This window comes from Herpailurus yagouaroundi, unplaced genomic scaffold, assembly GCF_014898765.1.
Source record: "Herpailurus yagouaroundi ecotype Mexico unplaced genomic scaffold, PumYag 29, whole genome shotgun sequence".
NCBI classification, from domain to species: domain Eukaryota; kingdom Metazoa; phylum Chordata; class Mammalia; order Carnivora; family Felidae; genus Herpailurus; species Herpailurus yagouaroundi.
This window is the reverse complement of record NW_024412377.1, coordinates 63,271,535-63,333,432: the sequence shown is the minus strand read 5'-3', so window position 1 is coordinate 63,333,432 and position 61,898 is coordinate 63,271,535. Positions and strand designations below refer to the sequence as shown.

Below are 61,898 nucleotides of genomic sequence, written 5' to 3'. Positions count from 1 at the left end.
CAGGCTCCAGGCTCTGAGCCATCAGCCCAGAGCCCGACGCGGGGCTCGAACTCACGGACCGCGAGATCGTGACCTGGCTGAAGTCGGACGCTTAACCGGCTGCGCCACCCAGGCGCCCCAAAGACAGTTTATACAAATATACCTAATCTAACAAAAAAGAGAATGAGGTTATAGATATGGAAAGGGAAGGCAGAGGGGCAGGAGATTTCGAGGGAAGTTCACGCATGAGTCTGGAGGTGCCAGCCCTACAAGATCATGGGCTCCAGGCTACAAGTTCAGCTCTAGGCAGTCAAAACAAAAGGGGCGCTATTCATCACTTATCCCCAATGTATCACCATTACAACCGACTATCTTAGCTCTCCTGGTGACAAAACTAGCTGAAACAATCCCTCCTATGATTCGAAGCTAAAAATGACAGATCAACTAAAAATATTCTGAAGGAATTAGAAATAGAAGGGCAAAAACCTTGCTATGTTCCTTTACTCAGCACCCTAAGACTGTCTATACCCAGTTATGGAACTGTCCGCTGACTTATTTTTTACCCCAAGACAGGTTCCTAGGCACACACACTAATCATCCACCCGCTTTCAAAACTACAATTTAAAAAAAAAAAAAAATAGGAAAGACTCCATTTTAAACTAAGCCAGCCTTTAATACATGCGAAGGACAAACAGTCCCAAAATACTCCTGCCTACACCTCTTCATCTCCACACCCACCAGCTCGGGAGGGCTGGTCAGTGTTCACCTACCTCTTCAGGATCCCAGGACTCTAATGAAAGCCCCTTTGCTGCTTCTACCAAAATACCATGCTGTGGTGTTCAAGAACAGGGAAAGGGGGTGCCAAGCAGGAGAGACATCTGAGAAGTGTGGGCAGCAGTGAAAAGTCCCTTTCAGGGAGTTCAATGAGCTGAACTGTGTGCCCCCCAAATCTGTACGTGAAAGTCCTACCCCCTAGTCCCTCAGAATAGGACTGTATCCAGAGATGGGGCTTTAACAAAGTAATTAAATTAAACTGAAGTTATTAGGGTGGGCCCTAATCCAATATGGCTGGGGTCCTTAGAAGAGATTAGGACAGAAACACATGCACAGGCGAAGACCATGTGAGGACACAGGGAGAAGACAGGCATCTATAAGCCAAGGAGAGAGGTCTCACAATGAAACCAGCCTGCTGACACTTGGGCTGGGACTTCCAGCCTCCAGAACTGTGAGGAAATACATTTCTGTTGCTTAAACCACCCCGTCTGTGGTACTTTCAATGCAATCCTAGCAAATTAATGCAGGGAGATTTTTTTTTTTTTTTTAAGAATAAACAATTTGATATTGGGAAAACCATCTCTTTTTTTTTAAGGTTCATTTTTGAGAGAGAGAGAGAAACCATGCAAAATGGGGGAGGAGCAGAGAGAGAGGGGGACAGAGGATCCGAAGCAGGCTCAGCAGAGAGCCCGACACAGGGCTCAAACTCACAAACTTCAAGATCATGACCTGAGCCGAAGTCGGATGCTCAACTGACTGAGCCACCCATGTGCCCCAGGAAAGTCATCTTGATGAGAGGCCCTTCCTGAAGGAAGAGAACTCTTGAAGGAGGAAAGACAGTCTCCTGTGTATATATTGGGGCTATACATTCTCAGTCCATCCTTAAAATTTTGTTCCATTTTAGTGCTTTTCACGTGAAACTGGTTTTCTTATCTGTTTGTCCAGCCTTAGAAGTCTGCCGACCAAAAATCTCAACAGTCATTTTGTACTATCTTAATGATGCCTGCCTGGTGTAACTCAAGTGAATGTTCACCAATGGGCTGGCAAGATGGAAAGGCGAGACTGGTCAGGATGGAGACAGGGCTGGTGAGAAAGCAAAGGCATCTGGGAAGTGCGAGCAGGTGGACACAGCAACAGCATTTATCAGCGGTTTACCATAACCCAGGTACCCATGGGTACCTGATGTCACCGCATTCAATCATGTTGCCCTGTAAGTGTGAAAATGGACATGATAAGGTTACATGGTTTGCCCAGGGCCACATACTAAGTGCTGGAGGCAGGATGCGGACCCAGCCAGTTTGATTCCAAAGCCTATACCCTTAACCCTCATCACTCAGTGAACTCCCCTCCTTTCCTGAATGGCTTCACTGAACTCGCTCAGCTATGACGGAAGTGCAGCTTAAACGCTCACAACTTGGAAAGAGGGGTGGATCCCAAGGCAGTATTAAATCCACGACTCCAGTAAGTCATCGGCACGCCTTATCTCTCTCCCCTGCTTCTCTCTGAATGTTGGCCACGTTTGTCCTAGCAGTGATGGGCCCTCCACACAATGGGGGAGATGACCATGAGCAGCCCCAAGTTCACACCACACCACACGGCAAGCCTAGGGAGGCAGGCATTCCCACCAGTGCCAAGAGAGTCACGTGACCAGTCCAGAGCCAATGACTGTCACTGGGCAATTATTTGATTGTCCAGACTTGGGCCATGTGTCCACACCGGTGGCCAGGGCTGCAATAGGACACCAGATGGCGGGTTTGTTCCCAGGAGAAGGGAAAGGGGGACACCTACCATTAGCTCCCCAAAATCCAAATACCTGCATCCCTGCTGAAGCTTCAGCCAAGCAGGTGAAGTGTTTGCCCAAAGTGATGCAACTTGGAAGGAAGAGAGCTGGGTGTCCAGGCTGTAGAAAGCTATGAAAGAAGTGCTGGTGTGTGAAGCCTTCCAGGTGCAGAATATTCTAGAACACTAACGACTTTTGTGTAAAAAGGGAGAAATTAGAGTGCATGCAGGACTTCTTACTACATACCTCTGCATGTTGCTTTTATATTCTTTTACCATCTGAGAGTATTACCAGTTTTTAAAATACAAGTTACATTAAAAATAAAGCCTAAATATTACCCACAGAAAAAAGATTGGAAGGAAATAGGTCAAAATAACAGTGTCTTTTGTATGTTAAGCCTAAGCATACTTTTTTCTTTGAACCTATTTACCAAATTTCCTAATATGAACTTGTATTGTTCTTCACAATAAAAGAAAATAAACTTAGAAAAACCTAAACTAAAGGGGCGCCTGGGTGGCTCAGTCGGTTAAGCATCCGACTTCAGCTCAGGTCATGATCTTACGATTAGTGGGTTTGAGCCCCGTGTCGGGCTCTGCACTGACAGCTTGGAGCATGCTTTGGATCCTGTCTCCCTCTTTCCCTGCCCTTCCCCTGCTGTCTCCCTCTCTCTCCCTCTCTCTCTCTCTCTCTCTCTCTCTCAAAACTACACATCTTAAAAGATAAAGAAAAATTAAAAAAATTTTAAACCTAAACTAAAAAAAATAATAAATGCAGTCACATGACATATGAAGCAAAAATTGTAATTCTGACATTATCGTACTAATTTATTTTTCATTCCCTGTAGATCAAGTTGCCCTGCAGCTCCCCACCCCCAATCACTGCTTCAGAGGGGCCAAGCAATTGCTAAGCTTGTGAGTTTCGAACAAGATTTGTAACAGCAGCAGCAAGAAAACCATTTTGAAAGTCAAGCTTTGTTGAGAAAAGGAATTTCTAAATCCCAGACTGCTTCCCCTGCAAGGAACAACGCATGGTGGTCTGAACATATTAGCTGTATTTAGAGAAAAGTTGGTATTCGATGGAGGGGGCAGGGGGGGTTCTCCAGGTTTCCGCTCCAGCAGGAAGGAGGAAAAGCCTTCTGGTCTGAAGGGTGGCGCTGAGGACCAGCAAACGGGCCTACGTGGATGTTCCCGAGCTCTGAAGGACCCAGCAGCCCCACCCCTCCCCAGGCCTTGGCCAGGGGGCCAGCAAGGGCCCAACAAGAAAAGCCCAGATATACGGAGGGGAAGGGAACGGCTATGGGCAGTATTTATGTCCCCCCAAATTCATATATTTAAGTCTCAACCCCCCATACCTCAACATGTAATTGTATTTGGAAATAGGTCTTTAAGTGGTAACTGTGTTAAAATGAGGCTATTAGAATAATCTAATCCCTAATCCAATCTGACCAGTATCCTTTAAGAAGAGGAAGAGTCAGGGGCACATGGGTGGCTTAGTCGGTTAAGTGTCCGACTCTTAGTTTCAGCTCAGGTCACAATCTCACAGTTTTTGTGGGTTAGAGCCCCGTGTCGGGCTCCATGCTGTGTCAGGATGGAGCCTGCTTAGAATTCTCTCTCCCTCTCTCTCTGCCCATACCCCACTCATGTTCATGCACTCTCTCTCTCTCTCTCTCTCTCTCTCAAAATAAAGAAACTTTAAAAAAATTTAAAAACAGGGGCGCCTGGGTGGCGCAGTCAGTTAAGCGTCCGACTCCAGCCAGGTCACGATCTCGCGGTCCGGGAGTTCGAGCCCCGCGTCAGGCTCTGGGCTGATGGCTCAGAGCCTGGAGCCTGCTTCCGATTCTGTGTCTCCCTCTCTCTCTGCCCTTCCCCCGTTCATGCTCTGTCTCTCTCTCTCCCAAAAATAAATAAAAAACGTTGAAAAAAAAATTAAAAAAAAAAAATTTAAAAACAGAAAAAGAAGAGTAAGAACCAATGGGATGTCAGTGAACAGAGGCATGACCCTCTGAAGACACAGGGAGAAGGCTGCCATTTACAGCCCAAGGAGAGAGGCCACAGGAGAAACCAAGCGAAACAGAAATGTCACCTGGCGTGGTCAGGTGCTCTGAGAATGAGTATCAGTGAATCCACACTGGCCCGCAAGGTGGGGCCAGGCTGCATCAATACACTGGCACCTCACCACCACAGGAAATGGAGACATCACAGAACTCACTAGCGGGTGCTGGAATGACTGACAAACTGACCGGGAAGGGTGAGGAAGCCTACCTCCCTTGGCCTGACCCAGTCAGGGCACCAGGGACCAGGCCAGATCAGCCATGCCGCAGCAGGGCCCGGGGGGGGGGGGGGGGGGCGGGGCGGCAGCAGGAAGCACCCCCACTCCCCACGCAGCCACGATGCTATGCGAGCATCCCCTAGAACGCAGGGCCCCCAGGGGCAAAGGGAAGGACGGCACAAGAGAAAAAAAGCTCTGAAAGACTATTTCTCCCAGAGAGACGGTTTTCACTCCGAAGCATTTAAGTTACCTTTAACTGACGAGTTTGAGGGTTCTCCACCAAATGTTTTTTGCACCTCTGAATTGTTGTGGATTCATTTCCAGCCAAGCATGGCGTTTCTGGTGGTGAGAAGTCATTCATAAACGAGACAGCAAGAAAAATGACCTAAACTTGGTCCGAGCAGTGAATTAGCCTAAGGCATCGCAGCATAGAATGTGAGCTGTCTCGACATCCGTTCAACTGAGTGGAGTTTCAGGAGCCCTAAAGATGCTTGGGTAGCATGCACCCTCTCTTGAAATGTGGCACGGACCCCGCAAGCCACATTGGATGAGGCTCTGGTCTGTCTCACCAGAGCGTGAGTTCCAGTCTAAAGGCTTGGAGGTCTTCCCGCTTTTTTTCCATTTTTAAAAGAGCAGATGTTCTCCTGGGGAAGAGATATTTAGCTACCCAAACAAATCAGAGAAGTGGAAGAACGGAAAGAAGCCAGGCGTCTGCCTGCCACCGTGGCGGTGCCCAAAGGAATCACATTAGCCGGAGGGGAACACCCGGCCCCCGGGGAGGGCCTCGCTGCCTGGCACCGCTCCTGTCCTGAGCAAATGACAAATACGACCGTCTTTGTTCTGGTTCTCGATGTGAAGGACGGTCTGTGGGGTTATTTGTCTAGTTTGTTGACTCTCATAAAAGACATTCACAAATTTATTCTTAGTGCCAGGGGTGCTTACGGGTGTCAAAGTGGAGTCTTTTCAGACGGTTGCCCCATGTTAAAACAAGCCACTCAGATGCATCTATAAATAATTGTCTGGGCTTCGTGTAGCTAACAAATGGCTTTTTCTCTCTCTCCTCTCTTTTTAAAATCAACTCTAAAATGATTTCATAAACAACGGGAGGAATTTCCCATTAATATTAAAGTGTGTCTGGGTTGGTCATTTTAATAGAACTTTCCAGAGGGAACAAGCAGTCCTTCCCTCTTGTCCATGTGAAACCTGTTCCCTTTTCAGAACAAGACATTTGGCAGCCCGGTCTCACGAGGACCAGTCATAGCTCCCAACCTCCTCCCCCCTCCCTATCCCGTGTCCATCTCGTTCACTGCTTTGGCCAAAAAGGAGGAGCTCCGTGAGTCTCTGGAGAGCAGCAGCCCGAGCCAGTCAGGAGAACATATCACCACCCCGAGGCCCTCAGTGTTTCCACTCTGACCTCAGATCTCCAGAATTTTACTTTTCAGGCTATTGCCCATCTAGGAAAGAAAGGCAGAAATTATGGCTGTCTCCATTTCGTCGATATACCAGAACTGCCCCAGGCCAGCCTTCTGCAAATAACAGTGTCTTTTAAAAAAAAAAAAAAGACCGAAATGTCTTTCTCTTTTACATACAAGGAAAAGGGTGGGTGTGCTGGCTCTACCTTGTCACCTTCTGTCTTTGGACTTCACCATCCTCAGCATATCACCCCATGGTCCAAGATGATTGCTCAAGTCCAGCCATCATGTCTGCATTCCAAGCAGCCAGAAGAAGAAAGAGATGCATGGGATTTCCTCCCATTTATGGTCACTTCCTGATTTACCAGGCGATACTCCTTATACTCCACTGGGCAGAATGTAGTCAGATGGCCTGGCCTAGCTGCAAGGGAGGCTGGCACTCAGTAGGCAGCAGGTCCTGAGAGGGAGGATGGGCATCTCAGCCTCAGCAGTGACTACCCCCGGTCACCTCCCACAGAGCCTTCCCGTGCCTACACTCCAACTCCTACACAGTCCGTCTGTTCTTTTTGTAAAGAATTTCAGTTCTCATATCCCTCTCTTGAAAATTCACCTGCTACCCTTTACTTTCTCCAAGTTGGATTCCAAGAGGTTGGACCACCAGACTGAATTCAAACGTGGTTCTCAGCTGGTCAGGACCACATGTTGTCTTAAACTCCCGTCCCATGAGCCTCCTCCTGTGCTCTGAATGTCTTATAACAGGCATGGAAACTGCCCCAGGAGGATCCCTAGAAGTGCAACTTGAAAGCAAAACTTCAGTCTCGCTTCATTCCTGCTTCATTCAGGGATCAACACAAATCTTCCAGCCTTTATGGGCCCCCCTAGGGAAGGTGCCAAAAGCCAGGGGGAGGGCAAAGCCACGCTGGCTGGGATTAACAGTGAGCCCCATTGATGGGTGAAGCCGCGACCTGGACGAGACCCGCAGACCTTGTGGACGTCCTGCTCCTCATGGTCCAACCTGGATTCTAAGGCCAACCACAGCTTGGACCCCACACCTCGTCTGAGAGCCCAGACACGGCCCCTGCCTTGCCACGTGGGATTTCAGCAGACCACACGTGGCCTGTGTTAGCTGGCCTCCCGGTGCCCTGCTGCCCTTCTGGGCCACTCCACTAGTCCAGCTCAGAACCTGCCGGCTCCACCACACCAGCGTCATTACTGACAGTGACAAAGGCTATTGAGCATCAAGCGTCAGAACAATGTCCTCTGCGTGAAATGCCTGAGCCACTGCCGTGGGTCCCATGAGTAGAATGAGTAGTAAAAGAATATCCCAGCAGTTGTCATAGAAAGATAAAGTAAGAAAACTACAAGTAGGAATGGTAAGGAAAAACAAGTCCTAAAGCAGCGTTTCTTCAATTTCATTCGATGAAATACCGGTCCCATGCTATATTGATAGGTGTTTCTACCCCTAAAAGCATGGTTAGCCAAGTTTGGAAATTGCTTCCACTAGAGATTCGTACCTTAGCAAATTAAAGGCTCTGAGAAGGCCTGCAGTAAAAAGCTGTTCATTTCCCTATTTGGCTCATCATTTCCTTAACCATTTAACTATCCCTTTTCCTTCTGGAATGTCTATTACTGCCTCGTGAAACCAATGTTCATCAGAATAGTGAATCCTACAGTAATGCACTCAGGGCCACAGCTACTCCTCTGGTTCTGGAATCCAAACCACCAGCATTCAAATCTCTGCTCTGCTTTTTAGGGATATGACCTCGGGCATATTACTAAATATCTTTGTGCTTTGATTTCCTTCTCCATAAAAAGGGGATAATAAGAGCACCTGCTCCCTAGAATGGTTGTGAGGACTAAGTAAGTTGATGCACATGGAATGCTTAGACAGGTTGGAATAAATGTCAGTGGTGATGATGACGATGGTGAGGGTGATAATTACAACTCTGTATACTGGAACCCTTCCCCCAGTTCATATGTATATTTCATCCAGGGGTCAAGATTCTGATTAAAATCACCTACATGCTTCCAACATCCAACACAGGGCCTCAATGCTCCAAAAACGCTTGTTGAATGACTAACCAAATGGGAACTGGAATCATGAAGCAACAGACTCTTTGGAGAGTAGCTACAGGGGCAAAGCAAAGCAGAACTTCCCCCAAGGAAAAGAGCCACAGTTGTCTCCCCTAACATCCATACAGACCCCTAACGACCACCTGGCGAATGGGACAGGAACACCATGTCTCAGGCACTCTCTCCCATGAGCTGGAATGGCACATGGCACCTTTGTATTTTATTCAGAACCAATTTATTGATCTACCACGTGGCCTGGGATAGGGTTCCGGTGGTTAATTGAACCATTCAGATCCTTGGTTACAGACAGGGTCAGCAGCTAGAGAGAGAGAGAGAACACGCCAGCCAAAAGCAGAAACGGTGACGTGAAGACGAGTCAAGTGACAGCAGCAGGTGCTGTGGGAACCCAGAGAGAACCACCAAAGTGTAGCCACGGTCTTTGACAAGATTCCAGCCACAACACAGAAGTGTGTCCAGGAAGTCGCCCCTTCCTTGCACCAATTCCTGCTTCCTCCCCAGCACTTCATACCCTCTTGTCCTGTGTTTTAGACTTCTATGTGCGTATCTATGCATTAACACACCCATCACACACGTGCCCATATTTTCCTTCAATGGAGACAAAGCTCACTCAGGCCCTGAACCCCCTAACTAGCCAGGGCTCAGTCCTGCCATGGGGAATGGAGGAGGGAGCCTTGCCCAGTGGGTGGGCTAACACAGCAGGAGGAAGCCCAGGGGAAACATGGGGAGCCCCTGCTGAGCGTGCAGGAGTCAAGAGACATCTCTCCTCCCACAGAGCCTGACCCTGGATCCCCATTCTGTGTCGTTAAAGCCAATGAACTCCCAGACTCCCACTGTGCAGCCCTACCCCACCCTGCTACCCTGCTGGCCCACCTCCTTCCACACACAGACCCTGTCATTCACTTGGCTCCCTTCATCTGACCTCCTTGCTCAGAACATTCCAGAGGCTTTCCCAACTCAGAGATTTCTCACTGGCTGTTCCCTCTGCCTGAGACGCTTTTTGCCCAGATGGCCACCTTCCTCCTTCAAGTCCCTGCTCCAACCCTGCCTCCCAGGGAGGCCCTCCCTTGGCACTGACTAGCCACCCCGGGCCCCTCCCCCTGCCCCAGCCTTTCCCCTTTCCACAGCACTTAGCATCTTTTCATAGGTGAGGTCATTGGTGTAGTTGTTAGCTTTATCATTTACTACCTGAACCCTATGAAGGCAGCACCTTAGCCTATTTTGGTCACCAATGTATCTCAAGTACCTACAGCACTCTTCTGATCTCTAACAGGCACTCGGTAAAAATTACATGAACGAACACAGGGATGGATGGGCTCCAGGCAAGGAGTGATGTGTTACAACTTAGGCCAAACAGGATTTCTTGCAGTCACAAATAATAAGGGCTGAAGTGATTTCATCCGGATATTAAAAGAAAGAGGTAAAAATTTGGGTCACTGAGCTGGAGAAAGGGGTATCTAGAGAGTGATATTCCCCAAATCTACTGACAGTGACTTCCTCTGGGGCTGAGAATTTGAGTAATTTGCCTTTTATGTTTCACCTATGTGTAAAATAAATGTAAGTATAAATATATGTAATAATATATGATCGATAATACAAATATTATCTTTTATATTTCATATATATTTAAAATATACTTATATATGTGTAAGTTTATATAAGTGAAATGTTATTTGATGTCATAATATTTTTACATATAACTTTTATACTATTAAGTTGAAAAGGTAAAGTGATTGAATGCACACAGCAAACCATTCCAGGAGACTCTGGCCCCTCAGATCTGAGCCCCTGGTTCCAGCCTCCAAAGTCAGGGACAGGTCACCATGAGCATGAAGGGAGGGCAAGAGGTCCTTGAGGTGCAACCACACAGTCCCCAGTGTCTGGCTTTGGGGCCTGAGCCCCAGCATGAACCTAGTCTCCTCTCCTAGTAACAGAGCCCTGATGTTCCTTGGGAAAGTTTCATACACACACACACACACACACACACACACACACACACAGACACCCCACTCCAGGGGTGAGGGTGACTGAGGCCTAGTCACTTAGAACATTAGAGGTTTGTTCAGGGATGAGCATGTAACCCAACAGAATTCATCCCACAGCCCTTACTAGAAGCCTAAGAGCAAAGTGCTCTCTTGCACTGGACTGAAGTCTGCCCAGTGCCGGTGGCAGCCATTCTTCCACCATGAGGACACCACCGACCTGAGGATGAAGCCAGTATGGAGAAAAGACAGAAAGACAAGAGTTAGTGAGAGTCCCTGATGCACCATTTGGACACCTGGATGCAGCCGTGCCTGAAGCTAGCTCTACCCCATTCTGCTCAGTGTGATGAGCTAATTATGTTTAGCTCAGTTTACTTAGACCCATTTAATACAGGCATACTTCAGATACAGACTTGGGTGTTTCCTGGACTCTTCCCCATGGGGAAGAAGTCTGTTCATGGGTTCTCAGCAAGAACACATGTGGTAGAATTTTGTAAACAGAAGAAACCACAGGAGTAGACAGTGTCTCCGCTCCATTCGGACCACACCTCTACCCCAGTGCCTCTTGCTCATTCTGGTACTCGTCCCCCACCTTTGCTGTGTTTTTGTTTACAAAATCCTGAGCCCACATGAAGTGTGTGGAAGTTTACATTCCTCTGGGTGGCCCTAAGCCAATGACTGAAGGCCATGGGGGTATGAAAGCCCATCTCTCTTGCTCAGAACCAACTCTGAGAGACAGATCACACCCCCAGAGTCCCCTGCAGGACTGAACGGAAGCCACCTTCATGTGTTCTGTCTAAAATCACTCTCCTGCTTGGCTTAAGGTCCTGCTTCCCACCCCTTACTGCTTTCCCTTGGGAGCACTCACCTCATATATCAACTGCACCCCGGTCCTCTGAGGGACGTAATTTAGGACACCAGGTGCAAACAGGCCAGGCCAGGTGCACTCTGCGCACCCCCAAAGAGCAGGGGGTTGTGGTGCCTGGAGGTCATCTTTCCAGCAACCCCCGGAAGAATACACCCAGTGCTTTCCCCCTTCCTTCAGGCAGCCACAGAGCAGTGAGTAAGCTGCCTCCCGAATATCCACCACCCAGGATTGTCACACAGGAAGGGAAACTAATCTGGCTCCATGCCTGAGAAGAAGGACAGCGGGGATGACACGGGACACTCAGGCACTCAGTCTTTCATCCCCACTCTGAGCACTTGGATTCCTCCCCTCCTCAAGCTCTCCTTGTCTTACCACAGTGCCTCTGCGATGTTCAGCAGTCACCGGTTCAACTACCACAGTCCAGTGACCCAGAACTCCACGAGGCAGCTCTCCAGACCCATCTTGGATCGGCCCCTCAAAGCCACGTGCCAGGACCACACCATGGGCCCTCTGGTTTCATCCACTCCTGGGGGCACGGGCAGCCAGAGCTGAATTTCTAGTTCTTTGGCTGCTACTAGATAAACTTTCACTCAGAACTCAAGAGAAAAGAAGCCCTCGCCTCTTGGCCACTCTACAGCGCCCCTCCTGACTTTGTGGACGACATGACCCCAAGAAGTGTGTCGACCTGGTCCCAGGATTGTCTTCTCAAGAGCCACTCCTCTCCTACTGGCAAGAACCTCCCAGACCATGTCATTCCGAAGGCTCCGATGGGGAGCTCTGACCACAGAGCTGAGTTGTGGCTGGACCTGTGAGCACAGCCAGGCCAGTGAGACTCAATGGCAGACTTGGGGGGCAGGAATGCTCTCCTTCTGTGGATGTGAGGCTACCCCCATTCTCACAGAATTCTCATTCAAAGCCTAGTTCAAACCTCCAGGAAGCCTGTCCTTCTCTCTCAAGCCCTTGGAAATTCCTCCCTCCCTGCTTTGAACTCCTGCAACATTTACCTGTCTCTGCCACTCACTGGTTCTTACACTGCCTTGATATTTTTAGGCCACAGTGCATGCATATGTGCTGTGTCCCCCCAAAATTCCTAAGAGTAGCTAAGTAGCTCACCCTATTTCAGGCACTGGGCTAAACCCATTACATGCAGGCTCCTATGTGAGCCTCACAACCTTCCTGCAGGTACAGGATGGTTACTATCTCATTATCCCCACTTTAAAGATGAGGCATAAAAGTTCAAAGAAAACAAGTCACTTGCCAAAGATCACCCAACCAAGTGTCCCAAAACAGGGATCCCTTAAGATGATAAACTTCTGTATTATAGGTCATGCCACTCCTATATGGAGTGCTCATCACATATCCATTCCTCCCCAACATCTGCTGATGGATTCATCTACGGATATCAGGAAGGTGCAGGTCAGGCAAGAGGAAAGGACAAATGGCCTTTGGGGCTGCCTCACCAGGAAGCCCAGGTCTGCGAGTGGAGGGGCACGAGCCCAGCAGACGGCCGCTCCCTGCCCCCCATCCCCTCCGCACAGAGCCCCGTTCACCACTTGGCCAGGAGGTGAGGCAACGTTCCCAGGGAATTCGGAGGCAGCTCTCAGGAGCTGTGAAGGCAGCTGGCTGACAGATGAGCAGTTCTATCCCCTGCAACAAAAGGAATTCAATCCTCATCAAGAGCTCACACTGCCGATCTGTGACCGAAACGACCCATACTCGTGAGCCGAACCCTGAGCTGGTCCCAAAACTTAACCTTGTCATCAAAGAGTGAAACAAACCAATTTTTTTTTCCAGGGGGGAAAAAAAAAGGCAGACCAGTTTGAACCTGAGCTAAAACCTGTGCGTTTTCATAAGACAACTGAACAGGAAGAAAAATCAGACGTCAAAATGTTCTGTGCATGAAACCAATATTCATCCAATCCAAGTTCTTGACTTGAAAAGACATTCAGGAGGGAGCATGTTACCTCCCTGTGTGGCTCGGTGCAGTGCGTAATAGTGTTCTAAGGAACACTGTGTGAAAAATGGATGCTGGCTTTTTTTTAATGTGGTAAAAAAAAAAAATGTTATTTTATTTTAACTCTCCATAAAGACCAATCTGAAACTTTCAGAACATTCAGTTCCCTTTGTATTGGCAAAGGCATTTCGAGGATCGATCCATAATAATAACACAGCCTGAAAGCAGCAGCTGAGAGGACAAAGCCTTGAGCACAGGCACATTACTCTGGGGCTATGGTCACCAGCAGTCCAGGACAGGTGTGGCTCTCATTAGAGAGCCTGACTCGGCCCACCTGAGGCTGGGCCTTTGTACCTGTCCCCTTCTACAAGGCCCGACCTGCACAAGAGCCTCTAACTCCAGATTTCAGCCCCAGAAGAAAGTACACTGGGCCAGCAGGACTATGCCATTCTTTTTTTTTTTTTTTTTTTTTTCAACGTTTTTATTTATTTTTGGGACAGAGAGAGACAGAGCATGAACGGGCGAGGGGCAGAGAGAGAGGGACACACAGAACCGGAAACAGGCTCCAGGCTCCGAGCCATCAGCCCAGAGCGCGACGCGGGGCTCGAACTCACGGACCGCGAGATCGTGACCTGAGCCGAAGTCGGACGCTTAACCGACTGCGCCACCCAGGCGCCCCAGGACTATGCCATTCTCATTCCACCTCAGCCTCTAGACAAGCTGCTTTCTGGGTCCCACAGCAGGAACTGTAAAGCCTGCCTGGTGAGGGGCCTCCCGGCCATAAACACGTACCGATGCTACAGCCTGAGGAACGAGAATGCAGAGCGGAGAATGGGAAGCTGACTGGATCGGAGGTGGGGGGAAGGGCCGCCACCACCCGCTCTCTGCACCATCACACGATAAACATGTGGAGACATCCTTCCGGTGACCAAAGACCAATTATACCTGTTTTAAACACCAAGGGCTTCCAAATGGCAAACCGTAGTTACTCTGGGGTGTGGGGATGCAGAGTAGGAGGCAGAGAAAATTCTTTTTACTTTACACTTCTGTTTGCAGGGGCGCCTGGGTGGCTCCGTCGGTTAAGCGTCCGACTTCAGCTCAGGTCGTGATCTCACAGTTCGTGGGTTCGAGCCCCGCGTCGGGCTCTGTGCTGACAGCTCAGAGCCTGGAGCCTGCTTCTGATTCTGTGCCTTCCTCTCTCTCTGCTCCTCCCCTGTTGGAACTCTGTCTCTCTCTCTCAAAAATAAATATTTTTTTAAAAAAACTTAAAAAAACCAAAAGATAAGGAGCATGCATACATGGCATTTACAATGTTTAAAATAAAGGCTAAAATGCACAAATCTAGATATAGATATACAGATAGATACAGATGATATATATATACACACTGTGCTAAGCACATGATGGAGGCAGAAACCAGAGGAAAAGACTGATTAATTGAACTGCATAAAGTCAAAAATTTTCTATTTGTAAAGAAAGAAATTATATGAAACTATGTTAGTAGGAGATATTTATAACAAATAAGCAATTTATAAAAGAATATAGCCAGTAAACGTAAAATATTCATCCCTGCTAATAACTGAGGATACACAAGGAAATCAGATCACATTGTTGCCCCCCAAACTAGCAAATACATCTCAAAATTTTTTATAATACTTTTGAAAAGAGGACAGACAGGTAAAAAACCCCAACCCTGCTCATAGGAGGATAAATTGGTAAACCCTTTTTGGAGAACAATATTGTAAAACCTATTAATAACTGTTGAAATGTGCATAAACTTTGACATAGCAATTCCATTTCTAAGCATTCATCCCTAAGGAAAATCATCATGGCTAAAGATACATGCATCTGAATGTCAAGTAAAGCACTGTTTATAAAAGCAAAGTTGGTTGGGGCACCTGGGTGGCGCAGTCGGTTAAGCGTCCGACTTCAGCCAGGTCACGATCTCGCGGTCCGGGAGTTCGAGCCCCGCATCAGGCTCTGGGCTGATGGCTCAGAGCCTGGAGCCTGTTTCCGATTCTGTGTCTCCCTCTCTCTCTGCTCCTCCCCCGTTCATGCTCTGTCTCTCTCTGTCCCAAAAATAAATAAACGTTGAAAAAAAAAATTTAAAAAAAAAAAAAAAAAAAAGCAAAGTTGGAAATAGCCTCACTGTCCAAACAATGAAGGACGGGTTTAATATATTATGGCATTATACACAGGGAATAACTATGCAGCTATTAAAATGATGATAGAGAAAAACATGAAACAACATGGAAACATCCTTGATACAGTCAGTGGAAAACACTGGTCACAAATGGCTGGCACAATGTGAATCTACCTTTATAAATAAAGATAGGTAGATATATCTGCATTTAATTTTTAAATACCCTACTCAATGCTATTTTTTAAAGGGTTTGTTTGCTTGTTTGTTTTGAGAGAAAGAGAGAGCAAGTGTGAGTGGGGGAGGGGCAGAGACAGAGAGAGACAGAGAATCCCAAGCAGGCTCCACACTGTCAGCACAGAGCCCAACGCAGGGCTCAATCCCGTGAACCGTGGGATCACAACCTGCGCTGAAATCCAGAGTTGGACATTCAACTGACTGAGCCACCCAGGTGCTCCAAGGCTATTTTAACGTTTTCGGCATTTTTTGTAATTAAATAATCCCTATTTTTTAAAAAGTAAAAGACCCAGTGCTCAAACGCATCCAAGAATCATTTTCAAGTACTCAATCAGGAAGCAAACATCTTTAAGTCAACAAGAACCAAAGGCATATCAAAGAAGATAAAGTGATATCAATTATTCCAAATAACCCCTCCAATTAATCTTCTATGCCTTTTTTGTAAGACCACAGAATATGAGTTCATACAGATGAGGTCACTGTGTTGCACAACTTGTTGGACCAGGACAACATTCTAAAATCATAACCTATTCTTACCGACAGAAAAGAAGAAAAGAAGCTGGCTCCCTTATTTCCCTAGAAGAAAATGAATGCATCTTTAAAACTCAGGGTGGAAAGGCAGATTTCACGGGGATCTGAGACCAGGACGGTTTGGCTTACAGCCAACATTGCTTTGCACTGGTGTGAAATTCAGGTTTTCAAATAAAGAAAGGGGCATACTAGGGGCACCTGGGTGGCTCAGTCGGTTGAGCGTCCGACTTCGACTCAGGTCGCGATCTCGCGGTCCGTGAGTTCGAGCCCCGCGTCGGGCTCTGGGCTGACGGCTCAAAGCCTGGAGCCTGTTTCAGATTCTGTGTCTCCCTCTCTCTCTGCCCCTCCCCCGTCTGTCTCTCTCTGTCTCAAAAATAAATAAACGTTAAAAAAAAAAAAAGAAGAAAGGGGCATGCTTGAGAAGAAAAGGCCATGTTCAAGCTGCAGAATACTGATGTGCCACAGCAAGAAAAGAGATAAAATATCCAAGAGGGAGAACTAGAGATCACTGCCCTACAGAGCTTTCCTGGGACTCGCGCACCCGCACACACAGTAGTTGCCCAGGAAATGGTGGCTGACTAACGCTTGTGGCGGACTTCACTAGTTTCTCTCGCAACTCCTATCTGACCTCGCATCCCTCACCAAAATATTTCCCCTCTCAGCGGAGGCCAGCACAAAACACTCAGGCCACAGGATTAAGACATGTGGCACAGCACAACGTCCCATGAAGGGGAAAGTTACACACGTGAGAAAAACATCCACAGTTCACGGCTTCATCCACTAATGCCTCTTCTCCACGGTGTCTCGGGAGAGCCTCCCAAGCAGGCAGCACCCTCCGGAATCCTGAAGCATAACTGGCAACTTCGTCAATTACTCCTTGTCAGACACACCATGTGCTGGGAAGAATGTCTCACTGTTCATTCAAGTCATTTGGGCAAGTCAGGAAGACACTCCTATACGAATGCGTGCTATAACCTAATCTGCACACCAGGATGATGACGTCTCCTATTACTGTGTTACTGATCCTCCCCAGGATCCGGACAACAGTCCCTTCTGATCTTGGACCTAACCTGTAGAGAGAATTTCATTCCGAATGTACCCCTTTTCAACTGAATAATGGGATGGTAAAAGAAATTTATCTTCGCTGGCTTTTAACCGCCCTGGGGATTTTTTTCCCGCTGTTTGCGCATTTCCTACCAATCAAATCACAGACTGTTCAGACGGCTTATGAGCACAATACATCATCTCGCTTGGAAATGATCTGCAGCTACGCTTCTCTTCACCATAATTCTCCCAGAAGGGGGTGTTCTGTGTTCTTTTAGAGACCTGTCTGGCAGAAGGCTGAAGAGAAAACTTCCCGAGAGAAAGTTTTCGTGCACGAGGTGGGTTTCCAGAGGTTGTCGGAGGGGATGGGATGATAGTTGGCCCAATGTAAAGATGCTAAGCCACCATGGCCAGTGAATGTTTGCTGAATAGGATTATGCTACGACATTAAGGGTGTCAGTCCTGAGCAACAGTCTAAAGGAAAAGCACAGAAAACGGCCCTGTGGCCAGAGGAGGGGGAGGACACTCAAAATCAAACACGGGAAAGTCAAAAACTCAACCATATCACTTTGTCCCAAATCAGAATGCCCATATTTAATGATCAGACGGGTTTGGTAAGCAACAATCTTTGAGTGTAAATTATTTAAAAACCGCTTTACTAAAAGAATAGGGTTTGTTGTATAAATGTTCTTTGTCAAATACATGATGCTTGCCATTTTTGGCTGGAAATGTGGTTTATACTATTTATACAGAGATTTATGTAACTTTCAGATGACTTTTGTATATATTTGTAAGCATCTGCTCACTCTAGCTTTGCATATGGTCAGCACTGAATATATGTTTGCTGCATAAGGAGATAAATGAATGGCTGCCTTTGGAAAGCAAACATTTCCAAACATTTGGCCACAAAACTGGGGGGAATGCTGAAGATCTGATGGGATATGAACCTGATCCACTGTCATACAATCTGAAGGATCCCATCTGGAAGTCTCCCCTGAAGAAGACCAAAAAAAAAAAAAAAAAAAGTAAACAAAGGAGAAAATGAAGTGGACCCACTGACCGGGCAGTTTAAGAAACCGGGAATAACGTTCATCTTCTTCTAGCTCATATCCAGTAGGGTCAAGCACTATCAGGTTCTGTCTCTGAACCTCTTCCCACATCCTCCCTACCCCTCACACCATGAAAGTCCAGAGTGAATGGGTTAGCCCTTCACCGGGCATGCCAAACCCAGGACTGCGGTAGTCCAGGGCACAGAATAACCACGGACTCTTCTCCGCCAACTCTCCTACCATCTCAGCGATGAGACCCCCGAATCCGTACAGGATTCACGGAGAGGCATGTGACAGTCCACACCTCCACTTAGAGCTGTACTGCCTAAGGGTGGTGCACAGGCTTACCGCTGGACTGATACAAGATCATTTTAGGCGGGGCCTAGGTGAAAGTTCACTGCTAAAAGGAGTTATAAATTTATTTATTTATTTACATTTCCCAGGAAAATTATAGCCAGGCCATGAAACAGGAAACCGCTTATATGAGTGCTTCCCAAGGTGACAGCTCATAAGCTTCCCTTTCAAAAACAATGTGAGGCAGGGGAAGAGTTGGGTAACAAGACTACGCAGCCCTCACTTCTGGGCTTTGAGGACTTTGCTTTGTTTTCCGCCGGGGGGGGGGGGGGGGGGGGGGGGGGGGCGCGACATCCTACAGACACACACAGAATTAAGCGGTTAAACAGGTCTTGGAGAGAGGTGTAAGTGCATCAGCCCAGGAAAGGTTCTGAGAGGGTCTGCAGCTACAAAAATAGTCTGCTTACCTTTGTTTAACCTTTTTTTCACATCATGCGTATTATTATCCCACGGGGACACACCTTGCAAGACACCCCTCCACATTTTCTAAATTCTACCTTTGGGCGAACTCCAACCATGAAAAAGCTGAATGTTTGGGCCAGAATGTTCTCACGCGAGCGTTTTCACTGGAAGGACCTTGCTTACCTGGCATCTGCCTCCACGGAGGGAATTTCTTGGTGAGGTGGACAAAACCCATTGTTCCGTGTATTGCAGTGCTGCGGTGAAGAAGTCCTTGACTTCATCACGCAGTGTTTCCTCCGTGAAAACCCAGGGTAGAAACCTTGACTCTTCCATAATCAGCCAGATGTTTGGTTCCGGCGAGAACTGTGCTTTTCCTGAGTGAGCTGGGCTTGGGTCCAGCTGCTGGCAAGTGCGAGGCCTCTTGTAGATCACATTTCCCTCTTTGCTTTGGCCACCACTAAGCTCAGAGCCAGATTTGCAGTTCACCTTTAGACATCGTGCAGGACTTTCGGGTTCAAGTGTCCGTGTACAGATCTACGTCTGGAAGGTTCTCCTGTCTCACCCTTGTTCTTCTTCACTCTCACATTATTCTTTACACAGGTTGTCCTGTTGTGTTCTGTGGGTTTGCCCTAAGGTCTTCTGAATGAAGGAGAGATTATGCACTGATGTTTCAAGCCTTCTTTCCCTCCATCCAGGAAGATGCAACAGGAGGAGACCGTGTGGACCACATCTTTCTTGTCCCGTGGAGGAACACTGTGCATTTTTATGTTGTTTGCTCTTTATACTTTTAGTAGATTTTGGTTTTCTGAAATTATTTGTTTGGGTGTAAATCATCGAAAGTGGTATTTATGGGGGTGCCTGGGTGGCTCAGTTGGTTAAGCGTCTGACTTAGGTCATGATCTCGCGGTTCACGAGTTCAACCCCGCGTCGGGCTCTGTGCTGACAGCTCAGAGCCTGGAGCCTGCTTTGGATTCTGTGTGTGTGTGTGTGTGTCTCTCTCTGCCCCTATCCCACTCGTGCTCTGTCTCTCTCTCTCTCTCTCTCTCAAAAATAAATAAAAACATTTTAAAAAATTTAAAAAAGAAAAGAAAATGGTACTTATATATTGCTTGTCTATTTTAGGGTTTTTTTCTTTCTTTAATTCTTGCATACTTAGAACATGGATCTACATGTGGCCCACCTGAATAAAAATCGTAAAGTTGGGGCACTTCCCTGAAAATCCAGAAGCCAAATCTTGTCCCTCTTCCCTACTCTCACCTGATGGCAACATCTGGCCCAAGCTGAGGCCAGCATCTTCCTGGCCTTCCATTCTCACCAGACCCCCTACTGTAACCTCCCAGAAATGGCAGCATTTTTATTTTTAGTACTATTCCATATTAGGGGTAAAGGAAGGCACTCGAGATTTTCTTCTATGGCATCAGTAAGCTAGTATTTCCTTACAGAGGCTATGCTTGGATCCTTCCATGCATGATGATGAGTAGGATTCTCTCCACTTTACCAACAAGAAAATCCAGACTTGGAAAGTTAAATGACTTGAGTTTGGATCTCAAGCTTTTGTCAGTCCCTCGGTAAGCGACAGGGAAGCTGAGAAGGGTGAGAAACAAAACATCCCACTCAGAAATCAAGGAGCTCTGACAGAAAGGCAGCCTGAGATTAAATTATGGAATGCTTTTATCAGTGTCCCAGCCCCATCTTTCTTCAGTTCCCCTCTTTCCTTCCAAAGATCCTCTTTTTACTCCACCTTTTCCCTCCCCAGAAAACCGCCAAGAGGCCTCCACCACCACTTCTTGCCCCGGAAGAAGTGTTTGGCCCCCCCCCCCCCCAGGTCCCGGTCTTTGTCCTTCCTCTCCGTCCTCTGCTTCATAGTAAGGGCCACCGCCGGGGAGAAGAGTGTGATGAACTAATGCGTTCTAAGGCAACTGCCAAGGCCCCTTGTTAATATATTCCTTGTCTCAGAGAGAGCTGCGTTGTTCAAAGAGACCACAGGGAAGCACCCACACCGTAACTCAAAGGAATAAGATTTTGAATGCAGGAATTTCGGGCGGTGAGCAGGAGGCTGGGGAAATATTCTCTCAACGGCCGCAGGCTTCCTGGCACCCTGAACGCCCTGCCATGGGAGAGCCTCAGGTCCCGTACTACAGTGTTGTAAAACAGGAAGCCCGTCCCTATGTCCTCCGCCCAGGACACAGTCACCATTTATGGCAGGCCTGTGACAAGGGACAGAGCCATCTCTGACGGAGGCTAGCCGGGAGGTCAGGACTACAGGAGTCACAGCCCAGAGCAGCTGCCCTCACTGGCCTGCCTGGCACCAGACTGGGCCAGACCCGACTGCCCACCCTTCCCCAGGAACCAGACCTGCCTCCAACAGGCAACTCATCAAAAGGCCTAGACCTCACTGTGGCTCACTAGTTCTCTGAGCCGCCTGGTTTCCTTGCCCGGTAGAGTTTAATGCAGGCAGCGTCCTAGCGGGACATCCAAACTCCCCCACCCCCTAGTGGAGAGAGGAAAGCCCTGCGCAGCCGGCCTCCGGTCCCTGCTCCTACAGTCACAGCAGCTCTCCACCAGCTGGGTAGAATGGACTATTGCAGAAAGGAGAAGGAGGCCGGGCCAGGCACATGTGTTCCTCCCCAGGCCTCCCCTGAGGGTCTTTGATGGCTTTCCCACAAAGTTTTTCTGGCCTGCACTGATCACGCCAAGTCTTAGACCGTGAGATGTCAAATATGTGAACGAAAATGGAAAAACTGTGTCCGTGCACTCATTCTCTCATTGGGAGTACAAGGAATTAGGGGACCAGATTCTGGGAGGCTTTACTCTTCCGTAATCAGCCAGATGTTTGGGCTGGCCCGGATCACACAGGCTCAACAGAACGCCGCACTCCCCAGTGGAGGTAAATCACCTCGCTCAGAGGCCCATGTCACCTGCGGTTACACCAGCTCCAAGACCCCAAGGAGGCTAATCACTGTCCCCAGACCAAGGGCCAGCTTGACGCGCCACCTTTGGGGCTTAACCTCTGACACACTTGACACGTGGAGGACCTTCGGGGTTGGTTTTGGGGTATGTTGGGGGGCTTATTTGTCGTTTGTCCATAAACTGACAAAAACGTAAGAAAGTTCCATTTTCTTGAATTCCTTAGCTAGAGGAGCATCTGTGCTCAATGACTCCCTCTGATACAGGGTTTCAAGGAAGGGTGACTGGGACAGTGACAAGGTGCAGCCTGTCCCACCAAAAGGAGGGGCACACAAGAACATTCCAGGCCTTCACCAGGTCACTTGTTCCTTCCACATGCATCAGTCTGACCATCAGGGTGGGAAGGTAAATGAGTCCCCCAGATACGTTCTTCCAGAAGCGCCCCCAAGTCTAGTGAGGGAGGCAGAGGGTAGGGGGAGGGCCGAGTATTTACCATGTGCCTTGACGGAGGAAGGAACTACATAGTCGAGAAGCTCACAGGAGATGCCATTTTCTTTGAGTCTTGAAAAATGAGCAGAAGAAATCCCCTTCTCAGGGATTTTTTTTTAAGAAGCATCCTCACCCTGCCACAAATGTCTACTACTAACTCAGGGCTCCAAGGCCAGCCAAGAGGAAGCCTTTGCCCCCATTCCACCCTCGGCCATGTGTCTCCCCTCCAATGACTACTTCTAGATCGAGAATGATGGGTGGCAAACATTGGAGCCAACTTCAAAGTTAGAAGATTTCACGTTAAGACTAATCTTGAATTTTTCTCTCTTCTAGAAAAACTGGAAGATACGATGACACTGGGCCCATACTTGGCACGGCAGCTCTAGGCTGGGACTGAGCGGGAGCTTCCCCCATCACATGATGCACATACCAGTTAGCCTTTGTTGTGTAAGAAACCACCTCAAATCGTGGCTTAAAACAATAATCATTTATTAGCTATGACTATCTGCAATTTGGATTGGGCTCACCTAAGTGTTTCTTCCGCTGGTCTCGCCTAGGCTCACACACACGGCCACAGTCAGAAGCTGACAGACATTGGATCGGACACCTCAGTTTTCTTCTACGTGGCCTGTCCAGCAGGCTAGCTCAGTGCTCTCCAAGCCTCCCTCTACATACCTTTCAATAATGTCCCATTGGTTAAAGCAAGACACAAGATCAGTCAGATTCACAAGTTAGTGAAACAGACTTCGTCTCTTGATAGGAGAGGCTACGAAGAATCTATGGCTATTTTTTCCAGGGGCTCTCCAGCTCACCATAATCCCCACCCCACAGAAGCTACAGGCCAGCTGCCATTTCCCCCTTAACTCGAACTCCTGGTTTTCTCACATCTGGTCTTTCTCAAGACTTCACTATACCTGGAACTCTGTAGGTATCCAAATGAAAAAACTGAACATAGAACTCTGGTTCTATGGCGTGGCTCGGAACAAGCATGCCCGACCTTTCCACGGGCGCACAGGGGAAAGCAAAATGGATTTGATGACAATCAAATCCAGAAAGACGATCCAAGGTAGTAGGTGAAGGCGCTGCCCAAGAAAGGTCAGCCTGGCCAAGATCCCAAGTGGTGAACAACAAGGTAGAGAGAACATCAGCAATGCTGAGCCCGTGCAGAATCTCCCGTGAGAAGGGCATGTCCGTAGAGGAGGGAGGGCAAGGTAGCCCCCAGAAGAACTCACAAAGAGCCAACTGCAGGCAAGAAAAGAAGAGGAAACTCCGCTTTCACAAATGATGACCAAACTGGCTCTGCAGCTCAGCGTTCAGGGGCAGCAGAGAGCCAGCCCAGCATGCCCAGGGAAGTGGTAATGCCCCACACTTCCACTGGCAGGGCATGTAGAGAACCCAAAGGATTGCAAAACAGGATGCTTGAGGATCAAACCTAGTCTCTCGATGAGCAGAAGTTCCAGAACATGGTACAGAACATCTCCAGACGACACAAGAGGAGCCAGGGAGGGCTCGGTTAGGCCAAGTTCTACCGGAACTAATGGACAGCACCTGTTACAATGAAAATGGTTATCCTTCCCCCTTTCCATGAGAACTGTTTGGCTTTTGCTCTCAGGGGTTCAAAATTGTATCTGCAGTTCCTAAACCTCTTAAAAGATGACACTATAATCCATAGGCTAAAATACACATCGCAGTGAAGAACACAACACCCCCTATGAAGTATTCCTGACGTAAATGAATGAATCCAATCAAGCCTTCAGACTTAAACTTCTAGGACACAGGAAACGCTGGGGACAGAAGAAGAGGTAAGGAAACACCATGAAGAAACGCTAAGACGTTCAGAATGTGGGACTTGGTACCACTCGGTCAGCCTAGCCTCTTGTCATAGTAATTTCTGAAAAGGAGAGGGAGGCAGTAGACTGTTCTAGAATGAGACTAACGTACACCAAGCAAAGGCAATGCAGAAATGCTGGCTGGATTCTAATCCCTACAAAATGAAAATCCCAGCCATGGAACCATTTGGGCAGATAAACAGGGACACCGTAACGTAGATTGCATATTGGATGACATTAGGAAATTACTGTTGTTTCGGCATGATGATGATATTGTATATAAGGAGGGGTGCCTTCTTGATTTAGGAGATACATGCTGGAGTATTTAAGGTTTGTGCCAGTTAGTAAAATGCTGTCTCTTGACTCCAAACTCAGTACTCTATACTCGGCCTCCGATGCTAGATCTGGACTCTGCAAACCCTCTGACAGGCTCTGCCAACCCTCTGACAGGCTCTGCCACTCAGCACGGCCTTTTCACCCTGGCACCAAGCACTTCTTGGCAGCTGCAGCCACTGAAGCCAGCGCCACACAGACACCAGCACCCTCCAGCCAGCCCCCCGCTCAGAGGTCTGGGTCCCAGCCCACGCTCAGAGGCCAGCACCAGCCCAAGCAGCCTCCCTGCCAGGCTTCTAGTTGAAGAATCCCAGGCTTTCACCTTTATGCCGCCAGCCTCGCCTCCTCCACGATTCCTTAGAGTTCTCTTCCTACTTTTGCAGTTCCCTGGTTATAAGTGTATACCTAGGTAAGTCATTCGAGTAAATTCTCTCTACTCAAATAGCAGGTGTGGTTTCTGTCTCCCAAATGGGTGAAGTGTCATAACGTTTGCAACGTGCTTTAAAAAGAGTCAGCCAGGGGCGCCTGGGTGGCGCAGTCAGTTAAGCGTCCGACTTCAGCCAGGTCACGATCTCGAGATCCCTGAGTTCGAGCCCCGCGTCGGGCTCTGGGCTGACGGCTCAGAGCCTGGAGCCTGTTTCCGATTCTGTGTCTCCCTCTCTCTCTGCCCCTCCCCCCGTTCATGCTCTGTCTCTCTCTGTCCCAAAAATAAATAAACGTTGAAAAAAAAAATTTTTTTTAAAAAGAGTCAGCCGAACTGAAAAAAATAAAGACACACAGATCTATGTGTGTATACATATAACAGACACACAGATACACAAATTCACATGGGGACAAAGGAACTAGAGACAAAACTGTGGAATCTAGGTGATGAATGAATGAATCTAGCAGTGCTCATATGAGACCTGAATTCAACACTTCTGTGAGCTTCAAATCTGTCGTATTAAAAGGCTGGAAAAAAGAATAAGAATCCCTAAATCATGGTATTGTTATGAGAAGTAAGTCGAGATATCAATTAGGAAAAAAAATTACTGTGCCGTTTTCCCAAGTACGTCTGCAGCCCCAAAAGCCGTTTACCCTGTGAAAGGTCCAGGTCCTGCCGGTTAGGTTCCTCTCCTCTCCTTGACAGAGAAAGTACACGGATGTGTGAGCAGTAAACCAGTGTGTGCCCCCAGGTGCTGTACCTGAAGTCGCCCACAAAGACCCTGACTGGGCAGAGACTCCGGGCCGGGGGGACTTTCACACAGGATGCCCCAAATCATTCTTTTTTTTTTTTTTTTAATTTTTTTTTAACGTTTATTTTATTTTTGAGACAGAGAGAGACAGAGCATGAACAGGGGAGGGGCAGAGAGAGAGGGAGACACAGAATCGGAAGCAGGCTCCAGGCTCTGAGCCGTCAGCACAGAGCCCGACGCGGGGCTCGAACTCACGGACCGCGAGATCATGACCTGAGCCGAAGTCGGCCGCTCAACCGACTGAGCCACCCAGGCGCCCCAAAATCATTCTGAGAGAAAAGAATCTGCGTCTTTATCAAAGAGGAAGAGGACCTTCCACAAACTCCTCTGACAAATCACTTGAAGAGTGATGATAGTCCCGGTCGGTTCCAAATCTCCAACCTAAATCCCCCATGCTCCAGATGAAATCCCTTCTTCTTGCCCTTTCCCTTCACAGAGCCCCTTTTTCTATGAAAGAAGGTCTTGCCTCCACCCTATTAAATTACCCTGCACCTGTCCCTCAGCAGAACACCATCAAGACCCCGTAACCACCTTCATTGTTTTTTTTTTTAAGTCTTTTGATCCAGTTTTATTGAGATATAATTGGCATATAACAATATATTAGTCTGAGGCATACAACATAGTGATCTGATATACGTACAGATTGCAACATGATCACAGTAAGATGTTCTTTCTTCAGCAGTCTCTTGCTTTTCCTCCGAGCCTCTAACCACGGGGCCACGATGAAAGGCTGGCCTCTCGTCTAGTCCTGACCCTACACACCCGTCGTGTTGGGGTTTCCACCTCACATTTCCGGGTGGAGTTTTGTTTGCTTGATATCACTGAACGATCAATCTGTTTCCCACCGCTGCTCCCTCACTTGGTCTGAGTTTTGGTGAGCACAGTTGGTTTTACCACCTAAGAAAACCATCTGGCTACCTCAGCCCCGGTTCAGTTTCACTCAGACAAGGAAGGTGTGTGTGAATTCTAAAATGACCTTAAAATAGAAGGTGGGGAGCTGCCCTCCCATCTCTTCCAAAGCTTGTCACAGGGATGACCATGAAAGAGGCAGCACCAGGAGAAACAGCAGGGCCCCACCCCAGGAAAGTGGGGGATCCAAAGTCTACGACCAGTTGGCCCTCACTACTCTGTGGTTAGCTCTGTTGTTTCCTACGTCTGAAACGGCTTCTCTGTCTTGCCTACCTCCTAACAGCCTTGTCATCTAGTGAGGTCTGGCTCAACTGTTAGAACCCTCATAAAGCTTTCTCTATTTCCTCTGACAAGAGGACAAATGGCCAGCCAACACATGAAAGGTGCTCACCCTCACAATCAAGAAAATGAACATTAAAACAATACAACAACACTCTTCACCACTGAAATTATGTAAAAACAAAATATTGGGCAACACCAGGCATGAGAAAGGGTGTGGAAAAATAAAGACTTTCATATCCTGTTTACTGGGCTCGCTACATTGGCGGAGCCACTGTGGAGAATAAATTGGCTGCATGTAGTAAAATTTTAAACATACACACCTTGTGAACAAGCAATTCCACTTCTCCGCACTCACCCTTGGAGAGGTACTCCTTACACAAATGCACACAGAGAACTGACAAGAATATTCTTTGAGAGTTGTTTAAATAGGGACAAGTTGGAAGCCACCTAAGTATCCATCAATAGGGCAACCGATAAATAAACTACTATGCAGTCATTCTGTGAGATACCAGGCAATAGTTAAAAGAATATAGTAGATAGAGACGATGAGACCCAATGGCAATGAGCACACTAGTGTGCAGATCTTGGTCTATCATACTATTCCCTATTAGAAGAGACCAAGGTTCCTTGGAGAAATGGCTCAATCTGGGGCAATCTGGGGCTGAGACAGGGTAGGTACAAGATGAGCCTGGAACATTTTGTAACGCCAGAAAGTAAAAAAGTACTCAAAAAATGATGGGTACATGTCACAAGGACACAGGAAGCGACTTCCACTGGCCAAATCTGAGACATTTTGAGCGCCAAAATAATTAAGGAAAGTAACAGATAGACCATTTAAAAATTAGAACCCATGAGTCCACAATAAATAGGTAAACAAATACATAAGGGGAAAAGGAGGACCCTGCCAAGCCCATTGGTGTATGTGGAGGGGTTGTTACAGCTGGCTAATCATCATTTTGCAACCATCTTAATAAATATTGGTTCAGGCAAGAATCATTAGTGGATGCTAAGTCTGGGAAGAAATACTGATGGAGAGCAGGCTATTTGCCTGGTCTTAAGGGTCTTCCAACAGAATGCATATTCATTCCGAGGGGGGAAAAAACAGCACCTTTAAAGGAGACAAATCAGACAACACCTTAACCAGGTGATCAAAATTAGCATCACCAACGAGGGCCGAGCAGATACTGTGAGGGGGCAGAGGTAGCACCTGAAAAGGACCTATAGAATACTCTGGCTTAAAATGCATGCCCTGAATCTAATAATCTAACCCTAAGAGAACACTGGAGAACCCAAAATAAGAAACAGTCCATTCCATAAAAAGCGCTTGTAGTCTTCAAAAGCGTCAATAGGATAAAATACAAAGAAAGCCTGTAAAAATGTTCCATGCTAACAAAAGAACAAAAAGACACGACAACTAAGAACAGTATCTCATCCTAGACAGCATCCTAGATTGCAGGGAGGAGTACTACAAACGACATAAGTTGATTAATTGCCGGAAGAAATGGCATATAGGTGGTGACTACCATCTACCAATATTACATCTAGAGAAGTTGATAACTACCATGGCTTTTTAAGAGAATATCTTTACTCTTAGGAAATCCACAGTGAAGCATTTAGGGGGAAAGGAGTATAACAACAGTACCTACTCTCAAGTGATTCAGAAAAGAAAACTGCATTATATGTATAATGTGTGTGTATAAACATTATACACACACACACACACACACACACACACACACACACACACACATAGCAGACAGGGCAAAACATTAAAAGGTATTTGAAGATCTTTGAACTATTCGTATTATTCTTGCAACTTTTACATTTCAAAATAAGAAGTTATGGCTTCAAAAGGAAGAGTGGTTTAAAAAAAGAGTGATGTAGCTATGTGTACCTGCATAGAAAGAGCTCCGAACATACCGATAAGTGGGGAAAAAAATGGACAAGATAACGCAGTCAGTGGGATACTTCCCATATTACATCCATTTGTGCGTTAAGTGATGCACAGAGAAAGGTCTGGAGGAACACACCCCAATGTATCGTATGGTTTACCCTTGAGAAAGGGGAAGAGGAGACCAGCTTATCTGCAGCAACGGTTTCACTTTTTATGAGTGCATTTATGAATTGGTCACATAACTAGAAATAACTTTTTTTAGAGGGGAAAGTTGCCCTCCTCTCAGTTCCCTCCAGTGACAAAGATCACGGCTCAGGTTTTCTGAGACAATACTCATTTAAATGGTGGAGCCCACTCTAATATTTGACAGTCTCTGAAACGACCTGGCCTTGGGATCTGGGAAATCTGATCAGGAAATGGCAGCAGTGTGAGGTGTCTGGAAAGACGCTGGGCTTCAGGGTCAGACAGAGCTAGTTTGAAGCCTTGCCTCCATCATTCACTGAGGGTACATTATCGGGCAAGAGACAGACCTCTCTAAACCTCCATTCCTCTATCTGGAAAAAAGGAAACAATACCATAGAGCAGAGTTGGTGAGCCTTGGGTACAGGGTACATACTTGCGGGTCGTAGCATACACATAAAACACCAAGCCCCTCCTGGGGCTGGCACAGAGCATCTTTCGATTGTCACTCATCTGACCTCTTTGTTGTGATTTGTTTGCATGCACTCTTGCCCTGTGAGCCCAGACGCTCTTTAAGGAAGGGTCCATCCATTACTCATTTCTCTCCTTCCAACTATGCCTCCTAGGACATTGTGCACTGGCACCTGGCAAACATTTGGTGGGAGGAAACATGAACCTTGTCACAGAAAATCTAGAGCAACATGTACGTATGCTTTGAGGCCCCAGGTTTGCGTTAGAATTCTCCAGTGCAAGTACACACAGTCTCTGAAGTCACTGTATAGAAATCTCTAAGTGCCAAGAAGATGAAGAGGTGACCGATGACCCTACATATTCCTGATCAGTGGGGGTGAAAGAGCACTGTGAGCATTCCCCAAAGCCAAAGATGTCATCCAGTAATAGATGTTATTTTTTTTTAATGTCGCATGGTCAAAAATGTTTGGGAAATGCCATTAGACAAAACACGCTCGTGTACTACAGGACTTATCAGTGCCAATGCATATCATGAATACCCAACAGACAATATAATTTGGAGTATCTTCCAAGTTTATTTGACTATAAAACATCCCCCCCTTTTTTTTTTTTTTTTTTTTTGAATCTCAAGGCCTACATCCCATAGAACAGGCTTTGGAAAACGCTGCTTGAAGCTGTTTCTCCACTGTCAGTACATGGTAAGAATAATATTTAGTGGAAATTTAACAATATAACTTGCTCACCTAACCCAAGAGGGAGAAGGAATAAAGTAAACCAAGAGCTTAAGGGTTGCTATCAATTCCCCTCTTATTCCTCCTCTTCCTCTTCTCCCTTCTAATCCAAGGAACGTGTGCGAAAAATCAGTTATGACCCCAAATCTAAAAATAAAGACCCCAGTATTATCATTGAAGTCATTCAGCTTCACTTACTCCGGCCTGTTCAATCCTACTCATCAATGGATTAGACAAACGGCTGAAGGAACCAGGGTCCTACTATGGCCAACTCATGGGCCACGTGTAGAAATGTTTGCCTCTACACGGCCAAGTGGAATATTCAAGCAAATGTTTGATAGGGTCAGGCTGAGACAGCAGCTGCCTTGCTCATTATGACCTTAAAATTAGACGCTGTGACCGTCCAAATTATCTCCTTTTCATTGATTACGCCAGAGTAACAGAAGTCTGTTATCGTAGCCCATCCAGTATCTATGCCTGCTTTTTCCGGTAACAAAGCACTTTGTTTATGGACACTGCATTCTTCCCCTCTCACCTCCCCCCACGTCCCCCCACTGCTTACAGTCTTGACGGGCCTATGATTCCAGGAACTCTGTGTTCCCTTGCCCAAGGAGTGGGTACTGGACCCAAGACAGGTCAATGAGACCCTCTCCCACGCAGGAATTCTGAGGCTAGAGTCGAATAATACAAGACCCGAAAAGGTTAGGCTTAATGGACTTAGCAGTTAAGTCCCAGGAAACAGCATTTCGGTTCGGCTGCCCAGGTCCCCAGCATTGCCCCAGTTCCCCCCCTTTGCATGACTCAGGCACTCAAGCTTTCCTTTTGACCCAGTGAGTGCACTCAATGTCCTGTGGATAAATTCCCAGAGTATTTCTAGAACTTGCAGCTGAAGGGCCTGCCCAACACACTGAGCAAAAACCACCCCAGCAAGTTCCTACCCACTGTCCCCAGATAATCACTGGACTTAAAATCTGAAAGTGACCTGAAAGCTTCCCAAATATGGCCGAACCTCCTCATTTAAAAATAAATAAATAGGGGCGCCTGGGTGGCTCAGTCGGTTAAGCATCCGACTTCGGCTCAGGTCATGATCTCGTGGTTCATGAGTTCGAGCCCCAAGTCGGGCTCTGTGCTGGCAGCTCGGAGCCTGGAGCCTATTTCAGATTCTGTGTCTCCCTCTCTCTCTGCCCCTCCCCCGCTCATGCTCTGTCTCTCTCTGTCTGTCAAAAATAAATAAAACATTAAAAAAATTTTTTTAATTAAAAATAAATAAAATAAAATAAAATAAAATAAAATAAAATAGGACACTGTTATCTTGAAAGGTTAGGCAACACAGCCAGTGTCCTTCAGTACATCAGAGGTGATCCGGTTTCCCACCTGCCTGTGTTTCCGGAGCAGATGCCCAAACAATCTCCATTTTCTGTGCAGACACAACCTAAGCTACGCTGGTGAGAAGGTCTGAATTGTGACTATTTTTCCTCACCGCTTGTGCCAGAACTAGCCCTCCACCGCCACTTATCAAATGCTGCCCGAGAGTATGTGCATCCTTGAAATAGTCCAGGGAGCATCTGCATCTCCCCAAAAATGTTCACAGCCTGCCATTCGTCACAGCCCTTCGGCTCCGGGTTCCCGAGCCTCCCGCCTTCGGCGGGGAGCTCCAAGTATGGAGCGTGGCGGTTCCCACTGCAGGGCTCTTGTCAGCGGCTCACCGGGGATCGCATCGCCAAGCCAAGGACGTTCTATTCTGAGTGTGGCCCCAGTATGTTTCATTTCATCTGCAAAGCACGAGTCTATTCTGGAGAGAGATGTTTTGGGCACATTCGTAGTAGCTAACGAGCAGTGCTTCCTTATATGCAGAACACAAAATCCTCCCATAAAAACCTGACCCGATTGCCAGCGTGGCGTTTCAAATGAACAGACTTACCCCTAAAATTACTCCCCGGAATGGCCAAATCTGCACACCTCCGAGTCACGGGCTGAAACAGCGGTACGGAGACTACAAGTATCAGACTGCGGCGATCTTTGGGGAACAGCCCGGGACCAAAGCCTCCGCTTTTCTCTGTTGAGCCGGAGGTCTTCCCTGGTCACCACGCACAAAATTCCAGATCTGTGCCCTTTGGAAAGGCAATGACAAAGAAGAGCCGGCCCAACTTCTTCCCTACAGGGCTGTCATATTCCCCACAGGGCTTCCAGAGACTTGCTTACGCTCTTCAAGGGAGTCAAGAAGCATGCTGCCCTCCCCATCCCCAGCTGGCCAGCCTTGGGCCTTTTCTCCAGTGCTCCCTGTGTTCTGCATGACCTCTGTGTCCTTCTTCATTTCAGAAGGCATTTGCCAAGCCCCACCTACCTCTCCACCTCTCAAACCGAGCGAGGTACCTATAGCCCATCGCATCCCAGGGCCCCCCTCTGTAACAGAACCCCATCACGTGGCTATTTCAGTGCCATTTACAGGTCTCTGTCCCCCACCGGATGACCGTGAGTTCCCTGGGAGCGAGGTCTGGGGTGCACCGGCACCCACAACCCCAGTGCCCACCACAGCACCGCACCCACAGGAGGCGCTCGACGAAGAGAACAGACCTGAAGACACAAGAGCACTGCGGGCATGATGGCCACAGTCCCCAGCCCCGGGAGGAAGCAACCCTGCCTACACCAGACCCACCCTGCTTACACGTGGACAAAGTCTGCCAAAACGCTGGGACAAGTGACCGCTTCGAAGGCTGTAGAGACCAGCATTTGAGATCAAGACTTCTAGAATCAGACAGCTGGGTTCAAATCCTGCCCCCACTACCTACAAGCTCTATGAAGAAACGAGTTAGCCTCCTGATGCCTCAATTAACTAATCTGTAAAATGGGGATAATTATAATACAACATCACAGACTGTTACAAAGAAAAGTGAGTCAATCTCTGCAAAACACTCAGTGCCTTCCCTACCTCAGTATTAGGGGTCTTCCTAGATGTAACTTACGTATGATACTGTGTACGTGAAAGGTATACAACATGTGGATTTGATACATTTCTATACTACAGTGTGATTACCACTGTGGCTTTAGCTAACATCTCTAGCAGGTCACATAACCGTCAGCTCTCTATTGTGGTAAGAACACTTGGGATCCAGTCTCTTAGCAATTTTGAAGTACAGAACACAGCATTGTTGACAAAAATCGCGATACCTAATACGGTTTAGGTGGTCCCCACACATAGCCTTAAATAACATGAAATCAAGACATTATTTTGTTCTCGATTCTCTTTCACATTTTTTGATTGTATCAAGGAAAAAGTCACAGTTTAACGCGGAAATGACTTTAACACATCTCTAAAACTTGCTGTCTCTCCCTCTTCACAGAGAGAAAGCAGGTCCCCGGCTCAAGTTTCTCGTGGGCAGAAAGAGCTAGCTGACGTTAACTGATTGTGCCTTTGTTGTATTATTATTATCATTTAATGGCAATTGACACTGCTTTTCTATTTACGATGATGGTATAAACTTCCCACGTCAAATATCTATCGATGTTAAACAGTGAGCGGATTTGAAAGAAAATTAGAAGTAACAGTATCAGTTGCAAACATACTGTGGCAGAAATCACGGAGGTGAGATGTATCCAAATGCCTCGAGTGTGAAAGATACTGACTGATAGACACCAAGGGGGAGGGGGGATCTGGAAGCAGAAGTCTCACTAGCATGCACCGTGCCCAGGGAGCACTCGGGAAGCGGACCAACGGCCAAGTCCTGCCTCCAGAGGAAGCTGAGACCTCAAAGTGCCCGCCTGTGACTGAACACAGCCCAAGATGGCAGACGCTGTTGAACGTGAAGATGGGTCCCCTGGTCACAGGCGCGAGCAGAGGTCAGCACTAGGCAGAGCAGCTCGGGAAGCTCCGTGGTAGGGACGAGTCTGCTGGAGGGAGAATGGGCCGGCGGTCCTCAGCATCTACCGCGAGGCCGGGATTCTCAGCGAGAGAAAAACACACTTTATCAATCACCAAGGGAGGATGGGGCAAAAACGCAGAGGACTCCCAGGAATCCAGGGGCTCCCGCATGCCCTGCCACCCATGCAGCTGAGGGCAAGCGCTGGAAGGAAGAAGCTCTGGGTGGAAAAGAAACCCGCTGGGCCTTTCCAAGCAGTGTTGCGAAACAACTCGGTGGCATCTTGTGGCAAACGGGAGACTCGGCTCAAGCAACGATCCCATGGTTTTCTTTGCGTTTTTGGCTCATCTATTTGGGATGTTCGTTGGAGGGGAGCATCAGTAAATAGGTCTAGCTTGCTTTTCAAGCCAGTTGTGTTCCCTTTCCCTGTGAGTCATAGACCGGGCTCACCCACAGACACAGACAGCCCTCTCACTGTCCTCTGGCCGGCTGGCCACCAAAACCATGCCCTGGGTGTGCACGGGGAGGGGTGGGCAGAGGACTCACTCTGCCTCCACCCTCAACCAGCATGGGTAACGAGACAGAGGCCAGTGCTCTGGGAGCTCCCTCTCTCATTGTCTGTCGAGTGAGGGAGTTATGTGAGTAACTAGTTCTAGAACAGGAGCAGCCACTCCTCCTTAAGGGCCTGCTCTGCGTTGGGCACATTATCTCCATCCTCACAAGAAACTCTCCATCTTGCCCGTGAGAGAGCTCAGACAGACAAAATGGCAAGCGGCCAGGAAGTGACACAAGCTGTTTCATAGACTCAGGTCTCCGTGTCTCAGAGCCCACACTCTTGCCTTCCCACTGCCCGCCCCCCCCCCGCCCCCCCACCACTCCGCCAGGGGAACAAGGGAAGGCTCCTTGGAGAGGGCAATATTTGGGCTGAGACCTTAAAGACAAGTAAGGACTCTGTTGACAAAACAAAATAGACTATTTTGTTCGCTCATTCGTTCACTCACTCATTTGTTCCATGCTGTATTTCTGGGGCTAGGTACTAGGAATTTGTGGTGAATAGACACAGCTCCTGTCCCCAAGGAGCTCACTTCCCAGGGGAGGAGACGTAAAAATACATGAATGAATCAAGTTATTACTAATTGTGTGTGCCGTGTGGAGACATGTCAGGAATTAAAATGGAGAATAGCAGGGAAACCTATTTTAAGACAGTCAGGGGCAATCTTTCTGAGGAGGTGACATTTTTGCTGGGACTGAATGATGAAGTGAAGGTGCTATCCATGTAAACTAACGGGACAGTGAGTGATCCGGGCAGAGGGAACAGTGTGTGAAAAGGCCCTGAGGCTGGAAAGGGAACTGTGTGTCCCTGAAACTAAAAGATTAGAATGTCTTAAAACGAGCGAGTCCAAGCAACAGTGTTGCTCAAGGGAAGGCTGGGGAGAGAGACTGGGGCCAGATGGGATAGCATCTTACAGGCCGTGGGAAAGGATAATGGGAAGCTCAGCCAGGGTCCTCAGCTGGACGTGCTACAGCTCAATGTACCCTCCAAGATCAGGCCTCAGTCCCTTCACCTGTAAAATGAAAGTAAATACGAGAATGCATTAAAAAGTTCCAAGTGCCTCGCCTGGTTGACAAGTGGACTGAGGACACTCTGAAACGTGAGCTTGTATCAAAATAACCTGGGGTGTTTGTCAAACTCAAGATTGCTGGGCCCCACCCCTGGAGATTCTGACGCAATAGGTCTGGGGGAGGCCCATGAATATGCATTTCCAACACTTCCTTGGTGGGGGGACCCCACTTGGAGAACTCCTGGGTGAGAAAAAACAATTTTTAAAAAAGTGGGAAGTGCCACCAGGATGCTGTTGCAATTGTTAAGAGCTGGTAGAATCAAACGATGTCAGTGAGGTGGAGAGAAGTGGTCCAGACCAGTTCTGAGAGAGGGCATGGGCCAGACCAGCTCACGGACTGGGGGTTGGGGATGAGGGAAAAAGAGAAATTGGGCAGGACACTCCTAGGTGAATGGCTTGAGTAGGCAATGATAGTGGCAGAAACTGAATAGGGAGCCCTCGGGGAGGAGCAGATCTGGAGACAAGGGCTGAGACATGCTAACTCTGAGATCTCTGTGACCCCAAAATGGCAGGTGTCAGGCAGGCAGGTGGAGCTTCATGAGAATAGCAATCATCTCTATCTTGTCTTCTGCTATGTCCCCAGATCTCACCCTAGCATATCCTGCCAATAATAAATATCCAGTAAGCTTCTGTTATGGGCTGAAGGATAAAGGGAGGCTGAGGAACTAGGATAACCAAAGGCACTCAGGGACCAACATGCCGCCATGCTTGAGGAGGCCACAGGCATCTGCTGAGGCTAAACCATCACTTCCTGACCTTGACATGCATGAGTACGTGGGAGGCTGGAGGCAGAACAGAAGACAGAAGGGAGCCACCCAATTCACAGTAGGGTTCTTCCTTCAAAAGTCAGAGATGTCACATTTGAGCCTTTCTGGGGTGGGCTTTCGGATAGAAAGGTTTGAACTGTGAGTTTAATGAGCAGGAAGGCCAGAGGAATCTGGCTAACTTGGGCTTTTTATAAAATAAATCATGGGAAAATGAAGCTGTGCAACTTGGGGAAATGAGGAGGGAGGGATGGGGAGAAAGGGAGAGAAGAAACAGAGGACAGAGCAAGAAAAGTAGCTTAACCAAGACTCCCCACTAAGGGAAGGAGGGGCCGGCCTCTGGAACTTGACCTCCCAGGCCAACCTCGACCCTTGGGTCCTCACCACATTTCCAGCAGGCATGATGGACCCTCGGCCTCCCCATTTACCAAGTTGTAAATTAAAAGGCTGTGGCTCCAGCCAGGGGCTCTGGTGACATCATAAACCACAGAACCACAAGCTCAACTCACCAGAAGCCCCGAGATGGAATTACACCCTTTCTTCCTAATCCAGGCAGCTCTGGTCACTGCCGTTTTTTTTCATGGTATAATAGAAGTAAGCAATATTTTAACCATTTGTGTGTGGCCTTTCTCATATAGCCACAAGGCCCCCTCTCTCGTGTCCCCTCCTTTCCATCTCCTGCCCCACTACAGACTCTCCTCCTAAGGGGTCTCCCACAGAGATGCCCCTGCTTTCCAAGGCTGCGGCCCCTCCAGATCACTTCGGTTCTTCTGTCTCCTCCCATGAGCCAGTGGTGCCCTGACTTCTACCTTAAATCTGCTTGTTCAACAGGACCCCAGTCTCTTCTGGGCCCAGGTCTGTCCTGGAGAACAGACCCCAGATGTCTAGAATACATTCCCAGAAGTGGCACGAAAATGAACTCACATTTTATTTTATTTTATTTTTTTTTCCATGTTTTTTATTTATTTTTGGGACAGAGAGAGACAGAGCATGAACGGGGGAGGGGCAGAGAGAGAGGGAGACACAGAATCGGAAACAGGCTCCAGGCTCCGAGCCATCAGCCCAGAGCCCGACGCGGGGCTCGAACTCACGGACCGCGAGATCGTGACCTGGCTGAAGTCGGACACCTAACCGACTGCGCCACCCAGGCGCCCCTGAACTCACATTTTAAATAAATCAGGGAAGTTTACAGCTTCACGGAGAATCTTTCTGAAAGCAAATGACTGCTTTCACTCTCCTTTCACTATGTTTTTGCTTTTGATTCTTAATTTTCATAAAGTATTGCTTAACGCAAAGCGTACCTGGACATCATGTTACCTTTTACCCCTGCTTCCCCATCTTAAGCTTAACGCCAATATTCAGGTTCCTTTGGGAACCTCGCGTAGGGGAAGAAGTCACAAGGGAGGACAATAATTAAAGCAGCTATCACTTGATGAGTACCTCTTCTGTCTCAGATACTTAAATTATTCTTCATCCCTTTCACAGAGTTACTATTTTCCTCATTTTATGGAGGAGAGAAACTGAGGCTCAGGATATGGAGTATTTTGCCCAAAGTCCCGCAGTTCCTAAGCAAGGCCCTTGGATCTGACCCCTATTTGCTGGACTCAAAAATCTACATATATGTGCTCATTCAGTGTCCCCCGCCCTGAGTAAAATATTTTGAGAATACAGGTTGCATATGATAAGGACTGATCATATGCACTGGCTGATCTTCATGCACCATGATTTTTTTTTTCAGAGAGGATGAAAGTTCTACTCTATTTTAGGGTACACTGAGAGTCAAAAAACACATTCCGATGTCCTATGTGTTTGTTTAGAAAAAGCAAATTATTGCAAATGATTTCCCCCAAACCGAAAACAAAAAGTTTAACGCTACATTGATATAACTTGGTAGTAAGGAGGTAGACCAGTGACTCTTGATAAAGCGTCACCCATGAAACACCAGTATACGACGCGGCAGATTTCAAAAGAGTTCACACGCACAAGCCCGGCCGTCCGTGCTGTGTGGCAGGTGGAGGGCAAAAACCCTGGGCATGCTGGAGAGGGTCCTAGGTGGGAGGGGGCAGGCCATGGGGACAGCTTGGAGATGGCCTCCAAAGGCAAGAAACAGAAGAGGTGCCAAGAGTCAACGCGTCAGAGGTTAAATGACTTGAGGACTTTCTAAAATTTGATGATGTCATAGCTGAACCCAAGGCTGCGGGTCGCGTACTTCATAACAGAACAAGGAACATATCCGACATCATTTCAGAACGCTATCTGCAAACATTTGAGAACACAGCAGTCTTGGAGAAAAGTTGGTCTAGAACAGAAAAAAAAAAAAAAAAGTCAGGAAAAAAGTCAGAGGAAAAAACGCCTCTCCCGAAAATGCGTCTCTGCCTAATGAAGCACGTGCTTGGGATGGTTTAAGAAAGATGTGTGTGAGGCGATGACCTAATTTTTCTTCCTCTACCATCAGGGACAGTAAATAACATCTTCCCAGAGAATACAAGTGGGGAAACACTGTCAGCATATATTATACGCAGTTGCAAAGCAGAAGCGAGTGCCGCAACAGGCAGGCGTCTTGCTTCTCCAAATTCAAAGTGAGACGAAAAAAATCTAGCCACGAAGGACAATTTATTCATTCCCGGCAGCAAACATTTAATTACCAAATTAATCCCGTATCACTGTGCTGCACTATGGAAAATCAGCAGCAGCTTCTAAATGTAGGAAGACAATGGATGTGAAAACATCTTGTGGGTTTTCCTCCCAGACTGAACGTCCACAGTCCCACTGGTGGAGCTCACATACAAGAGCCTGCGGGCAAAGGTGGCCTCGATCAACTACAGAGAAAACACCAAACCTCCCTGACAGAGTGTAGTAAACACTTAATAAGTGACAGATATCACGAGCCTCTCTCCCTCCATCACTGTGTTTGTATCAGCTAGAACTCTTGCCAAAGATAGAAAATTTTAGCTCAAACTTAGTTCACAGAACTGCAAAGTCCAGCGGAGTACCAGCCTCGGGTACAGCTTGATCTAGAGACTCAATGGCACTGACAGGCCCTAGAGTCTCAGCCTCTCTCTCTCTCTCTCTCTCTCTCTCTGTCTCTATCTCTAGTCTCTCCTCCCTCTAGGGTGGTTCCATTCTCAGATAAACTCTCCCCTCATGGTCACAAGATGTCTGCAGCCACAGCAGCCTATATCCTCTCAGGTTCAAGTCCAGCTGGAAAGTACACAACCTGTGTCTCAACAGAGCCACACAAACTCAAGAAGTCAATGTAACCGCGTGCACAAGATGAGAAGAAGGTATATGTTCTTTCAAGTAAATGGATGGACTGTGGGGGTATTCCCATATCTGCCCAAATTAGAGGGGCTTCCCCTTTGGACACAAAACCTTCACTCCTACGATCTGTCAGTCTGTTGAAGCACTATGTTAAAACAGCAATTCTGATGTGATGAGGCCACATGGCTCAACTCTGCCTGAGATCTGAAACCGTGGCAATGCCGAGCTTCCCCATCTCACGTACTCCTCACCCCCAAGCCCCAGTCTGACACTCTCTTGGCTCCTTCCTCCAAGCACCACCGGGAAAATCTGGCTTTAGTTGTTCCCATTCCTTCTGGTATGTTAGATTAAGTCCTGCTCTTTTCTAAATACTTGATGAAAACTTGCTTCCTCAGCTGCCCATATCGCCATCCCTCAACAAGAAAGTGCTGGAAGACATGACCTGCCCAGCGCACACATATTTTCTGAATGCCATGGTTCCACGGGGTTCACTATCTAATGCACCTGCGGAGCTGGAAACCAAGAAATCTCCCCAACACGCTTGTCCCCTTAGCTTTACTCCCAAGCTGTTTTTGGCCCAGGTAAACCGTGCTCTCTTTAAGGACTTGACTCAAATGTCACCTGAATCTCCAAAACTGGGGTGAGTCATTCCTACTCTCGACTCCTGGACCATCTGGCTTATGCCCATAACAGTGCTGAGCTGAGATTGTTGCGTTTCCCACTCACATCTTCCCCCACCTGCCTACGCTTAGCACAGCACCCAACACAGAGTTCCAGGTCGGCACATGTTGGCTAAATGAGTTCCCACTAGAATGACAGGGTGAATATCCATACCTGAGAACCCTGTCATCTTCATGACTCCCCTGCAGTGATTCCTGATGTGTGCCCTACATCCTCGTGGCTCAAAGTAAGAAGCAAAGCCATAGGACTGGGCTTTCTTTCTCTTCTTCCTGTCTTATCCAATTCGATGCCACTGAACAAGGCCAAAAATGATATAAGAATGACAATATAGTGGTTCTAGACTTAAGGAGGAAAATAAGCCATTTGATAAATACTTATCAAGTGCTTCCCACAGGCAAGGTGCTGAAAAGGAAAGTGGGTGTATGTATTAGTCAGGTTAGGCTAGGTTTTGCTACAGTAACAAAGAATCCCTAAATCCCGGCAGCTTTTAACAACGAAGGTCTATTTCTTTCTCATGCTCCACACCCAATGTAGGTTGGCAAGGGCACCCAGGCTACTATAGGAACTGCTGTCTCGAATATAGTTGGTCAGCATCCCAGGGGCATTAAAACCCTGGGGGTCATTGACTGGCAGTCAAATGACATACGTCATTCCCACTCACTGCTCACGTCCCAGAACTAGGCCTCATCCAACCATAAGAGACCAGAAAGTGCAACCCTACCGTGTGCTGGAAGGCAGAGAACTAGAAATATTCGTGAGCCGCACTCACGACGCCCATAGTAGGTTAAGTTCTGGGCCTTGGGCCTTGTCTTTGAGGAGGCATGAATAACATGTAGAAGGGGAATAAAAAAGGGCAGCATTCATATGAAGGAGGGAAGAAAGGTGAGGGTGGGCGGTGCCGGGGTGGAACGTGTGTGTCCCAGGAGTGTGTGACAGTCTGCCGAACCTGGGGCTACCATCTGTTACCATCTGTTACGCGTGTAGTATGCACCTGCTAAGCTCTTGTGCGAAGCGTTCAGATCAAGGTAGGGTGCTCAGGAGGCCGGCAACAGAAACCCACTCCGGCCAACAGGCAAAAATGGCGGTGCTGGAAGGCTCCAGGGGAGCTCACAGAACGAGAGGAAAAGCAGATGAACCAGGCCTTCAGCTCTAGGTCTGTCGGCCATGGAGCCGAACGTCAGCCTCTTCGGCTCCGATGTCTCCTGTCTTCTTACCACGCAGGTTTCGGGTTCCCAGCAGCGAGGCTACAGCCCGACTGGGTCTGGGGTGCACCATCAGCAAAGGAGGCCCAGGGTGCTGGACGGCGACCCCGCTAAGACTGCACGCGTGCTGTAAGGATGCACCCCGGAGGGGAACCAAGGTGTTGCTTCTAGAATAAGGGGTAGTGACGGGTGACGCTCAGGCAAAACAGATGTTCAAAGAGCACGTTAAATCCAAAATGGGTCCTCACGAGCACGACATGGGCATCAACCAGCTCCTTTTTCACACCAGGCAGCTGAGCACTGGAGCCTCAGGGATGTCCCAACATCGCTCATCTGGTGAGTGTCAGAGGCCTGACGCCATGGGACCCCAGGGCCCGTACCTTTACCACTGTGATTCTGCGGTCTTACACAGATCTGGTGGCAACTTTCTGTTGCCCTTTTTTTCAAGATGCAGGAAAATGAGGAGAAGGAATTTGAAATGGCCATATTACTTCCTACTAGACAGGCAAGCATCATATCCATAGAACACTTTGTGGTCTACAAAGTGCTTTCACACATACAGTCCTCCTTACACAGTGTGAGGAGGGCAGACTTCTATCATCCATTCCATTTATTTGATGAAAACATGGGACCCAGATCAAATGACTGGCCGGAAGCTGGTGAGGGCGGGCCCAGCATCTCTAGGTCTTGTTTTCCAGTTGGAGATGCTGACCTGGCTGGGGCTTCACTGGCAGGTGTGGGACTCAGTTTGCCGGTCTACGGCATGGGGCTAGGGGGCTGTGGTCAGCTCCAGAGCCAGAGAACAGAATGGTGCTTGGGACTGACCAGGCACATGAGACGCATGGGAACCCAGAGTCTCTAAAGAGAGAGCTTGGTCTCCCAGCCTCACCAGGGGGCTCCAAGGGCAAGTTCTCTGTTGCTGAGGGCATGCAGGTCTTACTTAAAGGTGTTAATGGAAAAGGGGAAGTGTAACTGCAGGGAAGCTCAACTTTCTGTGTCCCTCCCATTCCTGACTTAGATCATTAGCAGATAGATTGTTTCATGCTACAAAACAGAAAGCTGAGGGCAAATTTTCATAGCATTGGGAGTGTCTATAGAAGTGCGTTAAAATAAAAGAATGGAAGAGCTGAGTATTAAAGCTTCCCTGGCACTTGACCTCAGCTTCCGTGCTGGATGGAACCAGCCGCTCCTGCTTCCCCGAAGCTTGGAGGGAGTAAATATGGTGGTTGGAACTGACCATATGTCCCTGGTGTCCCACTGTCTGGGCTCAAATCCCAGCATCACTGCTTGCTACTCTGTGATTCTGGGTGAGTTATTCTTTTCTCTGAGCCCATTTCCCTCTTAGTTAAACATACCCACTTTGTGGGCAGGAAGATAAGTGGGCTAATCCACAGAAAGCACGTAGAACAGCACACAGAGGCACTCAAAGACATTCAATAAATGGTAAGTCAGACAGAATGAATGGCCTGTCCAAAGGTACACAACGAGGGTGTGGGGTAATGAGGGTCCACACCCAGATCAGAGTCCGGATTCTGAATGATTCTTCCTACCAAGCCATGTGGCCTCTCAGAGCCATGCTGCTTCTCAGAGCGGACTTAGGTTTCTGGTGGAATGGGGTCAATTAGTGTCTCATGTCCCTTCCCATTGAAGCCACAGCTCTGTCATCATCCCATCTTCAATGGACTCGTCCCCTTGGTGAGAAGAAAGCATAATCCTTAGTGTAGATCTTTTTGTTAAACTCACCTAGCCTTGTAGTTGTCAGCCCTTCCCCAACCCCTTAAAGGGGGCTCTGTAGGCTCGGAACAATGCGAAGAACAGTGCTTTTTGCACAGAACGTGCCCACTTACATAGAGGAGAACATTTCTTCCGTGGAGAGTCCTCTAGCTTGACCCTGAGGCAAACTGATTGAACAATTAGAAGACACCCTATCTCTTGTAATAGGGAGTCAAGAGATGCTGTGGGCTTCAGGTATGGTATGATCAGGGCTCTATCTGAACGTCTCTGTGCAGCAACTTCTTGCAGTAGAAGACCTTGTTCACTTGTTTTATCAGGGGAGAGAGGGAGGATGTCATATCTCACTCCAGCTTTGGCTACATACCCATCCTGACCCAGTAACTGTTGCTGAGGCAATGCCACATGATCTCTGGTTCGAATCCAAGTCCCTGAACCAATTACTGGGAATCATCCTACGTCAATCAGGCCCTTGGGATGGGGATGGGCTCGGATTTTCCTCCAGGGAGAAGTGGAAACCAAAAACACAGTTCTGTTGCAGTGGAGGAAGGAAGAGTAGATGGTGGGTACTCAGCCAACAATGCCCACCGTGGGACACAAGGACAGCGGAGGGCAGGGGCGGCCCAGTAAGAGACCACTGTGCCTAGGAATCCAGGGGAAAATCTCAAAACAAGCGTCACATCTCTTAAGTTAAAACTGCACGATGAGATCGCCACATGTAATTTAGGAGGAAAGGATCACAATAGTTACTATTTATTGAGCAGCATCAGCTCAACACTGATGTGGGGGCTTTCTCTATGGGTTCTTTACTAACTTAATCCTCACAGCAGCCCTTAGAATTTGGAACTGACCCTCCCATTTCACAGATGAGGAAACAAGGCTCTGGGCACTAGGGTGACTTACTCAAAGTCACACAACTGAGAGGGACACAGTGGGAAAACAAACTTGGATCTCTGAGTGGAAAAAGCCCCAGCACACCACTTTGCTTGGTATACTGCAAGGAACAAAAGTAGGATGTGTGAGTTAATTTCAAATGAATCTAATACTATTGTTGGAAAGCAGGAAATAAATGACCTTCAGCCTCTGGGTGCATGGGAAAACACACACACACACACACACACACACACACACACACACACATTGTTAAAATTTAAAAATAAAATGCAAAGTGGGACGAGGAGAATTGGGGGAATTCTGAGGAAGCCACCATACATACTTCTCTCTGAACGCACAAAATCCTACTTAGATTTGGGGTGGGAACATGGGACCCCCCCTCCTCCACCCTCAGCCAGGGCCAACTTGTCACATTGGACATCACTGTGGCAGTGATTTAAAAGGTTATTTTTTGCTAACAGGATCTTTGAAAAGGAGATATGTTTTGGCCCAGCCTGTCCATCACCTAGATGGGCATCTACAGTATTAAAATGGGCATATGTACTAAAGTGAATTTTCCTTGTGAGGAGCACTTGACTGCACGGGGTTTTTTTTTGTGCGGGTGGGAGTGGGAGCTTGGCTCATGGGATACTGGCCATCTGTGGGTCTCAATTGAGAAGGTGGCCCTGTGGCTGTCCCCATGGGCTGCTACAGTCTGCATCCACTCCCCTGCCCCTGCAGTGGAGGTTGAGGTGGACTGCCTTCCTCTTGCCACTCTAACAAAGCACCACAAATTTGGGGGCTTAACATAATCCAAATGTCTTATCTAGAAATACTGGAAGGCAGAAGTCCAAATTGAGTCTTACGTGGCTAAAATCAAGGTGTCATCAAATCTGTGTTCCTTCTGGAGGCTCTAAGGGGAAAATCTGTTTTCTTGTCTTTTCCGGCTTCTAGAGGCTTCCTGCATTTCTTGGCTAGTGGCCTCTTCTTCTGCCTTCAAAGCCAGTACAGCAACATCTGCTCCCACTATCACATCTCTCTGCCTTTGACCCTTGCCTCCCTCTTATAAGAATCTTTGTGTCTCCTGGGCCCATCTCGATAAACTAGGATAATCTTCCCATCTCAAGATTCTCAATCACACCTACGAAGTCATTTTTGCCACGTAATGTAACATAGTCACGGGTTTAGGGGATCAGGACATGGTCTTTTGCGGGGGGGGGGGGGGCCACAATACCACATTAAGGATAATAAAAAAAAAGGCAACAACTTATGTAGTTCCATGATCCACCATTAAAGACTCAGACGCTGTCTTTAATGGATCAGCTTATTTTTTTTTTAATTTTTTTCAACGTTTATTTATTTTTGGGACAGAGAGAGACAGAGCATGAACGGGGGAGGGGCAGAGAGAGAGGGAGACATAGAATCGGAAACAGGCTCCAGGCTCTGAGCCATCAGCCCAGAGCCCGACGCGGGGCTCGAACTCACAGACCGCGAGATCGTGACCTGGCTGAAGTCGGACGCTTAACCGACTGCGCCACCCAGGCGCCCCGTTTAATGGATCAGCTTAGAAGGGGAAACTAGCAGAGGAATATCTAGCACATCATTGCTTTCATTTGAGATTTTCTATTTTAGTTTGATAACCTTTAATGGAGAGAATTTTGAGACTCTATACACATATGTGCAAACACAGTGACTAGGAAAATGAGGAAACTGGCTAGATGATTCAGGATCCTCCTAATTATTTATTAGGCTGAATATTTCCAGATAAATTCCCCTCCCATCCAGATAGTTTGAACTTGAATGGCCGTTTCCCTTTCCATGAGCAGACCCCAGGTGTGTCTTTTTCCTGTCCCCTCCTACCTGTGACTACTAGGAGGCTGGTCACAGGTGGCTCTGTGAGCAGACAGGGAGCTGGGCGAGGGCAGGGGTGGCTGGGGTGAAGGCATGGAAAGAACGTAATAATACAAATAACTATCAACTATTATCAAAACAAATATGCCTTTAATACTTACCAAGACAAAATATGTCCATATGCCACCTAAAATACTCCCAGTTATTACCCATGTCAGACTTTTCAAACTCTGTGCATACAAATTGCCTGGGGACTCTTGTTAAAATGCAGATTCTAATTCAGCCCAGTCTGGGGTGAGGTGTGAAATGCTGTATTTTTAAGCAACAAATGGTAACTTAAGGTTCAGCAGACCATATCCCACACTCACATGACCCTGAGGCCTGCTCATTCCACCCCAGCATCCCCCACCCTCCCCTCACCTACCTCCACAGGACTGGAACCCTTTTTATTCCCTCTCAACATTCTCTTCCCCCCATCCAGCAAAGACAAGGCTGGAATTTAGCTACCATGGACATCATTAGTGCTGTTCACCCAATTATTTCCAGTTCTCCCCTTTGAACACACGGATTGTACTTCCTGGTCCCCTGATGGTTGGGTGGAGCCTAGGTCTGGCCCATGATTTGAGTGAACGTGACACATGTCCTTTAATTAATTGTTCTCTTCCCATCTGGGACGGTGACTGACCATACTGAAGATGAGGGTGGCTTCTCCAGCAGCCTGGGTGCCCTTGCCAACCCACGATGGACGTGTAGTGTGAGAAAGAAATAAACCTTTGTTGTTAAAAGCCCCTGGGGGGCGCCTGGGTGGCGCAGTCGGTTAAGCGTCCGACTTCAGCCAGGTCACGATCTCGCGGTCTGTGAGTTCGAGCCCCGCGTCAGGCTCTGGGCTGATGGCTCAGAGCCTGGAGCCTGTTTCCGATTCTGTGTCTCCCTCTCTCTCTGCCCTTCCCCCATTCATGCTCTGTCTCTCTCTGTCCCAAAAATAAATAAACATTGAAAAAAAAATTAAAAAAAAAAAAAAAAAGCCCCTGGGATTTAGGGGTTCTTTGTTACGGCAGCAAAACCTAGCCTAACCTGTCTGATACATACACTCTAATGTCATACACTTTACTCTTCAGCACTTCGTATGACGGAAGCAGCTGGTCTTCTGTCAAATGGCTTATTTTCTTTCCAAACCTACAATTATCATTTTGGGCCATGTTTAGTGGCACAGAATCTGTGCCAGAAGAAGAGGAAAAAAAAAAAAAAAAAACACATCATGTTTCCCTGATTCTTACTGAGCACATGTCAGCTGAAGTGGGACCCAAACACCACTTCCTCTAAACTTCTTCAAAGGCCTACATTTTTCCATGCCAGCTCTGGTTCCCGGTAACTTTCTACTATACAGTCTCATTCTGAAGGTATTACATGAGCCTGCCAAGGGGGAGTGAAGTGTGGTCCACGATTCCATGAAACAAATGTGTTCCCAGATAACTGGCTGGGCTGATGTGGGAAGGGTTCCCTCAGCATAGACGGCAATTTCTTCCATATGTGATAACATCACCTCTCACTAGACCACAAATCCAGAAACTGTGTAAACTGAACAAGGGACTCTGGGGGAAGCACCCAAGTGCAGTGGAGAAAGCGGTGAACTAGGACTAAGAAATGTGTGCTCTAATCCAAATTCTGCCATCCTGTGTGTCCACCAGCTTCTCTTGAGGGCCAGTGAAAGAAATCCGACTCATACAACTTAACATGAAAAATAGAAATGAAAACCTCTTGAAGTTCCCAAAAAAATGTCAAGAAGAAACTATCTGCCTCTGTGACAGCATTCTGCTTTTTGTTGGCTCTGTTCTCAGATCTGCTTTCTCCGAGTGGCAGCAAAGTGGTCAGAGCATGTGGAGGCTTATACTCCAGCAGCTGAGCAACCTAGGAGAAAGGAACACCCTCTTTTCCAAAGGTTCCATCCAAAGTCCCCGAATGGAGGGGCGCCTGGGTGGCTCAGTTGGTTAAGCATCCAGCTTTGGCTCAGGTCATGATCTTGCAGTTCATGAGTTTGAGCCCTGCATTGAGCTCTGTGCTGACGGCTCGGAGCCTGGAGCCTGCTTCGGATTCTGTGTCTCCCTCTATCTCTGTCCCTTCCCTGCTCATGCTCTCTCTCTCTCTCAAAAATAAATAAACATTTTAAAAAATGTTTTTTAAGTCACTGAAAAGAATTTCATTGGTCTGGTTTCAGTCACATGCCCATCCCTGAACCAACCAATGTGCCCAGGGCAATGTCAGTGTTCTGACTGGCCAGGCCTGAGGCACATGCTCATCCCTGGAGTTAAAGGTAGGAGCAGCTTCAGTCAAGCCATATGGACTAGGAGCTGGGAGACTGTAAGTCTCCCCATGAAAATCAGGGTGCTATTTCCAAAAAGGGGGAAATGATTGCTGGAAAGACAAAAGCCACTGTAAACCACTCCGGCTGCCAACCTTCTCCCACCCTCCCAATCTTATCAATGGTTAAGTCAAATTCTTTGTCAGTCTCCCAGGGAAACTGCAAAGGCCTTACAATGCCACCTCATTTCGCTGCCAACCGATTGCAAAGCGACACTGACAAAGATGCAGAAAGCCATGAATTCCAGAAGAGTGATGGTGGACAGCTGCTTAAATCAAATGCGGGGCTGTTGGCAAAGGAGGATCTGGCCAAAGTTAGCCCGGCTATAACTCAAAAGGAAAAGTCTGCAAGGGATGATGCTAAAATAAGTTTTTAAAAAGAATGATTTAAACATCAGAACTTGATGTCCTCAAATATTTTTGTCAACACCCGTCCTTGTTATAAGACGACTCTTATAAACTGCTATCTTCCAATTTAAAAAAAAAAAAAAATTGTACATCTTATGGTCTTAAAAACGTTACATCCAAAAAAAAAAAAAAAATCAACATTTGACTCTTACTTTGCATGTCCTAAGAGTCAGTGCACAGTGGCAATTATAAACTAAATTTGGTTAAGTGTATGGTAGGTACATCTTCCCCAATTAAATGGGCAGGAGGGGGAAATCTCCTTGAGGTCTTGATCGGAATTTACCTGAGCCTAACAATACAAGTAAGAATTCACAAACGTATCGGCTTCTTGTGCTCTCTCTTCTAAAAAGTCTGTTTGCAATCTTTGCCCACATTTCTAGTTCCTGTTCTTGTTGATTTGCAGGTATCCTTTTTACATTCTTGATACTAATCTTTGGTTTTGTGTATTGCAAATATCTTCTAGTTATTGTTTGAATTCATTGACCGGTCAAGGGGTTTTTGTTGGCTTGCATGTTTTGGATTCAGTAAACGTTAGCCTCTATTTTGAGCGAATTTACTTGAAATGCTGTTTCGCAGCACCAATTATCTTCAGATATGAGGGTCTTCTGCAGTTCAAAATCCAACTGTTTCCTTCGAGTCAGTGCAAGATGCTGATAAATTTTCACTCTGACTTCTTTCTTTCAACATTCCTAATCAGCACCAGGAAATAACCCAATATCTTTCCTTGGGATGGGCCAGATTAGATATACTTAACAGGGCTGGTGTTTCCCTTATATGATATAGTTTGTCTTAAAACTGATAACTTCTGGCAAAGATCTTCGGTTTCTCTAAGTTATTTGTTAGGAATTCACAAATACTCTAGTTACAGCAGTATCATCCTTAAATGCATCAATTAAGTTAGCCATTTTCTTTTTTTTTAATTTTTTTTTAATGTTTATTTATTTTTGAGAGAGACAGAGACAGAATGCGAGTGGGTTAGGGGCAGAGAGAGAGAGGGAGACACAGAATTCGAAGCAGGCTCCAGGCTCTGAGCTGTCAGCACAGAGCCGGACGTGGGGCTCAAACTCACGAGCTGTGAGATCATGACCTGAGCCGAAGTCAGACGCTCAACCAACTGAGCCACCCAGGTGCCCCAAGTTAGCCATTTTCTAAGAAGGTATCTATGAGAAACCGGTCTTGTCATATAAGTTTCCAGTTTAGAAAATAACATACCATCTTTATGAAACTTCAATAAGCACACTGGATTTTATTCACTAATATACACTCAAAAAAATATATTTCTCCATCCAGACAAAAAACAAAAAACCTTTACTTTGTACCATATAAAAAAATGAATTCCCGATGGAGTAAGGTTCTAAATGAAAAATAAAACAACATCACAAGAACATTTTCATAAAATCTACAGGAACCTTTCCTAGTAGACAGACTTGAAAGTTAGAAATCCCAAAGAAAGAGTAGGCAGGTCCAACAACGTAACATTTGTAATTTTTTAGGATGTTCGTTTTTGGATCAACCCAATTGAAAGTGAATAAGCAAGAAAGACATTTACACACACACACACACACACACACATACACACACACACACACACACACACGTACATATGTGCATGCAAAGTAGGACAGATCCTGGATTGGTTCATTTGGTTTTCATTATGCGTTGAGAACCCACACACTATTTTCACCCTGCGATCCTCACCTTTGGCTTTTGGCTTTGGCCGGTACCAAGATGCTACAGCCGGTGTAAGCACCAGCCTCCCTCAAGAAGGTCCAAAGGCAAAGGAAGGGAACATGGCACTCCTTGGGTCCCTTTTTAAGAATGTGAAACCATCCCTTACACCTACCTTCTCCGAAACCCCCAGCAGACTTCCATCGTGGGGGAAGCCTGTGTTTCCCCACATCTCATTGGCCACAATCCCATCACAGGCCAATGCCTAAACCATAGAACTAGGAAGAGGAGGGGATAACCACAGTTGGCTTGAACTAATCAAAGTTCACCCTCTGGGGGCTAGGGAGAAGCCCATCCACTACCCCTAAAGCTCATGGCTGCCTCTGTTAGCAAAGAAGGGGGCATGGCTGTTGGGCAAACAACCCAGCATACCTGCCATAGAAAATAGAACACCTCTTCTTCAAAATAAACAAATAATTTTTTAGTTTAAAATATGTGCCAAGCTGCCCTCAAGAAGCACATAGTCTAATGCAAGAATTGGCTCATTTTTTCTGTAAAAAAAAAAAAAAAAGAAAAAGATGATAAATATTCTGGGCTTTGAAGGCCGGTTGCTATCTTGTGCAACTACTCAGCTCTGTCACTATAGCTCAAAAGTGCTAAATATAGACGGTACACAAAAAAATGGGTATGGCTGTGTTCCAATAAAACTTTATTTACAAAAACAAGAGGCAGGCCAGATTGGACCCCCGGGCTGTAGTTTGTGAACCCTTGGTCGACAGGAAAGATAAACATGTAAACTAATACCTCACACTGGCTTCAGAGATGGCTTGTTTGGCAAACCCCAGGTCTAAGCTAGACACGTACTTTCTACCTGACCGTGGTCCCCACTACTCCCTATTACCCGATACCATGCCACTTTCACATTCACTGTCATGATTCCGAATAAAGGTAAAGGTCGTTTCACCCACAGTTCCAGGAAATACCCCCTTTCTCATTTATGGCGACCTTAGAGACAAAAAATTTTGTGCATAAGTTTCATTAACAAATACCACGTAATGAAACCATTTGTTCCACTGCGATCCTTGGTATACTTTGGGACCACAGACACACACAGAATTTAACTAAACTATTTGGGCACTGCTTTTTCTAGGCATGCAGTCCAGAGGAGTCCCATGATAATCCTTCCTTGGGAGTGATCAACAGCCCTGAGTGGTCCCTGTTGACAAGCTCCGTGGTAACCCAATCTCTGCATTCTGCTGACGAGCCACACTCCGGCGGTTTATGAGCTCAGTGGAATCCCTCAATAGAATTATACCCTTTTATTGAGTCCTGAACCATATATTATCATGAATACTAAACCAGTTCAAATGGTCCATCCCCTCTGCCTCAACATTGGACAAAGCCTTCAGCAATTACCCTTCTCTTCAAAGAATGTGTTTTCTTCGGCACTGAATCCCGCTGGAACCTGATGTGCCCAGGCCCCCTGCACTTCACCTCCACGCTCAGAGCTAGGCTGCCCCCGTCTCACACTGGTGTCCGGGGTCGTTTAGACAGGGACCACTGGGAAGCCGACTGCCTCCCTTTCCATAAAGAAAGGATTAGCAAGGCAAATTAAAAGCGGGCTCAACTTCAGAGGGAATGGTTACACCCCTTGCAGCCCTTACCTGCAAGTCAGGTGACGTCAAGCACTAGAGAAGCACACATTCCCACCCTCAGTGAGCCTGCGGTTCTCCAAGAAGGAGATGCTTTCCTCAACGATTCTAAGTGAGATGTGCTATTTGTCTTCATTCGTTCGATAAATGTCTCTTTGGCATCTGCTTGTGCCAGGCACTGCAAATACAGTGAGGAACAGTACACCTGACCATGTCAGGTGCAGTGTTGAGGGGGAGCTGCAGGTAGGTAATAAACAGATCGTCAAGTCCGCGAGGTGAAATTAAGTCGGCATAAACAATATGAAGGAAAAGAACAGGATGTTGTGGGTATGGGCTTCCCATGGCTGCTGTGACAAAGTGCCGTGACAGAAACTGATTCTCTCACGGTGCTAGAGGCCGGGAGTCTGAAAGCAAAGTGTCTGCAGGGCCACGCTCCCACCAAAGGCTCTCGGGAAGAATCACTCTTACCTCTTTCATCTCGGGGTGGCCACAGGTGTTCTTTGGCTCACGGCACTTCTGGCAAAGGGTCTCTATGGTCACATGGCCTCATGCCTTCTCGTCTTCTCCCTCTGCGTCTCTCCTCTGTTTGTCTCCTATAAGGGCACTTGGGATTTAGGACCCACCCAGATAATACAGGATGATATCATTTTGAGATCCTTAACTTAATTACATCCTCAAAGGCCCTTTTTCCAAATAGGGTTGCATTCACAGTTTCCAGGACCTACCTTTCGGGGGCTACCATTCAACCCACTGCACCGTGAGAAATAATCACGAGGTAACTTCTTTTAGATCAGAGGGGAGTGAGGGAGGGCCTTTTAGGTGGTGAGATTGAAGCCAAGAGTTGAAGAATAAGGAAGAACATACTGTGCAGAGTAGAGAAGTGGAAATAGGGACCAAGGCACTGCTGCCTGAGAGTACACTCTGTGCAAAAGCCCTGCAGAGGCTGAGTTTACAGTGCCCCAGAAACTGAAAGGCCAGCGTGGCCAGAGCAGAGTGAGTAAAATGGCCCGAGTTGTCCTGGGAGGGGTGGGCAGAGGCCTATTCTGAAGCCACAGTAAGGAGATGAGATTTCACTTCTAGGGCAAACGAAAGCTGCTGAACGGTTTTAAGCCTAAGAGTAGCATGATTAGATTTACATTGCACCCTCAGGATATTTTCCAATAGCGTAGCTGGCCTCAGTTTAAATTGGGAGTTACTCTGCATATCGTATTGCCCAGTATCTGTCTTATTGCACGTTTTAGGAAGTGCAGTCTAGAGACCAAAAATAATCCAAAGGCATTCCAACCTTTCCAGAAAAATCACTGCAATCTTCTAGAAGCTCAAAAGGGATGTAATTCACAGTCCACACCAACATTTAAACCCTTTCCCCACTGCTCCCCTCCTCGGTTCTCATGCCTCCTACCACACTCTCCTTGCCAGTTTCCCTCTCCAGCCCAGCCTTGGCTAATTCCCCATTAGAATCTCTCCCGAAACCCCAGCCTAAGGTTCTTGATGTCTTCACCCCCCCTACACCCTCTTCCAGGACCCATTCGGCAGACGCGCAGTCTCCCTGAGCAGAAAGAGGGGGGAGAGGCTGAGCGACCAGGGACAGAATCCAAAATCCTATGTCTGTCTCTCTCCCTTTCTCTCCACTTCCCACTCCCCTCTAGAGAGGCAGTGTGAATACAATTTCATGCTTCATCTTATTTCTTTTCATGTACAAATTTTTTAATTTGTAATTATAACCTCCATGAGGGCAGAAACCGCATCTTAAACAAGTAGCATTCCCTACACTGCAGAGCGAGCTTCTTTCCACAAAGGTGAGACAGACTGCTTACAGAATCTTGCTGGGACCCTGAATCTTGGCTCTGTGATCCAGCATTCTTCCGACATCATCTACAAAGTCGCTGAGCTGAAACTGTCTGGTCTTAATTAAGCTTTGGCGACATCTGTCATGAGTGATTGGTGACATTTTTCCATCCACTCATCACTCCTAAAAATGGACGCATTCCTGCTAATGAGGATTCAGGAGACTAAGACAACCCGGAGCATAGGTGAGGGAGGGCACAGGAATCGTGCAGGGGGAGCAAGGGCTTCCCCATTGGAGATCCTGTTCCCCAGTGTCTCTGGTGTGCAGAATTCCTTTCCACCAGAAGCCTGTCCTATCAGTGAAACACGATCCTAAGAAAGGGTAAAGGAAAGCAGAAAGACATGGTCCCCAAGAAAAGCTTGGCAAGGCAGGAACCTCCAGGGCAGGAACTGTGCTTAATTCAACTTTGTACTCTCTGCCTCCCCCAGACCACCACTTCCAGGCTCCTGGGCTCCTGTGCTCCTAGGCTCCTAGTTGAGGACTTAGCATGCTATAAAGTTGGTGGGTTGGTTGGTTGGTTGGCTGGCTGATTGGCTGGCTGGTAAAATGAACAACTAAAATCTCTAACAAGAGCCCTAAACCTCCTTCCCGAGTGCTATTCCTCCAAGACTTGGCAAAGGCCGTAAGGTCACACTTGCCCCTGCTCCCTTAAGCTAATCCCCAACTTGCCAAACTAAGAAAGGAAATCAATGATTTCCTAGAATCCCACTGTGTTATAATAAAAACATACATATTTGGTTTTTGCCCTGGGTTGCTGGCATGGAGCTCCTAAAATGTGGAATTCTGTGAGTGATGGAAAGTCTTCTGTTATTCCTCAGGAGCCCCTCTGACCCACTCCTGCGCGTATGCTAATGACGTGACCTTTGGCAGGCCCCCCCAGGAGCCGCAGGATAGCAGCCTGATGCCCAGGAACGCACCTCCCCCTGCCCAGCCCCACCTCTGGGGAGGGGAGAGTGACCACGGACTGAGCTCAATCAACAACCGCCTGTGATTTAAGCAATCGTGCCTCTGTAAGGAAACTTGGCTAAAAATTCTGAAACACAGGGCTAGGGGAGCTCCCAGATCGGTGGACATATGGACGTGCTGGGAGGGTGGTACCACAAAAAGGACATGGAGACCCCCTGCCCACACCCCCTGCCAGTTTTGCCCTGTGCTTCTCTTCCATCTGGCGGTTCCTGACTTTTGTGTCCTTTAAAATAAGACTATAACCCAAGTACAGCACTTCCTTGGCTCCTGTGAGTCATTCTAACAAATTATCAAACTGGAGGGGCGTGAAGGTGGTGAAACCCCCCACATCTGTAGTTGGACAGGCAGAAGTGCAGGTAGCCCGGGGACCCCGCCTGCACCTGGCACCTGGCGTGGGGGCAGTGCTGGAGGACTGAGTCAACCTTCAGGGTCTGTGTCAGCCGTGCGGGGTAACTGGTGTCAGCACTGAAGTGAAGGACAAGATGCCCAACTGGTGTCAGAGAATAGAAGAACTGGCTGGGGGGGGGCGGGGGGCAGGGAATGAAACACACAAGAGACGCCAAAGATGTTCCCGAGCTGCTGAGAGGTGCACACTGGAGCCATCCAGCAGAGACGCGTATCTGTTCGAACTCTCTCATTCAAAGCTTGTAAGACCACCTTAAATCTTATCCTTTCTAATGGTTTACAAACTTCACTTAAATCCCTCCTCAAAAGCAAACACGTTTGAACCACGACTACGTGTAAGGTGCCAAAAGCAGACGGTCTTCAAACATTCAAGCTCCTATGACTCCTAAAAGAATTCTGATATAGGACATAGGCCCCTGCACAGTTTTGGTTAACATCTAAAATTTTTATCATACATTTAAATAAGGCAAAGGCTGTGATTCCTACTGTATTGTAAATATTGACATTTTATGAATATAAAACCATTACGTCACTCTCTTAAATGTCCCCAATGGAATTTAAATGCCATAGCAATCTGATACTCACCATCAGTTATTTTAAAAAATACATAAACAAACTCTTCTTTATGAGTCGGAAAAGCTTACAGCTTTTCCTTTCTCCTCTTTGAAAGCATATTTATTTTTCCTCACTGAATTTTATTGTCATATAATTTTTGTGCCAGAAAGTCTTTTATTATTCACCTTATCATAATTCTCTGGAAGAAAAAAAATGCGTATAAACTGAAATTCCACCTTACTTTTTCTTTCCCACAATTGATCCCTGAGTGTTGGAAATTCTTCCTCTGGCCAGCTATCACTGCAATTATTACTTGTACATGTCTGATCAAGTCAATATAGGTACGTGACAGGTGCAACTGTATATGTGTTACATACATACATACAATTAATTGAAAATATGTGTCTTTTTCATGTTTATTTATTTTGAGAGTGCATGTGAAAGGGGGAGGGGCAGAGAGAGAGGGGGACACAGAACCGGAAGCGGGCTCCGTGCTGACAGCTGAGAGCCCAACGCGGGGCTCAAACCCACAACCGTGAGATCAAGACCAGAGCCGAAGCTGGACGCTTCACCGATTTAGCCACCCAGGTGCCCCAAAAATACATGTCTTAATCAGAATGACGAGACATGCAGAGGCTTCATGGACACCAGTATTTTGAATGTCACTATCTGGCATTTCGGGGTGGGGGAGGGCTCAGTCTTTCTTTGTCAAAGTGAGAAAAAAGGATCTGGAAAGAGGAGGAGAAATGGAAAGCTGGCTTCCATAGCAGGTACATTCTTAAATGGGTCCCTTTAAAACTACCTTTACCCACATCCCCTTGGAAAGTTCTCCCACACCTGCAGAGGTACCAATAACCCAGGTCTGAAGATCAGGTCATGGAGAACTCCGATAAGAACAAGACACAATTCCAGTCTTTGAGGAGTTCATCTGGGGACGGAGATGTGCTCTGAACACATCATTCCAGATGAATCACTGTAGGAGATGTAAGGAATTGTTCAAGACAATAGATGAGGTAGAATATTGGCCCCCAAAGACTCCACACCCTAATCCCCAGAATTTGTGGCTATGTCACCCTACACAGCAAAGGGCAATTAAGGTTGTTGATCAGCTGACCTTAAAATAAAGAGATTCTCCTGGATTATCCCAGGTGGGCCCAAAGTAACTGGGTCCTTAAAAGTGGGAGAAGAAAGCCGAAGAGATCAGAGGGGTGCTGAGGCAAGACTCAACTCACCATTGCTGTTTTAAAGATGTTTTTATGCCCATATTAACTTAATCCATATGACTACATTGTGAAATAGATACCACGACATCTATTTTGTGGATGAGAAATCCGAGGCACAGAGAAGGCGTAAGCAACGTGCCCAACTGCACAAGGCTAACGAGTAACCTCGGTGGGACTTAAACGCAGGTAGTCCGGTTCTAGTGTCTGTGTGCTTCACCTCTGCCTGCCTCCCTGAAAGGTGAGCCCTGCACCCCTCTGCTCCTCATCCAGGTGCCAGTGGGTTCACATTTCCCTGCAGGTGCACTGGTGCCTGTAGTTGAGAATGACCGCAGGCTGTCCATCCATTCCCTTGCACCTGAGCTGAAAGCCAACTCTGGCTGCAGGAGACAAATCAACATAGAGAGAGAGAGGTTTCTCCCGCTCACAGCCTAACTGCATCCTCCCACAGGCGTGCCCTGCTGGGGTGCCCCTGAGACCACCTAGCAGCCCATCCAGCTCGATATGCCATCACACACCCACTTCTTCTCCACGGAGGGTGTACACATGGGCCACGTTCTTCCTGGAGAAGCCACACTTCATCCGATTGGAAAGAACATGTTCTTTCAAAACTCACTTTCAAAACATCGTGGGCAGATGGGCATTGTGAAATGTCCTATTCACGAAAAGGACGTGTACAATTGCCATTTCGACAGATACATGCGTATATATACTTTTCAAACTGGAAAAATATACACAAAGATGCTGCCAGCAGGGTGATTTTTATTCTTTCTGATTATCTGGGTAGACTAAGTATTTTACAATGAATTTTAAAATAAGGAAGGGGAAATCAGAGTAATTATTTTTTTAAAGCAACAGTCTATAATACATTAAGATCCTTGAAATTCTCACCAAAAGTATTTTTGTTCCTAATCCTATATTAGTGAGTGTTGCTAAGGAACCATGTGAAGCAAATTAGAAATAATCCCAACTATAGCTCCAAAGGGTACAAACGGAGACAGTCAGGTAGACAGAAGCCCACGGATTAAAGAAAGAAATCATGGAGTCTGTGTCTGACCTTGCCGGTTCCTTCTTCTCCAGCTCACATGGAAAGGAAAGACACAAACACTTGCATAGTTGAGTGCAAGAGGCTGGAAGCCCAAGACAGCCAAGAGTCTCTCCAGAGAACAGTCAGGGCCAGGGGCAAACTAATAATCATCAGTATTAAACAGATACTTCCCACGTGCCAAGCACTGGGCTCAGCATTTACTAATTCTCACAATGCCCCCAAAAAGGCAGGGCTATTATTACCCCGTTTTACAGACGAGGACACTGAGGCACAGAAAGTTAGGTAACTTTCCCCAGGTGGTACAGCCAATAAGTACCAGAGTTGGCCTACGAGCCCAGACAGCCTGATTTCAGGTGCCATAAAATAACATCGCGTCCGGAGAAGACCGAGAGAGTGTTTTCGTTCTGCTCAGAGGGCCGAGAATCACATCCAAGGGCAGCTTTCAATGCCCGAGTAAGAGGAAGAAGCGGCCTCTCTTCTCAAAGCAGAATGAGAAATAGAGAGAGAAAGAGATAAAGCGTTAGTAACAGATAAGCAGTAGAGAGAAAAGGACGCAATTTTCCGTTGGCCCATTTAGTTCATTAACTTCTGCCAGCTTTATTGTTTCCATAAACAGGGTGTTCGATGCTTACGTTTGCCTGCTTGATAAAGGAGCTATGTGGCGAGTGTGTGTCCACGTGTGTGTGCCTGGGTGGTGTGCACGTGAGTGTGCGTGCAGGGGGCACGTGTGCCCGTAACGCACGTGTGTGCGTGTGAGGGTATGGGTGCACGCGTGTCGGCACATGCTAGCGTGTGTGTGCGTGCGCGCGCGTGTGAGCACAAGTGGCCACGCCCGTAAGAAGCCTGCCTGCCCACACCATCACCAACACGCTTGTGTTGTCCCAGCGGCAACCTGGCCTAATCGCCAGCAAAATTCCTCATCTGAAATAAACAGCCTCCTGGGAGCCGGCCCTCCACCCTGCCTGGAAGCAGCAGCAGATGTCTCCTGTTGTCTCCCCCAGCGTCCACACAGCCGGGGACAGAGAGGCTCAGTCCGAGTTGTTGACAAACTGACAGCAAGCAGGGTTGTGGCAGGGCAGGCCCGCTGGGAGTGCCAGAGGCACAGTTAATGGCGCTCCTTTCTGGTCTGACACTCGCCTTTCACACATTCCTCAGATTTGAAAGACGGAAAAAGCTTGCTAATTCCACCCTCCTGCAGATGCAGAGGGTCTAAATGACCATGGCTGTGGGGCCCCGGGTGGCCCAACTGCCTGAGCACCAAAGGGAGGCCACATCCCCAGCCTCTCCTTCCCATGGGGTGTACCATTTAACCCACGCGCTCTCGAACGGGGCTCTCCCGGCTGTGACGACGGTCACACGCTCAAGTCTGCCCCACAGATGGTACCGTTCTGGACTCCGTGGGACGGGGTCCCACTTCTAGGGCCTTTCTTGAAACCAGGCAAACAGCAGAAGAGCAAGACCGGACAGAAACTTTGAAGCAAGCAGGGATCTTCCTTGCCGAATCCTAATAGCATCGGCAACCTGACAGCCTATTTCAAGTACTGAAATTTTTAAAAGTAGTTTTGCAGCCTTTTCTCAACTCAAGACAATAAGCAAAGCTTTCCCCAGGGGCAGCTTACTGTGAGTGAAAATGGGAGTGAGAAACAGGTCAGAAGGAGAGGCACCCTAAAGAGAAGGCTCTCCACAGACTGGAGGAATGTGGAATCACACCCCTCCAGGGTGGAGACCCCTGTCCTGTCTGTAAAGCCAGAGGTCTCTGGGATCGTTTCCACAATAATGGGGGCACGCGCGTAAGAACCAGAGAGCAAGTAGCAGGAATGCAGCCCTACTGAGCATTCAGTTTCTTTTTGAAGCATCCAGAAGAAAGGTGTCAATTCCCCAAGGTAAACTAGAGACTAAGAACAGGCCAGGAGATAGCTAATACATGGCACAATAGCTCGTACGGAGGGGGACAACGTTGGAGAAATCAATTATTAGAGCCAAAGAGGAGGGCTGCTCACAAGTGTGTGACCATCAAAAGTGTCACTGAGGTACAAGATCATCCCCTCACTCCGCAGCTCCCTAACTGGCCTCTGCACGGGACCAGGCCCTGGGCTGCCCATTTCCTGAATACGAGCAGGTGCCAGCTTGCCAAGCAAAGCGGGAAATATGGAGGGCCTTCCTTCTCCCTCTAACCAGGTCTCCCCACTCTTCTGAGGAAGCACCCCTCGCCCTCCAAGGCCTCATCCACTCCCCCAGAGACCAACAAGGCCTAACCTCCTCAGTTAAGAGATGAGGGGTGGAGGGGTCGGGTCCCACCACAAATGAGGGGCAGGGGCAGGACTACCCACATCTCCTTAGGCCCAACCCACTGGTAGCACCATTTCCATGCAAGGACCAACCCCAAGCAGGAGTTTGGAAGCAGGCAATGCTGACTGGATCCCAGTACCCTTCAAATTGTACACAGTAAGACAGACTCCAAAAAGCCCCCAGTCATAAGCGGGGCACCACCCCAGGCTGAAGATGACACCACCTCTCGTCTATAAAAGGGGCACGATCCCTGAATCCCTTATCTCTCCGGCAGCACATACCCAGAGGCCCCCAAACACTTCTCGGAGCCCGTATGCCAAGCACCGGGCCATCAGGCATGAAGTCTTAAATGCCAAAAATGCCATGCTAGTGAGGCCAGCGTTTACCCTGTAGGAATGATACAGGGGGCAGGGGCTGCCGAAAGACCCTAAAAGGCTAACAGAGATCAGATCTGCATTTTAGAAAGGCTGCTCTAGAGCCATATATGGATTGCAGAAGAGCAGGAAGCCCATCACTAAGCCATTGTAAGAGTTCCGGAGAGAGGGGACAAGGGCCAAACTGAGGTATGGACAGCCAGCCATGGATTCGAGAGGATTCTTATAATTTAAAAAAAAAAAAAAAATTCTCTTCTGTAGATGTGATGATGATTGCACAACCGTGTGAATGTACTTGATGACCCTGAACTATGCACTTAAAAAATAGTGAAAATGGTAGTTTTGTGTATTTTACCACACACACACACACACACACACACACACACACACAACCTCTCCCCTTCCAAGTGACACTACTTATTTGTCAAAAGGAAAAAAGGCATAAATGCAGGGACCACCCTCCCCTAGGGCTCAAATACTAGGAAAAGTGAAGGTGAGTCACATGTATTGAGGACAATTGCTGTGTTCAGGTATCATACTTCTACTAACTCATTTAACTCTCGCAAAGACTCTACAAGGTAAATACCATTATTATGACCATTTTCCAGATGAGAAGTCTAAGCACACAGAACTTAAGGTACCCTGGCTTCAAAGTCTGCATGCTTACCCACTACCCTAAATGGCTCCTGTTCACTTAGATGCTAAATATCTATATAGGAACAAAAAACCGCTATCCAATGTCCACCCAGCCCTGTCATTCGATTATTCGACTTCATAGAGAACAGGAATCCAGACAGCTAACCAGTATTTTTTCCATTGGCATCCAGATGTTGGGCATGACAGAAACAAGATGATATGCCCATGAGTGGGAGCCTCTCAGGAACCGTCACCGGTAGAAACACTGTCTTAATGCAAGCTTGTCATTTTATAAATTACTTACTCAAAAATGTTTGCCTAACCTCCTAGGATGTTATGCTTTTTGAGGATCTATTTCTGACAGCCTCTGCCTTAACTTCCGTGCAGGTTCAAGTGGTAGTTAATACACAGCCCTGCCCATTTCTCATTCCCTTCCCAGTATTTGCCGAAGTCACCTCAGATTTTTTTTTTTTTTTTTTTTTTTTTTTTTTTTTTTTTTTTTT

At 47.4% G+C, this 61,898-nt stretch overlaps 2 long non-coding RNA genes across 2 annotated transcripts; both read right to left on the bottom strand.

The window, feature by feature from the left end:
- Positions 1 to 25,190: 25,190 nt before the first annotated feature.
- Positions 25,191 to 35,548, bottom strand: LOC121011188 (uncharacterized). The gene is made up of 2 exons (XR_005781530.1): positions 35,450 to 35,548; positions 25,191 to 25,374 (listed from the first exon to the last, which is right to left on the bottom strand). It is a non-coding gene; the product is annotated as an uncharacterized LOC121011188 (long non-coding RNA).
- Positions 35,549 to 38,179: 2,631 nt separating this feature from the next.
- On the bottom strand, positions 38,180 to 55,715 carry LOC121011193 (uncharacterized). The gene is made up of 2 exons (XR_005781532.1): positions 52,522 to 55,715; positions 38,180 to 38,667 (listed from the first exon to the last, which is right to left on the bottom strand). It is a non-coding gene; the product is annotated as an uncharacterized LOC121011193 (long non-coding RNA).
- Positions 55,716 to 61,898: the final 6,183 nt, after the last annotated feature.